This window comes from Spea bombifrons, chromosome 6 (assembly GCF_027358695.1).
Source record: "Spea bombifrons isolate aSpeBom1 chromosome 6, aSpeBom1.2.pri, whole genome shotgun sequence".
NCBI lineage: Eukaryota > Metazoa > Chordata > Amphibia > Anura > Pelobatidae > Spea > Spea bombifrons.
The window spans coordinates 26,001,823-26,073,911 of NC_071092.1; the positions used below are offsets into that span (position 1 = coordinate 26,001,823).

The following is a 72,089-nucleotide window of genomic DNA, read 5'->3' on the forward strand; positions in this document are numbered from 1 at the left end:
ACGTCGGGCCTACCACGTGACCAGGAGGAAGACTCTGATACTTCTACAGGCCCTGCCTTGTCTTCCCGCTCTCGGCCTCCCTCCCCATCCGACATTCAAAGAGATGACCCGGGTCAAGACACGCACGCACTCACCTCACACACTATGAAGTCTCTGTTACGCGAAATGCGGGAACAGCTCCGCCAAGACTTTCAAGATATCGCTAATTCTATCCGTCGCGACCTGGATGGCCTGGGGGATCGCACAGATCATCTAGAGAGGCGCATGGAGGAGTTCGCTGACGCACACAACACCCTCGCGGATGACCATACTGCACTCAAATCTGAGGTGATGCATCTCAGGGAGAAAGTGATGGACCTGGAGGATCGCTCCCGGCGCAACAACATACGCCTGCGGGGCATTCCGGAGGATATGGGCCAGGAGGCCCTGCAAGATTTCGTGATTGACCTTTTCAAGCATCTCCTGGGGGAAGGTAACAACGTTGACATACGTCTCGACCGATTACATCGTACCGCGCGGCCCAAGGCCCTATCCTTAAAATCCCCTAGGGACGTTCTGACTAGGGTGCATTTTTACGACATCAAGGAAAAAATCATGCAAGCGGCCAGGCGCAAGCCTGATCTCCCTCCTCGTTTCCAGAACATCATGCTTTTAACCGACCTCTCTCAACTTACCCTCCAGCGACGTCGTTCCTTCGCTCCGGTGACGAGCCTCCTGAGATCGCACAATATCCCCTATAGATGGGGCTACCCCATAAGGCTTATTGTTATCAGGGATGGCTCCGCATCTTCTATCCTCACCCCGGAGGACGGCATGGCTCTCCTGCATAAATGGGGTCTCGACTCGGCTGCTGATCCTGCGCCGCTGCCTTCTTCCGCTACGAAAGACAAGGTCTCCCCGCAGAAGAAATTGAAGAGGGACTGGTCCACGAAGACTTGACGACCTTCATTTGTCTGCAGGATGGTAACCAGTACATTTTTGCCTATTGGGCCTTTGACTGTCGCCTACATTTTGCATGCTACACAGGGACTTTCTATTTATTTTTTTTTTTTTTTCATTTTTCTACTTATGTCTCGCCGCCTTTTTCCGCCGTCGTTTTTATTTCCGCCGTCGTTTTTATTTACGCCTTATTTAAGTTTTATTGTTTACACACCAAGAGCGCATTACATAATTGCACTCCATTTTCTCCCATGACTTCGGCTACGCCGGCTGCATTTGGGTCAGAGCCCCTCACAAGTTTTGGCTTAGCCCATTCGCGGGCTTTAGATATTGTCCCTCGCTAGGGATACGTTGCACTGCACCATACACCTTATTTCATACATTACTTTTATTTTCATACGTTATTTATCTTTTCTATTTTCTTTATTTACACACACATTTTTCTCGGGCCCTCATCTACAGCCGCGTGATGCTGTCACGCATTTTTTTAGGCTGCGCGGTCTCCCGCCGGATGAGTCCTTCTCACTCACTCTTTCTCGCCCCCCAAGTGCTATTTACATCTTTAGCACGCTCTTTGCGTAGTATGTTTGGGCATTCCGCCCTGGTTCTCCATTGTTTGTGTTCCTTATATGTACTTTTCTTTTTGTTTGTAATCAGTGATGCTCCTCCGATACATTTTATTATGTCTTTTTATTCTCGTGTCCTGCCGGGTCGGGTGTGGTTGCTCATGCGTTGTCTCCACTCACTCCACTTTGGGGACTGGCTCCCCTGCGGGTCCTTCTTCCCTTTTCTTTTCCCTTTTTTTTTTATTTATTGTTATATAAATGGCTGATCTAGTTCTCCTGTCCATTAACGCCAAGGGCCTTAATACTCCTCAGAAACGCAACTCCTTGTGGTCTGAGGTCAAGTCACACAGAGCCAATATTGTTTGTATTCAAGAAACCCACTTTAAAAAGTCCAGCAAGATTAATTTATTTTCCAAACGCTTTCCATGGCAGTATCACTCCACGGCCACCTCTAAAAAGGCGGGAGTCTCGCTCCTCTTTTCTAATGCCCTTTCATTTTCTTTGATACGTAAATGCCCTGACCCGCAGGGACGCTTCCTCATTTTGGTTTGCGACATTAATTCCGTTCGCTACACTATAGCCTCTTTTTATGCCCCCAACACCTCCCACACTCAATTTTTTAGTTCGTTTTTATCTAAATTGGATACCCTACGGCAGGGTCAGGTCATCTTATGTGGTGATTTGAACGCGACTTTATACCCCGAGCTGGACAGCTCCACTCATAGGTCCTCCACACACACTTCTCGCACACGCACGCTTGGCTCCACGTTGTCCTCTTTGCTACACTCCAATCAACTGTTCGACGCTTGGAGGGTCCTACACCCTTCCGAGCGAGATTACACATATTTTTCTGCACCACACACTTCATACTCCCGTATAGACTACTTTTTTCTGGACAAATTTACTTTGCAATCGGCCAAATCGTGCTCCATAGGGTCCATCTCTTGGTCCGACCATGCCCCGGTTATACTTACCCTTGCACTCTCCTATCCGGTCTCGGGCAGAGGCAGTTGGCGCCTTAACGACAGTTTGTTGTTGACTCCCGCACATAGAGAGCAAATTCAAGCGCATCTCACTGATTACTTTCACGACAACTCTTCCCCTGATCTCTCTGCAGAGACAGTGTGGAACGCTCATAAGGCGGTTATACGTGGCAGGCTTATCAGTTTGGCTTCTCACCTTAAGAAGCAACACTTGGCGGATAAATCCTCCCTGCTGTTGCAACTTTATGACTCGGAAACTCTCCACAAACGCCATCCATCTGACTCCCTGTTGCGCAAAATCAAACACATTAAATCCCAATTAGCGGAAATCAATGCCCGTTCCACAGCATACATGCTGTTGAAATTAAAACAACAGTTCTACGCGAAAGGCAATAAAGCTGACTCCCTTCTGGCCAGAAAACTTAAACAAACTGTGTCTCTATCCCGTCCCTCTCACATTATTGATAGTGGGGGTCGTGAGATTCGTAATCCTTCGCAGATGGTAGAGGTTTTCGCTGCTTATTACTCCAAATTATACAACTTGCATCGCGACACCACCATTTCTCAACCCTCACTCACAGACATTACCACCTATCTGGAGTCTACACACTTACCTACCCTCGCGCCTGAACTTTCTGAGTCACTTGCCGCGCCAATAGAGTTGAGGGAGATTGAGAGGGCCATCTGTCATCTTAAAAAGGGCTCGGCCCCGGGTCCGGATGGATTCACTGCAGCATATTATCGTTCTTTCTTACCTACTTTAGGACCTCATCTGCTTTCTCTTTTCCGCTCCTTTATGTCATCTGGCGTCGTCCCCTCTGAGAATCTTAGAGCGCATGTAGTCACTTTGCCCAAACCCGGTAAGCCGCCCACGGTATGTCCTAACTTTCGTCCCATTTCTCTTCTTAATACCGACCTGAAAATTTATGCGAAAATATTGGCGAATAGACTTGCCCCGCTCCTACCCTCCCTTCTCCACCCTGATCAGGTAGGCTTTGTTTTGGGCCGTCAGCCCTCCGACAATACTCGCAAGTTTCTGAATTCCCTTTGGGACGCAGCTAAGCGTAAATGCCCCAGCCTTTTTATTTCTTTCGACGCCGAAAAGGCGTTCGACAGACTTCACTGGGTGTTTTTGTCGAGAGTTCTTCATAAATTTAATTTCCCCCCCCCCTTTATACAGGGGGTCCTGGCGCTCTATGCGTCTCCCACTGCTTGCATTTCCATGATGGGTTTTCTTTCCTCCCCGTTTTCCATCGCGAATGGCACCCGTCAGGGTTGCCCCCTTTCCCCCTTACTCTATACGCTCGCGCTTGAACCCTTAGCGGCTAACATACGCGCGGATCCTATGATTTCTGGGTTTCCCTTGCCCAACGGAAATGAGAGCAAGCTTGGACTATTCGCGGATGACATTCTGGCGTCGGTTACCTCCCCGGAGCGCTCTCTCCCTGCTCTTTTCGCTCAATTCTCTCGCTATTCTGCTGTTTCTTATCATTCTATTAACATCTCTAAAACGCAGGCGATGTGTCTCCATCTGGACCCGGGTTGTAGGGCTCGTCTCTCCTCTATCTATAAATTTGAGTGGAGGACGTCCCATCTCTCCTACTTGGGTATTCGATTGCCCAAGTCACTTCACGATATAAACACCTTAAACATTGTGAGGGTATGGGACTCGGTGAGGCGAGACATCGTTAGGTGGCGGGGCTATGAGCTCTCTTGGTTGGGTAGGGTTAACGCCTTAAAAATGACAGCCCTCCCGAAACTGTTATATGTGTTTCGGACGGTCCCGGTTAGACCCCCGCGGGGGCTCTTAGGTTCTATTCAGAAATTTTTTGTTTCCTTCACGTGTATCAGAAGCAGGTCTAGAGTGGCGAATCGTACCCGGTTTGTGCCTCGGCTGCAGGGGGGTTTGGGTGTTCCCCATATAGAATCTTATCATGAGGCTTGCGTTCTGGCGCAAACTCTCCCTTTTCTTTCGCCCATCCGCCCTCCTATTTGGACGGCTCAAGAAAATAATGTTATTTCTCCTCTTACTGTTGACCAGCTCTTGTGGCTGCCCCGCTCTAGACGCCCGCGCCTTCTGCCTCTGCCCCCGACTACTAGGCACACTATTGACATATGGGATAAGGTGGCCAAACGTTTCCCTACTCTACATCGCCTTACACGTATTGCTCCCTTACGGGTTTTGGAGTTGCTCATTCCTGATTTTTCTATTTCCCATTGGGTTCGCCCAGGTCTCTCCTTACTGGGGGATCTCTTCGAGGACGGGACTCTGCGCCCTTTTTCACACTTCACATCTACACACAATATTCCACATCACGACTTCTTTCGCTACCTTCAGGTCCGTCATCTCCTGGGCTCCTTGCCCTCGCCGGTGTGTCACTCTACCCCGCTCCTCCGCCAGGTGGCCTCCTTATGCGGCTCAGCTCCCAGGTTTCCAGGGGGTATCTCTATTTGGTACTCGGTGTTGCTGTCCCGTTTCTCTGCCCATAAGCTGCCTCATATGCTTGCCTGGGAGAGGGAGCTGGGAAAGGAATTCCCACTAGATACATGGCTGGAGGCGGAGGAGGCGATGCGGGGGGTCACCCATTGCACCAATCACATAGAGCTCCAAAAGAAGCTCAGTTGTCGCTGGTATCTCACCCCGGCTCGTCTTTCTCGCATGTGGCCAACCCAATCCAAACTTTGCTGGAGGGGCTGTGGCCAATCTGGTTCTATGCTCCATATATGGTGGAGCTGTCCAGTTCTGAAGCCGCTTTGGTTGGAGATATTTGCCCTGCTCCGCCGCATTTTTCACTGCCCTTTTGATTTTTCTCCGGAATTTGCTTTACTACATGTGTTCCCCGATCCTATCCCCTCCTCGACACGTAAGCTTCTCATACACATTCTCCTTGCCACTAAATTATGCATTGCCAGACACTGGAAAGCGCCTCTCCCTCCTACCGTCGATGAAATAGTTTCCACCACTGAGAGGCATAGGGTCTTGGAGAAAATGTCCCATGACTCGTCTTGCACGTCTCATCTATACTTGAAAGTCTGGACTCCCTGGCTTGCTAGCCAGGTCCTCTCTGATTATTGTTAATCGCTTGCCTTCGACCACACCCGGCCGGCACTCTGTTGTTTTGGTAGGATGTCGCATGCTATTTTTGTGCCCGCTGTTCTGCGGCCTCGGCCGTCTGATGTATCACTGATTCGTTTTTGTTTTGGTTTATTTATGTTATATTTATTTTGCTTTTGTGATCACTTGCGCTATACATCTCCACTCATCATACGCCATTTATGTCACACTGTATTGCAGGTGGTCTTGTTGCTTCCACGTTATGGTTCTTGTATGTTTTGAGTAAAACTGAAAAATCTTCATCGGTATCGGTTTCTGTTATGAGTCCGACTGATGTGAACTGTCGTTCCTCTGCGCATTATTTTACTTGCTATTTTATGATCTGTCTTGTAGATCGCCGTGCGGTCCGACTGTTACAAGTTCCGTGCTGTGTGTCGGATGTTATTTGTCTTGGGTCCTGCGCGACTCCTTCTTTGTAACCCGTTTTCCGATGAATAATAAAAACTTTTAATTTCAAAAAAAAAAATACAGTGGTCCCGTACATTGTGATGCTGTTGACACAGAAGACATGATCAACTATAAAGTAGAATTAGTGGGTACCAGGTCTGCAAATCTAAAATGATGCACATAGGACAGGGCAGGTCTACCAGGAGATGGACTCCCGAGGCAAGTGTTGCACAAGAGTCCTGTGGTTTCTAGTTATGCCTCTGTGTTAAATTTTATGAATTAATGAAAAATCGTGTTTGATATTGTATAAATAAAGGAAGGATATTAAGGTGATAAGGTGAAATAAAGGATTTGTATAGAGATGATGAGACGTTATGTTAGGGAGCACAAACATGGAGGGGGTGATTCCTGATAATGTTTATCCTGCAAACCATTCACCATTTTAGTAGCAATCCTCTTAACTCTCTCCAAAATGTCAATATCCTCCTAGAGATGGGGTTCCAGAACTTCACACGACACTCTTAAGGGAGGTCTAACCAGAGATCTCTCAATTGGCAGAACCACCTAACTCTGCTGCTCTACAGGTGGCCATAACTGCACAACCCAGCACCCCCTTTGCTGCGGCAGGACTACATCTCCCATAATGCTCAGCTAAGGGGCTGGCTGAGGAGGATGGAAGATGTAGTCCTGCAGCAGCTGGAGGGCCGCAGGTTGGACGCCCCTGCTTTATAGCACTGCTTGATTTGACAGAATGTAGGGGCTTCAACAATTCAGATCAACACATAAAAAGCTCTGAATACATTGGGACACAGTTTGCCTCAGATCTCATTTAGTATGATCTTCTGTTTTGGCTCAACCCAGACAGGCTTAGGTGTTTCTGGTGGGCAGAGTAATGAATCTAGACAATAAATCAGCTTTAGCTTTTTTTTGTTGTTGTAAATACATGGCCAAACCAGTAAAAGCAATGTTCAGCTATTGAATGACAAGACATAAAAGGAACATGTTACAATCTGCAAGACTGATCCCTACTGTATAGTGGGTAAGGTCTTGCACTTCGTTGCTGGGCGAGGATGTACTATCCCAGCACTATTTCATTCAGAAACAGAGGCAGTGGCTCTGCTAGCTCATGTTTTTAGGTTTGTGGAGATCAGTACAGGCCTAGCTGAGAACGCCACACAGGGCCGGACTGGGCATATCGGCCCTGGCACCTTAAGGCCAATAAAATGATGTAACTAGCTGGCGGCCACAGGCTTAGGGATGGGAGGTACCACACAAACTTCACTAAATGTATGCGGGAGACACCATAGGGTACTGTCCTGCTGGACATTTGTCCTGTTTCCCCGATAGCCAGTCCATACCCAAATCGTCATGAGGCAGTAGCCCAATTATATATAATCCACAAAGTGGAAAGTTGGGGGGGGGTAGGCAAAATGCTGATCATAAAACGTGTCTATGTACACCAGTAAATTAAACCGTTATTTGGTTTATACTTATGTATTCTCCTTAAGCCTCAAACACTGTATACAGCAACGTAGCTTTGCATTGATAAAAACCCCCCCTGATTTTATAGCCTTTTGTTACAACAAAACATCCTGGAGGCTGCCGTTGTCAGTCATGTGATATTTTGGGGCCGCTTTCCCCGCTCTGTCACCACACTAAGCTATTGTTTATTGCAATGCTAATGAAAAATGTTCCTCCATAGACTTTTATGAGTCAGAGCGTCTAGCTAGGTGATTAAGACTGAGCCATTCTATTGTTTATCACAGGGTAGCATGATAAGGAGGTGAATTAATGGATGTACTGGGAAGTACAAAATGTTTTACTATATTGTTGAAAATGTTATAAAAAAAAAACATACATCATTTAGTTTGATTAATCCATTATTTTACAAATTTATTTACATAATGGTGTGAAAAATACAAAAACAAACCTCAAGCATAAAAATAAAGTCTACTTTTGGCAAATTGTTTTCATTTTTTTCTCAAATCAATTTACATTGCCATATCAGGCAACAAGAAGCCCACGGACGGACACTTTTGTCAGATGAATACATACATAATAAACAAAACAGACATAAAGTAGCAAAAAACAAATATGTACAAATTAAGACAATCCCTTAGAAAATGTCAGCCTCCATCACTCCCCCACACTGCTAGCTGCTGAAAATGAAGTAGTCCTGGAAAATCGTTCTTGACATTTGCGGAAGTGAAATGGTTAATGTCACGGCTCCTTTAGTTTGTTGAGCGCAAGTGGCCAAATCATATAATATCTCAGCCTCACCAAATTTAAGATAGCTGCAACAGGATGACTCAGACTTTACGTAAAATGCAAAAATAATATGTACGAAAAAAAACAAATCTTATAAAACAATAATGTCCATCGGCTGTACACCAAGAAGTAACTGACCACTTGCAGATAACCTTCTGTTACCTCAAAATTGAGCAACTTTTCTTTTAGAACCCTCCAGTTCTAATCTCTTAATGTAAATCTTTAAGTGATTCTGCTACAGAACTCATTAAAATCCCTTTCCATGAAGTTTTCACTCTCTATCACATCATCCTCCGACGGGTAATACTGCGAGCTGCACTCCCCACGGAGCTCCAGCATGGCCCCGCCCCCGCGGAGCAGACGCGGTGAATGGGTGGGTGTGGTTATGTTTTTTTCGCACCTCACCTGGCCCTTCTTCTCTGCTCCGCTCCTGAACGGGCTCCAGCACGACCGCGGGGAAGGTGAAAGAGGGGAGGAAGATGAGGAACAGCAGACCCCCGCCTCCAAAGTCTCTGGGGGTTCCAGTAATGCCCCGTGAGCGTTTTCAAGCACTCCAAGGTAGGAGTCCATGTCAAGCGGGTCCATCTCGCTGTCAGACCCCCCACTGCACTCGGTACCCACAGAATCAGAGCGCAGCTTTAACAGCTGGTACTTTTCGCTCATCAGGAACTGATTGGTGTTTCGCGGGGCCCTCATTCCAGGGGCCCGTTTGCCCATCATATTCACTGGTCGCAGGCTTAGTGGCCGCGGTCGGGTGTAAGGTGCATACCCGTGTTTGCCTCTCTGGTTCCTCCCTGTCCCTCTTCTCTGCCATCGGGATCTACCTCCTATTGGTTCTTCTGGATCCCAGTCTAGCACGCGTGGCCCCCAAGGGCAGAGCACCCCGCGGCCACACATCATCAGCCCCCCTCTCCGTAACATCGGGCTGTCTCAAGCTGCCATTCTCACCCCTGCGAGGGGTGCTGCTCCGCTGAATGGAAATAGGTTCTTGGACGAGATGTATAGATCTTATACGTGTTTACTCAAAGTATATCTGTATATACTGCTTATGCTAGTAACTGCCCTTATTTGATCGCTTTCTTCTCTACCTTTTTACGATCCTCTCCGTCTTTTTCTTTACCAGAGCCCCTGGGCGGTGCATTCCCCGGGGGACCGGCCTGGGGGGCAGCTTGGACAGGTAGATGATCGCCTTGGCGGTGGGAATCTTCGTTGGCTGGGTGCAGATGAGCTGTGAAAGTTGGGGCTGTAGGAGGCGTGTCACACACTCGTGTCACTACTGTCTGGGATGAGAACCAAGCGAGCCGCTAACACTTCTGCAAAGCTCACTGTACTCCTATCGAATAACTTGCCACCCCCTCTACTTTTTTCATTTATATGGCTTGTGGAATGGCCCAACTGCTCGCGTGTCTGCGGGGGTGGCCATCCTAATTCTAAATAAAAAGTCATTTTGCATTATGTTAAATTTAGGACGATTTACTAGTGAATGTGATGTGATAATATCAGAAATCTATCTTTCAGGGTTAGATTTTCGTTATACGGATCAGTCTGCATACATATACAACATCATTGTTGAGCTCTTTCCCCTCTTCACTCTAGCAGTGAAGCAGACTTGTTGTTCTCGCCTTCGGCAAGCTACTCTATTCTCAGTCCGATTTTACGACAACGGCGAACATAGCATACTGTACAATTCATTAAGATACGCAAATGACGCAAACGTTACTCATAAATCCCAAACTGTACTAAGCATTTCCATTATAACATTGAAGAGAGGGGGGGGGCACGGCAGTCTTAAATTAAATACATTTTTCACTGCATGTAAAATAAGACGTTTCCTCCGAACTGGCAGAGAGCGAGAGAACTATATACAATAGTTTACATGAATGCATATATTATTGTATATAACGTTAACAATGACACACAAGATGGTTGGTTCCGGGGCTGACGGTTTATCATGCTTGGGGACTGTATGATTACTGGTGACAGGAGTGGGTGTGATGATGCGAACATGCGAAGGGGAAGGGACGGCCAGAACTCCATGTTGCTGAGCAATGTCATTTTGTGTTTACATACAGTGTATTTTCCAACCGTAAAACAAATGCATATGAGAAGAGCGAGGGCAGCAGCTGCACACACCACGAAAAGTAAATCATGTTAATGACCGTCAGCCTTTGAGCCCTATGCGATTCTAGGTAGAACTTATTTTGCATTTCGGAAGAGAAAGGGTTACAGCTACGGTGGGGTGTTTACTGTTTCCATCGATGTTTTCATACGCATTTCCTGTTTTTAATTCGTGGGGTTTGATTCGGGATCTCAATGGGTTAAGCCGCCCGTTTCACGGGCGTCTGGCACGCAAAGGGTGTATGCTGTCAGCGTCTGGTGCCGATTGTGCTTTGTGTCTCCGGCCGCTGAGCTCTCCAATGCGCCGGAGCTCTGCATGGGCGAATGCAGCCGCAGAAATGCATGCGGAATGCAATGAAATGCTGGGCGTACGAACCCGATCAGCCCTATCCGCCGAATGTATAGATCATTCGTATGGGATGGATGCCAAATCCATACAACGACACGTGCATTTTTAGCGCAATCACCATAGCAACCACAACACCGTATCTGCGGTTTGCTCCAGTTGTGCTCTCACACAGACCCCACTATAAAGCATTCATAAGACACATTACATGTACACCTATCACAATGTGCCCCATCTGTTGCCTTTCAAGGTCACAATGTGAGCCTTATTGCTGTTTTGCACTTACTTTCTAAACACTGTGTTTGCATCTAAAGTATATATAGTAAAGTGACAATCATTGGACAACCCTGACCATTATATTCAGAGTGCCGCAAAAGTATTGGAAATATACACAAAACCTCCCCTATGTTATATGTGTCCATTAATCAATATTACACTGACTGCTAACTGTAGCTATGTAATAATAATAATATATATATCATATTTGGTCATCATCATTCCATCATCAGCTCATGAGACTGTAAGAGAGCTTTCTGAGTGCATACACTTATTATATAGTTTGTATATACCTATAATATATAGAGATACACTTTATATATCGTGCTTACTGTATGGGATAGTCTTAGAGATGTCCTTCTTTACAGACACCACAAACATTTTATGTTCACTATACTATATAAAAGAATCGATATGTCTCAAAATAAGATGATAAATTAGATGATTCCTAAATATCATATTTCTGTCAAAATGGGTTTGGCTGCATTGAGAGGCAATGATAATGCATTGAGACCCTATGATTGTCTTAATATTGCTTTCAAATAGTATATGATTTCTGCTAAGCTCTTCAAGAAGAGTTGGCGACATTTATTCCATTCACAGTAATGCGGATGTTTAAACAAGCAAGAATTATTATCTCTAATGCTTTTGTATGTGCATAGGTGCGTAATATGCTGTTAGCAGTGATAACTATCCGTTATTGCGACACTGATTTAACACACACACAATTTAGCCTTCTAAAGTGGTTCAATTTCACATTTATTTTTTATTTACTTCTTTGGACACAGGGGTGAAACATCACCAAGACTGTAATAACTGTAGTAACTGAGAATTCATATATATATATATATATATATATAAATATACACACACACACACACATATATATATATATATACATTTTAGCAGCAACACTTTGCAACAAAAATGTTAACAATATTATTATTATTATTAATTGTTTTATATAGCGCCATCATATTCTGTAACGCCATGCAAACAGATTAAGCAATGGTTTATTAGGCACCTTAGATGATAAAGAGGAGATATCTATATAATTGGGACACAAAAGTACCCATAAAATTAAATATATACTGTATAACTCTATAAATAATTTAATATCATCTAATAGCATATAATACTGTGTTGACGGCATTGATGCTGCTGTTGTTTTTCTCTGTGAGATGCATGGTAATGTTACTAAACGGATGGAATCAGCCATAATCGCATGATAACAGAGTCTGTATGTCGCCGTGTTAGTCATTTTATTGCAGCTGATAGGGTTTTTGAAACTGTGCCAAATAAACTTTGTATTTACTAAGCGACATGGTTTCTGTCTATCTGTGTACACGATTTTTCTAATTAAGAGTAATGTATGTGTTGGCCAATAGGCTGCACAGAAAATCTGGTTTTTTTTAAAACATATTTCTGATTTCTTTGCTAAAGACAGTAGACTAGTGGAACTTCCCAGGATCGTGTGTATAGAGAGGGTCATTGGCTTCTCAGAACACCCCACTGCTCCGATAAAAGCTTTGTTCCATTAGGACAGTTAGGGATTCTTCCCACGCAATGCCTGCACAGGCCCTGGCATATGGCTTCATACCGCAGCGCCATATTGGGGGTTAAAACTGGTCCTGGCAGTTTAAGGATAAAATGACATATGTGTAGTGACCACATCAGCCATGTTTTCTTGGACACAAATCACTTTTACATATTGCTGACCAGGCCAGATAAAATGCTGCCCTGTAGTATGGGGGATGTATAACTGACTAATTGGTTCCTTTCCATAAGTCTGTACATCCCACATACTGCAGGGCAGCATTTTATCTGGGCTGGTCAGCAGCATGTAAAAATTATATGTGTCCTGGAAAACATGGCCGATGTGGTCACCCTACTGTGTCGCCGGCAGCTGGATTTCCACATCCGCATTATATAAGCATAGGATCTGACGGCTGTGCTTCTTCCGGCCCTAATATCAGCTTGGTAGGCACAGGACTGTTCCATCAGAAGAAGCCGTTGCAGCTCTTATCGTTGTGCCAGCATGTTTGTGTCATCATAAATCACATTTACATTCTATCTTTTGGTCATAGCAACAGTGTATAATATGCTGCAAAGAAAATCTAATTTTAACACAAATATTTACTAAAAACAAAAAGGCCTACATTCCTTCTGTATGCAAACGACTGCCAGAATTAACACACTTTCTGTCTCTCCCTCTGAAAACCGACTCTTCGGCTTTCTGAATTCGCATACATACAACGCAAACAGACCGGTGCTTGAAACAGGCCAGTTGACATCATCAATGTGATCAGAAATTACATATTGTGCTTACAGTGTAGGAAATGTGTAAGGTGTTTAATAACCTAGATTTAGTATGATCTGTATTCATATGTCAAGTGATTTTTTGTGTTTTTTTTACTGATTTCTGATAAGATTTACTTGAATCAATAAGTATATAACCCCCCCCATATAGGAGAGATACATGTAAAATAAAAGTGTGATGAATTTCCCATGATGCTGCATTGTTTCCAATGCTTACAGCAGATCTCACTCAGAAGTGCTGAGTGACATCATGGTTCGATAAGACAGCCTCACCCTGGTATTCTGTTATCTGCTGATTTACACACTAGAAGGGCGGGAGAAGATTGCTGCGAGTTCTCCAGGGGTCCTAGGGGTTACCAGATCACACAGTGGGCTCAGTAGACCTAAATTTCTTGCTGATTACCTGTTGAGCTCCATTATTGGATCTCAACTACCCAGAGAGAAAAAGGATTAGGTGCTGTCACATGAAGGGGGTGGGGGTCAACATGGCAGAACATAGTCATATGGTATATTAACTAGAGTGAACTCTTACGGTACTTTGAAAATGAGGTATAATTACCGTGATCATCATGATTAAAACGTAGACACATAAAATCAAACCAATACTAGTGTAAATAATACAGGCGTCACAACACCAGAACCCAGGAGCACACGCTACAGGAGTTATTAGACCTACTGAAGGGTTGGGACTTAGGATAGGAGACCCAATAGTGTGGAGTTTCAGGTAGAGGCAAATAACCTGCCGGACGGCTGGAAACTTCTATATAGGAGATGCCACAGGTAGATGCTCAGGACAGGTACCCCAGGATGGCAGGTCAGGTGCACACAGTACAGGTAATCAGCCAAAGCCGGGTTCGATACACTAAGCAGGTAGTAAGACGTAGACAAGACGTAGTCGTCAGACAAGAAAGGTAAGGTACACAGGCTAGGCTGAGTGTAGTCAGACAGGCCAGAAGTGAAACACGGCTTCAGGATACAGGATATATAGCACACTAAGGTACTTCTGTATACCAGTTCCAGGTTTTTTAATCCGGAACATACCTAGATATGTGGCCGGTGGCTTGAGTGTGTCATCAGCTTTCCATATGCTGATGAGCTCAGATCTCCTGAACTGGTCCATTGAGTAGACAGTCCACCAGCAAGCCTGATCGCCTAATGGGGTAACTGGCCTCCCTAAAAATGCCACTCTAGGCTTTGACCAGATTGTGCAATTGACATGTACTAATAGGCATTTTCCCAGTGTGCCCGATGGCCAGCCTGTTCCTGTAAATCAAAGCAATAAAAACCTTATAATTTATTGTTTATCCTTATGTTTCCTGGATAATAATTCAGTTATTTCTGAATTTTAATATGAATGCATTACTTTCGGTAAATATTTATTGGTAGTTCTTTAGCATGAGCATTTGACACAAATGGTCAAAAAGAATCCATTGTGTGCCCTATTGATAAAACAGCCGGATTAATCCGGTCCTCAGCAGAGAGGTCCCCTCCCCAGTGAAGAAAGTTACAGTGTTGCTGTTTACTTCTCTTTGTCTTTTGAACTTTAGCATTAAGTATGTGGATTTTCATTGTCAGTGTCATCCTGCCATTGTTCTGCAATTAAAATAGAATGGCTTGGTTTAAACCCACTAACTTAATCATTAGAGATTAGAACATCTTAATTTGTTTTCTATCTTTTGGGGAACAGGATTCAAGTCTGATTTTCATCGTAATTCCCAATATGGCGGGTCTCTATGCTAAAGGCACTGATTATGCTTGTCTATGATATTTCTGTAACCTCCTACCTGCAACGCAAAGAGCTTCAGTATCTAACCACATAACATTTTATTACGTTTAGCCTCCGTGTTTATCAACATTTTATATTATTATTTATTATATAGCACCATCATATACTGGAGCGCTGCACAATAAGAAACCAGAACATAGCAAGTAGTGCATCACATAACAATTTGGATTCAGAAAAAAGTGAGGCCCGGTAATATGCATCCCAAACCATTTGGATAATAATATAAACTCATATTTGTCAAAATGACTGGACAGAAAGTCCTTAAAAGGAGCATGAAAGGATTCAGAGAGGGTTTAAATGCTATCTTAAGTCATGTAGATAAACCAGAGGCTTAATGTATAGATGCAAGTAAAACAAGTGGCCAAAAATGTCCAAATCGTAATATACCCCACGCTTCCCTTTGCTTCCTGGACTGACCATCTGGCATACTGGGCAAATGCCCAATGGGCTGCTGGCTGACAACACAACATACTAACCCTGAACTGATGCTCCGGCTAGATTAACATAAAAATGGGACACACAGCCTGTCACATCCAGCAGCCAGCCGCAACCACCGGGGCTGGTTTGTTATTCCCAGTCTGGCCCTGATACTTTTAGTGTATTCCTTTATTTTTGTGTTTTATGCTCTTAGCCTTTTTAGCTTTTCTATCTATCTAGTGTGCCACTCTCTCTCCTGTGTGATTTATACCTAAAATCATGTTCTAGCATTAGGAAAACATTTGGCTACACTAGAAGGTTTCTCAATGCACGAACAAAGTTTTCTGGTAGTTATTTTGTTATTATTAAGTAGGGTACCCAGCTGGGGCGGACTGCCCTGAGGGGTGATGGTGCGATCTGGACTGGTCCACTTGCAGAGGTAGGAGCATAGTTGAGTCACGTTGCCATACAGCAAAAGCGTTACCACCTGCACAGTGCGTGATCAGCCATAAGTAAGAGGTCCTGCCAAGTTAAGGGTGTGATGTTTTTGTGTTTCAGAGTGTGTATGTGTAAGTGTATTGTGTGTGTTTGTTAGTGTGAGTGTAATTGTTATAGTGAGTGTGGGTGTTAGTGTGTATGTTACAAAGGACCTGGGGGCAACTCAGCTGTACCTGCCAGAAAGTGCCAACATTTCCCTGGTACCTAGCAATGTGTGCTAAGTAGGTAGTTATTACTCCTCTGGTGCCCCCTTCTCACTACCCCCCCTCTGGCCCTTCTCACTACCTCCCCCCTCTGCCCCTTCTCACTATCCCCCCCTCTGCCCCTTCTCACTATCCCCCCCTGTCCCTTCTAACTATCTACTCCCTCTCCCTACTTCTCATTATCCTCAGTTACCTTGTTGCCGGAGTCCTGCGGTGGGAGCGGGAGGCATCGGTCTTCCTGCTCCGGAATATGATGTCATATTCCAGCGCTCAACATGAAATGCTGGCACCACGACGGGGTCACGTAGACTTAGGGTCGCCGAGTGGTTGCTGAAAACTTCACAAGCAACCGCTCGGCGCCCCTGCCCGGGACTTAAATTAAAGCATCGGTTTTTGTTGTTTTTATTAAACTTTATTTAACATGAAGGATGTTAAATAAAGTATAAAAAACAAACAAAAAAACCCCCGATGTTTTAATTTAAGTCCCGGGCAGGCGCTCCTGCTGCCATGGCCGCACAGGTTGCACACCCTTAAGGCCGGCCCTGCCTGACGCCATGTATTGTCTAAAATAAAGCTGTGTTTTTCAACATTATGCAGCTTGCATATGGGTGTCAGATGTAAGTTGTGGCATCCATATTTAAACAATTATATTGCACATGAAGCTGTGTGTGATGTAGTTGACGCAATGTTTTTGATCTCCAGGGGGCTTCCGGGTTGTGATGACTAGCACAAGTAGAAGATGACCATGGGCGGGTGAGATTTCATGTGAAACAAAAAAGGTAAGTGAGAAAGTTAATATATATAGCAAAATCACCTACATGCTTAACTCCCCTTTAAACCTGTTCAGGTTCCTTGGCACCATGTATTTTCTGACAAGTGAAAGTAAAATTCCACTCTTGTAACTGTTTCACTCATACTTGGCAGTGGAGGTAACTGCAACTGTAAAGCTCCAATGTACTTATCACAGTGCATAGTTTGTTCAGCTGGCCTGTCTGCCTTTTTTCCACATCAGCAGGAATTTACATGAGATCTGCTGATTTTCAGTTCAGGCTGCTACATCATGCATGCAGTCTCCTTGCCTGGCTTTGCATGTCTTTCTAGTATACTATGCCTTCTCTACATGCTGTTTAGACCTGTCAAAATGCCGTGTCCTGTTTTGGAAACCTTTGTTTGAGAAAGTGATTTAGAAACAATTCAAAGGACAGCTACTAAAATGGTACATTGTCTTACTAACAAAAAAATGGACGCAAACTGGAAAGAGACAACTGATGGCAGGAGAGATGTTACTGTACTCCGCACATGAAGAGAGTGCTGCACCCCACATGCACAGGGAGTAGGCTTCATGTTGTCTAAGCAGGATCAGAAAGAACTGATTAGATGTGAGGCACAGAACCCTAGGATCGTCATATTCTTCAGAACCAAGATCATGGTTAACCTTGTCCAGTGCTACGCTCCATCCAATGACAATAAAAAAGAGAATAAAGAAAATGGTTCCAACAGACTTTTTCAGACAAAGATGTCACCACCCTTTTGACTTCAACCCGAAGACTGAGCCCGACAACACAGGATACAAACAAGTTATAGAGACCCATACACTGGGAGAGATGAGTGAAAACGGAGAGAGATGTGCGGACCAGTGTGGTCACTGGAGGCAGCATCTTTCCTCACAAGTGGATCCACAAGAGTACTGAGTATCCTATTGGTATCCCAGCCAACTACACACCGATTAAGATCACTCATTAACATTTAGGTAATTATCTCACCTAGAGCTACCATCCAACATTAAACATTTTTAAAAAAGTATTTTTATTTATTATCGACAGAGGATGTTTACAGCATAAACTTAGACAAGGGAAAAAGAGAAAAAGGCAAACATGTACTCCAAAAATAACTAGACATCAAAACAGGTAACTTATGTTAAATATGATGAGCTTTATCAATGCTGATAGCCAACTAGAACGCATGTATGCCCTTGGTATGATAACGCACTTTTATGATGATTCCTCAAATCTTCCAGACATTTCTCCATCAGTTTCCTCAAATATTTTGATTATTGAAATACTGGCACAACTTACTCCTCTGATGAAGCTAGTATTGGCAAAATGCATCAAGTCCTGCACAACAAAACTTGATGGTTTCAGTTTATAACACCAGACATAAGCGATTTGTCATATCTTTTAACAAACATTGTATAAATTTCAATTTTTTGGCTTTTTATTATGAAAGGTATTTTTTTAAAATGAAATATTGTTCTTATACCTCAACTATCCAGAGGTAATATTAGTGCTTACCCCAACACAATACAAGGATATGACAGAAGAGGAGCAGATGTGACATCTGACCATCACTTGGTGGTGGCCAGATTAAAGCTGAAGTTGAAGAAGAACTGGATAGACCTGTCAGACAGAAGAGCAAAGTACAACATCAGCTTTCTAAAGCACTTCAAGAACAAAGAAAACTTTGGACTGACACTGAAGAACAGGTTTGCAGCACTATAGGAGCTGTTCGAGGATTAAAGTACCCTCAAGAGCTGGCAGAAAATGAAAGGGACACTTGGATCATCATTCCAAGAAGTGCTCAGACTCAAGAAACACCAACAGAAAGAGTGGGTCACAGCAGAGACCTTGACCAAGATAGCAAACAGAAAGAAGAAGGTGGCACCCAACAATAGTAGGACTAAAGCAGGAAATGCCAAAACCAAAGAAGATTATGCTGAGGCCCATTAGGGCAGGAGACACTATACGGACTAGCAGCAGAAGCGGAGCAGCCAGCATACAGCAGCAACACAAAATAGCTGTGCATTACCACCATGAGACTGTCTACAGTCCTGGGTGGAGGACTTGGAGGAACCCCTACATAGACTAGCACTATCAAATCCACCAGATATCAACCCAACCAACAAGGACCTAACAATCCACCGCAACAAGCCTGTGACGGCACAGGGTTAATTGGTGCCGTCTTGGTGTTGGTTATTGGTTGTGATTGCTGTATTTTCTCAAATATATGTGGTATTTATTGTTCATGCTTTGTTCTCCCTCACGTCCTACCCTGTCTATGTTTCACAGGCCCTGCCCACAGACTTTAACCCCTCTTAGCCCAGACACCATCGACCCGATCAGATTATGGAAATAACCAATGGGTGGTGGGGTACGGACCAGGGGTGGCTCGGAGAGGGAGCCTCCCGCAGGTTCCCAGTCGCTGGGACTGCCCTGAGAGCGGAGATCAGCCGGCACGCGGTTATCGTACGCATGCCGGCTTTCGCGCGCTTCGTCCCAGAGGAAACTGCTTTGAACTGCTGCCCCTCGGGGTCTCCTTGACCCATTGCGTCGCTTTTTTTGGACCGGATATCCATCGGTACCCGGGATCACCGGTGCTCCTTCGGGATCACCCCACGAAAGACAGGTTACGGTTATGCGGACATTGCGGGGCTTGGTGGCCTAAGTGTGGTGCCGGACTGTCTGGGCAGGCTGGGGATATGTGGACGTGATTTATGGCCTTCTTCCCGGTTGAACTGTATATAAGCCGTGTGTTTTCCCAATAAAGTGTGTTCTTTCCATGGACATTAGTCTTGTCTAATGCTTCAGGGACTCGCTATATCACCCATTGTCCTTTTCAGGACAATCAATGCATTGGGCTACACCTCGGCGAGCTGCAGTGCTGCAACACTGAGGACACCGGACCAGTTCCTGAGCCCTTCCCTGCTAGTGTTGTCTAGCACGGGAATCGGTTAACTACTAGGATCCCAGAAGGAAGCAACCGAGAACCGACGGGTGTGGCCCGTCACAAAGCCAACTAGAGATGACATCAAGAAAGCCATCACCCTGATGAACTGGAAGGAGGGATCGTCATCAAGATCCCCAAGAAAGAGGACCTCAGCAATTGTTCCAACTACAGAGGAGTCATACTCCTGTTGGTGCCAGCAAAAGTCTTCCTAGAGAGAATGAAGGACGCTGTCGACCAACAGCTACAAGATGAGCAGGCAGGCTTCTGGAAGAACAGATCTTAGTCGAGCAGTCCTTGGAGTGAAACTCCTCATTGTACATCAACTTTGTCTGGATTGAGAGAAGCTCTTTCAACACTACGGGATCCCAGCCAAGTTTGTCACGCTTATCAAGAACTCATATGACAGAATGTCTTGCAGAGTGATCCATGGAGGGCAGCTCACAGATTGCTTTTTGGTGCGAAATGGAGTCAGACACGGATGCTTGTTGTAACCCTTTCTCCTATTTCCACCATTGATTGATTTATGAAGAGATCCACCAGTGGGCACAGAAGCAGAATTCAGTAGATGTTGTAGATCCAGCTCTATGACCTGGACTTTGCCAATGACCTTGCACTCCTTTCGCACAGAAAACTGCAAATGCAAGAGAAGACCAACATAGTGGTAGTCACGTCATCACAGGTTGGTCTCCACATCCACAAAGACCAAGATCCTCAAGATAATTTCCATCAGCAATGACCCAGTCACACTGAATAGAAGCCCATTGGAAGAAGTGCAGTCCTTCGTCTACCACAATCATCGACCAGCAGGGTGGCACTGTTGTAGACGTCAAGGATTGGCAAAGAGAGTGGCCTTCTTACAGCCGAAGAACATCTGGAGCCCCAGAGAGCGGTCTTTGGAAACAAGAATTCAACTTTCCAACTAAGGTGAAGTCAGTCCTTGCATGGAGTAACCAAAACAACAATCAAGATGGTCCAGACCTTCATCAACAGACTGGAGAATGAAGGATTCTCCAGATCTTTGGGAGAGGACTTTCCAAGTCCCAGCAGAAGAAATCAGGAAAAGAAGATGGGGCTGGATAGGGTACACTCTACTCAAGCAGCCAACATCACCAGACATTCACTGAGGTTGAACCCTCACGGCAAGCTGAAAAGAGGCCGTCCAAGAAACATCTGGTGCAACCTTGAGGCTAACACCAAAAAATATGGGCTACACCCAGAACCAGCTAGAAACAATCGCCCAGGACAAAGGACTCTGGAGATCTGTAGTTGGGGTCCCATACTCTGGCAGGGGTGACATACATAAGAAAGTGGAACAAAGAGGCATTCCAGCCTCCCAAAGATTTGGAGAATCCTTCAGAGGGAGCTGTTGATGAAGGTCTGGACTGTCCTGATTGTTGTTTTGGTTGCTCCATGAGTTCCATGCAAGGACTGACTTCACAGGGTCAAGGCTGGGACCAAAAATAGACCTTTAGATTTTAAAACAGTAGCCTTTAAAATAAACATTTACATGCAACTAAAAAAATGGTCCAGGTCCTATAACAGCAACAGGGATTACCGTTCCATATTCCCTTTTGATTCTTTCTAATGTTATTCTTGTGCTGCTTTAAAGTCCATGGTGCTGAGATATTATTTAATATTCCATACTTAACCTATCTTAACTTTTCGCTGGTTATCAGACAGAAAGCCTAAATACAGCCTAATGTTTCCTTTCTGATATTTAATACCAATCTTCACATGTTGTCAGTGTCTCTGCCATATACATAACTATCTCCCAATTTTGTGTGCCATCAGCAATCTTTAAAACCTGTTTTGTTTTCCAGGCCTGTTGTATCTTGTTGAATGAATTAAAATGCAGGACCAAAACATGCTGGATTTTGTCTTCAGGCTCTGTTACAGCGTTGCATTGTGTAGAGGTGTAGCTTGATGCAAATTATTAGCAGGAGTGGCACTTTATCATATTATTGTTTTCCCGTGTGAGCACACATTTATTAATTCAAGCAGGTATATACGGTAATTTTACACAACAAAGTGTTTTTGGATTGAGATGCAACTATATTTGGACATCTTAAGTTAATTCGGCAGTGAGCTCTCAGTGAATTGGCCCTTTGGAGAGTTGCCCAGATCTTTACAGGGTTCAGTAAATTGAGATGCTACAGACTTCAAACAGACACCGCTTTGTAGCTCAACTCGGGAGACTAGTCTGCGACAATGACTACAAAACCTTAGGTTCATGAGCAGTAGTTATAGGTGGTCTATAAATGAAAGGGAGAGTTGACAGGAGAGTTTGCAAGTTATACTTTCACCTCATCAACTTCACGATACATTTTGGAGGTCCAAGTGAGCTTTAGCAGTGATAGGAGCTTGGCTGACTCTCTATAATATGTGGTTAAATTGGTGCGATAGCTCCTAAGTCTCTGTACACATTGAATCATTAACTCTTTTATAATGAATACAACTTTCTTGCAAACCCTTCCTTGAAGTGAATAAACCATTTAGAGTTGGACTAGTATTGGTCACAGAGGATGTCCTTGGTCATGATTTTGGGCTCAGTCCCACCACACCATCAGCAGTCCGGAGACACGTTGAACATATTAATAGCGCCTTGTGTGGAATCATGCAGAGTTATTAGTTTGATGGGATGGTCATGGTCATCACAATTTACATTGAAATGCATCATGCACTTCAACCGTAAAATACTACTTTTGTGGCTGCCTTGGGGTTTTCCATCACATTTCAAGCCTTTGAATATTGTTCACCACAACATAGGATCACAGTCTATTGGTTTGCGTGTATAGAGCACAGCGTTTGCACTAGCAGATTCGGCAAACACCGATTTCTCTGTATGTTATGCAGGGTTTTGGGTTGATCAGATAACAGTTACACAATTACTGTGGCAGGGTGATCTGTAACGGATGCAGCCTTTAGTGCCCACATCCTTCCTTTTTCTGACATTGTAGTTGCCGTAGGCTAGTGTCAAAGAACACGTCACAGCCCCACACTAAAGTGACACCAAAAATAGGCCAGACAAAATAGTTTCGTGTCGCTAGGAGACACTGTATCCAATCGTAGCGTCGTTCTCATGGGTGCTGAGAAAGTAGAGTTCTGATTGGACATCATTGACACGTCCTTCTCCGGCTTTTACCGTCGCTTCCTTTTCCGCTCATGCTTTCTTCCCGTTGCATCATATTTTCATTCACCGGCGCATAGTGTGTTCGTGATACCGGGTTGGCGAGTTGAAAGCTGGGACAGAGAAGCAGGGCGGGTGAGAGGAAAGAAAAGAAACTATGTTTGTAAAGGAGTGGGAAATAAACTAAGTGTAAAGGAATGTCAGAACCCTAGAGCAACACGGAAGAAGGCAGCGCATGGTTATAAGCGTCAGAGACCCCATTCCTTGTAATACGGACCTGGCTCTTAAGTACTTGGCCCTATTGTACATAAACCCCTGTTCTTGTGCAAAATGTATTTTAGTTGACAAGCCTTTCATTTACGGAATGTATTCGCATAAATGCCTGATATACATGGGACCGGTTATATTTTATCTACAAAGAAGGGTTTAAGGATGCTGTGGATATGAATTATAAAACAGCAGTTACTGGGATCCTTTGTGGTTTAATGCAACGTTTTGTCATTTGGTTACTTGTTTTGCTGGGATAATGTATAAAAAGTGATTCATGTGCAAAATGTAAGAAATGGGCTAACCAATCAGTGGAATCTTCTTGGTGATTTTACTCTTTGGTCCGTTGCTATGGTAATAAGATCACTTTTCATGCTTTACACCAGAATCACTTTTTGTGCATGACCGTCACAAAATATGTTGTCAGTTTGGAATAATCTTCGTACTGTTGAAGTATAATATGTGTTGTTTTTTTTTCTAATGAGCCTTCTGGGAAGGACAGGTTTAAGGATCTAAGCAGACATCTCTTGTTCCATACAAGTAATTAGACAGAATTGACATATATGTCTTTTGGAACATGAAACACGTAATGTTTGGAGTCCCAAGAAACTATACACAAGTGCAGAATAGCTGCTACGTACTGCACAAGTGAACATACAGTATGTGTGCCCAAAGCATGCAAGATGGTCATGTTCTGCGTTGGAAACTTAAGATCCTCCAGTTCGTTTTTGGCTTAGAAATGCACACATAATGGAATTTCAATGTAAGCATTGTATACGTGATTGCCCCATGGATCAGTTTGCTGGCCCAAATAGGCAGCTTCAACCCTGTCAAGACAAAAGCCTCCTGAACAAGCAAAAACCTTAAATACCAAATCCCCCAAGTGATTTTGTATAAAATCTTGAGGTTCTAAGACACAGACAATAGAGTGTTTTATTACATAAGGTTTGGGTCTAAGTAGTATTTTGGTGTCCATCCCATCAATTTGATCAGTTACCTGTTGCATAAGATATACTATACTAGTTTGTCTGGAATGCCACAATATTTCCCCAGCTTTCCTGTTGTAAGAAGTACATCGTAACGAGAATGAACTTAGCACTCAATAGGCCCTGTGGTTACTGGAGTCTGTGATTTCTGTACAGAACTGCAGTTAAAAATGGCCAATATAAATACTGTGATTTTATGCATGGTGGTTGAGTTTCCTTTTAACCACCATAGCCCGGTCACAGTAACAGATCATTACTGACAGTATATATATAAATTATATATATATATATATATATATATATATATATATATATATATATATATATATAATATAACATTTGCACATAATCAACTATTCATTTTATTATTTGGAAATTGTTCTACTGCCTAGCAATCTTATAGTCCACATTTTTCACATGAACGGTAAAGCTTCTTCACATAAATTCAAATAGGTTCTTTTTATAAATAAATACATCACCCCTTTTATAGTAAATTGATTCACACTTTATTATAAGTAGATGTTTAATCTTACTTTAGAACCTTTTTTATGTAGGTTCCATAATGTCTCAGCAAGTGCCCGAGAACATCAACTTTCCTTCAGAGGAGGAGAAGATTTTAGAGTTGTGGAAATCCCTGGACTGTTTCCAAGAATGTATCAAGCAGTCCAAGAATAGACCCAGGTAAGGCTTGGTCTGGTGCATTACATTATATTTATTCATATAGCGCCAGCGGATTCCATAGCCCTTTACAATCAGTCAGTAGGATGCAGTAAAAATCACAAACTATACCAAACTGGTACAAAAACGGAAGAGCTTACAATCTAGTCGATTGAGGGGAAAGTGAAACCGTAAGAGAGGACTGATTGCTGGCTAAGAGCGTTTTGAGGAAAAGGTTGTATGCTTCTCGAAAGAGGTGGTTTTTCAGAGAGCTTTTGGAATTTGCATACAAGGATGAGAATTGTGCAAAGCGGGAAAGATTATTGCAGAGAAGGGGTGCTGCACGGGTGAAATCCTGGATGCGGGCGTGGGAAGAGGTAGAAGAGAGACGAAGGTCATGAGAGGAACAAAGAGAGTGGTTGGGGACAGGGAGGGTAGAGAGATACTTGGGTGCAGAGTTGTTAAGGACTCTGTAGGTCAGGGCAGGCAAATGAATTTGACTCTGAAGGGTATGGGGAGCCAGTGGGCGCAGATGAGGAACTGTGACAGAGAAGGATTAGTCTACTGAATTGATGAGGACTGATTGGGAGGGTGAAAGGAGGGAGAGACCGGTTAGTAGGGAGTTGCAATAGTCCAGACGGGCTATTGCAAGGGAGTGGATTAGTATTTTGGTCGTCTTTTTTTTTTTTTTTTTCTTCTTGTGCATCTTTTCTTCATTTAACAAAAATAATAGAGAGTTGCGTGGGAGAAGCTCTGGCTGATAAGTTCACTCTTTTTGTTTAATTGACTAGCAACTTTAGCTTCTGTCATAGCATTCTAGTTCTTAACAGTTTGCCTTTTTTTGGTTTGGATACTACTAACTTTTGGCTAAATTAGCATATTAAAGAGCTTCATGTATATCAAGTATTTGCACTGAGTCAAAGAAGTTACACGCGCACAGTGATATAGAACGGGCTTTCTTAGCCAAGCAGCACATAGACCAAGGGTGTCCAACCTGCAGCCCTCCAGCTGCTGCAGGACTACATATCCCATACTCTTCTGCCAGCCCCTTTGCTGAAAGAGCATTATGGGAGACGTAGTCCTGCAGCAGCTGGAGGGCCGCAGGTTGGACACAGACGTTTTTGTAGTGTGGTAAAATATGCAGACTAAGGAAAGGTGTTCTCAGATTTCATGGGGGGGGGTCATAACCATTTGGACTGCCCTGTGGTAACTGGTCCTGGCATTCCCATACAGTGCACTGGTTCTGTAGTAGGGCAGAAAGAAATGCTGTGATGATTTGCATGGGGACTGCCTTTATTCAGTAGTACCCATAGCCCGGTTGCAGTAACATATGTTGCGCATATATGTTTATATTTAGCATTTAACAATATTTTGACAATATGCAAAGTTGTCAAAATATTTGTAATTTTTTTTTGGAAATTTCTCTTTTGACTGGTGTTTTTAAACAACCCTAGGAGCAATCAGAAAGAGCCCCTGAATTTTTTTGTGTGGCTTAGTGCCTTTATGTCGGCATTTTAGCTCCTGGGCACTGCCATATTTGAAAGGCATATACAGCCTTTCAGTATGGTGAATACAATCGCTCCTAGGAGCGGTCAAACGGGGGCCCTTAAATTTTTTGTGGTGCTGAATGGCTCTATGTAGACGCATTACAGAAACACCAGCTGACATTTAACCCCACAACATGCCAGACACGTCAATTATCGTTAAAGGGAGGCATTTCGGTCATGTGTCTGGCACATCAATTGTTGTCAATTTAATATGTAGAGTTACACACAATCGTTAACTGAAACAGAGACCGCTGTGTAAGAGGAATAAAGCCAGGTGAGGAGCAGCCAAACTCACTAACAAAATGAGGTTGCTGAAGACAGTTTAATGTCAAAAGTTATACACCATGGCAATATTGAGCCCTTTGCATCAGCAAGATCTTTACCAGGCAGGGATATGGAGGCAGACAAAGTTTCCAAATGTATTGTCCAAGCTCATTTGAAGAAGCCCGAAAAAACTGACAATGTTGAGGACCATAGATGCAGTGGTCGGCCAATTAAACTTAGTGCAGCAGCTGAAACACACATCATGCTTATTTCCCTTCTGAATCGGATGATATCCAGCAGTGCCATCAGCTAAGCATTGGCAGAAAATGGTGGGACTGGAGAAGCCCGATCAGAAGTGGTCTTCATGTAAGACTTGTGACTGAGAAGCCATACCTCAGATGAAACAAGGCCAAGCAACTCAACTATTCACAAAAACACAGGAACTGGGGTGTTTTGGGCCCAATTTTTTTCTGCAGTGTGGCAGCAACCCCAAACATACAGCCAAAGAACTACCTCCAGCGTTAAGATGAGCAAGAAGTCCTTGAAGCGATGGTTTGCCCCACACAGAGCCCTGATCTTAACATTGAGTCTCTCTGGGATTACATGAAGAGAGCGAAGCAACTGAGGCTGCTAAATCCAAAGATGTAGAACCCACCTGCTGGGTGTCTTAAAAAACCAAACCGTGTGCAAGTGTACCTAAACGAATTGATGCAGTTTGAAGGCAAATAGTGGTTACGCCAAATATTGATTTTAACAGTGCCGTTAGATTTTGCAGTTGTGTTTTAGTTTTTACCCTCAAGCATCAGACTGAGGTGCAGAGATGTTTAACGTTTTTCTTTAGGGTGTAGCATCTTACCAGTAAAGGTATTTTGTTTCGCTTTTAATTTTTTTTTTCGCTTTTTTTGTAACCCACTACACTTGTGTAACAACTCCTTCTAATGTATGTAGGATAAGTAAACTGCAGTGCTAAAGAGTTTGGCAGAGGAACCCAGCAGTACGTAGTGACATGGTCAAGGCTTTTAGATAGGAATTGGCTGAAAATGGTTAAGGTTTGGGAGGGATGTTTTTGTAGGGTTTTTCCTTTTCAGTAAAATGGTAAAGCTGCTTATAGACAAAAGTAAACATGTATAGCACCCCCCATGCTTCATTACTTTTTTTTCCTCTCTTCCCATTAGATACACCTTTTACGATGGCCCACCTTTCGCTACAGGGCTTCCTCACTACGGGCACATCCTAGCCGGAACCATAAAAGACATTGTAACAAGATTTGCTCACCAGAGTGGCTTCTATGTGGAGAGGCGGTTTGGCTGGGACTGTCATGGATTACCTGTGGTAATGTTTTCTTCCTAAATCTTGTGGAATGGTTAACGGAGGCTGGATCACAGTACTTGTTTGGCTTTTGCGATGGTGTTTCCTAAAATTACCTAAGCAGCCGATTTGGTTTTGTAGCATTGACATTGTATCATTAATTATAGCATGGATACAGCCATATTGCAAAATAATTGATATCCCTACCTCACTAAAGCAGCTAATTGGTGTTATCGGATACTGTCGCGCTCCCACAACCTTGCGTTTCAATCTAAAGACCTTCATAACATCTATACATTTAGATTTACGAACTTAGAGTATAAGCTGAATTTACCTATTACTGTCTTTTGGAATAAAATAACTCGGTTATCTCCAACAAAGGTTTTATTTTTCTATTAAATATATGTACGAATGTTTCAGATGATTTTTAAATTTTACTAAAGATTCTTTCTTGTGTTTTGATTAATTTTGAATAGTTTTGCCTTATCTGTCATAGCAACATCGGTCCAAAAAAATTTGGATATTTCAGTTTGAACATTGACATTGTTTTTTCTTAGAAATCTTAAATGAACAGAAATATTATAGCAATGAAACGTTAATCTAGAGACTGCATTGTCAACTCTTTTTGGTCTAAGACATCTAGCCCCAATTCCAACATATATATATATGTGCAGACGTGCTTGATTTCTGCTTTTGTATGTGAGCGACTCCTTGTGAAAAGTACTCTGTTAATGTTGGTTTCAAAGTCAATTGGCATTTGTCACATAACTTTCAAGAGATCATCAAGCTCTTGATGTGTAGAATACTAGTATACTTGTGCTACTTTAATATACAGTGAAACTTACCGTATTTCATTTCTTATTGCTGAAACATTTCTGTGTAAAATAAGTTAATGCGATTTGTCACCTGTGCCATCCTTGGACGTGTGTAAGTTTTTTTTGGTTCTTTTTTTACTTTTCAGGAATATGAAATCGATAAGACGCTTGGAATAAAGGGACCAGAAGATGTTGCTAAAATGGGAATATCTGAGTACAACAAACAGTGCCGTGGGATTGTGATGAGATATTCACAGGACTGGGAGGTATATCCCGGGGTTAATTATTGGGCGCTGTAGCACATATTGTTATAAAGACCTCACACTCAAGTCTGATTTAACGTTCCTTTCACATATCCAGAGGAACATACATTTTTGGTCAGATCAATAGCTAATACCTGTCTAGAGCGGGATTTTAAATCCTGTGGCGATTGTCTGACGAGTCATGATGCCTTTTGCTTCCTTCAATGGAAGTTCCATATCCTCTTCCAATAATAATAATAATAAAGCAAACAAAACTAATTACTTTCCCTTGTTCTTTGAACGCAGACTAGCGTGACTAGGCTGGGCCGCTGGATTGATTTCAGAAACGATTACAAAACGCTCTATCCTTGGTTCATGGAGTCTGTCTGGTAGGTTTGTTTGGTGGGGGGAGACTTATAGGCCACAATTTCTAAATGAAATCAATAGCATACAGTGCGTGAGCACTTTGTGATTTATGCAATTTGCTGTGTGTGTTGTGGCATTCTGCGCTGGTACGTGTATGCGCAGTCGTTTTAGAGTGTTTCTAATGACATTGGTGACATGTTTAAAGGCCTCTACGTTTGCCCAGTTCTGGAGTTTCTTTGTCTATACTGTGTCTTCCTTTCCGATGAGTTACTCTCCATTGCGCAATCCACACCACCCCCTGCTGTCCAATCACAAGCGGTGCAGCTCACGGCGCTTCGGTAACTCGATGAGGCAGCAGAACACGCCGCAGCACCGTGCCTCCATTTTGAGAATAGGCCAAAATGTCTGATTTTGCAAGTGGGACAAATAAACCATATGAATCCTTTTTTTAAGCTTAGAATTATTAAAATCGTCATCTACAGTTTTCATCAATTAAATTGTTCTTAATATGGAGACATGTTTTTATAGAGAAATTGATCAAGTGCATGTAGTTACATGGAATTATAATTGCTCAAACCTCATTGTTGCCTAATAGTTCTCTTAATGTCTTTTATAACATCACATATGTATTCAGAGATTAGTGGAAACGGATAAATACTGACATTACAAATGTTTCTTAAAAAATGTGCTTAAAGCTGTAGGTCACAATACCCCTGTTATTCTGCTCCAAAGGCTGCTGTGTTTTGGCCTACTACCTCTTTCTAGTATGTGTAAAAGTGTCAAGGGTAAAGCTTATTTAGATGAGTAAGGGTTTGTTATGGAGCGTTGACCCCTGTTTAATTTTGTCAAAATTCAATTTAGTCATGATGTACAATTAATAAATATTTTAGATGTTTTTATTTTGACGTTCCATGATAAAAGTGAAATTCATTTTTTTGTTTGTGTCCTTACGGAGAAAGCTTTGTTATGCTTTCTCTTTATTTTATTAATATGTCCTGTTAATTGTTTGTTTGAAGAACAAAAGCAATAGCAAAAGTCATATATTAGGCATTTGGTGATAGGTTTGATGTTCATAACAAGTTATTTTGTGTTGTCATTAGGTGGGTCTTTAAGCAGCTGTATGACAAGGGACTTGTGTACCGAGGTGTTAAGGTCATGCCTTTCTCAACTGCTTGCAACACACCACTGTCCAACTTTGAGTCCCACCAGAATTACAAAGTAAGTGATTCATTTATAGTATGAAGATCTGGAACACTCAGCACACAGGAGCTGCAATAACTATTGGAATAATGGAATTTTCGCACCCAAATACTTTAATACGGCAATTTTCATTTCAGGATGTCCAGGATCCTTCTGTCATTGTCACCTTCCCACTAATTGAAGACCCTAAAGTATCACTTGTAGCTTGGACGACTACACCATGGACATTGCCTAGCAACATGGCACTGTGTGTCAACCCAGAGCTGATCTATGTCAAGCTGAAAGGTGAGTGATAGAAGGAAAAATGCCACGCATGGAGCCATCATTAGAAGCATACAGTAAAAAAGATGTAGTCTTATTCCCTTTTAATTCTTATGCTTTGCAAATGTTTTCCTGTTAAAAACTGTGTGCATTGGTCAGCACCCAGATTGCACCCACATGGATTTACCCAGCACGCAGATAGCACCCACATTGATCTGTAAATTTCAGGGCTCTTGTCATTCTGGCTCAGGCGCACCAAGTATTTATTCCATATTCAGCTTAGGCTAAAAAAATACACACGGATATACCCTTACTTATGCTTGCCCTTACACATAAACATTCTGGTTTACACTTACCCTTGTGCCGACATACTTGCCCTAACAGACACTTTCAAAACACAAACACGCACTCTCCCCTTTCTCATAATTTATCTTCCTCGTTATCTTCCCCTTCTTAGCTCTTCAATTTCTTTTTATCTCTCCTTCTCTTCGGTCCCTCATTCTCTTTACCTCTACTCCTTTCTCTTTATCTCTTTCTCTTTGGTCCCCATACTCATCTCTTTCTCTTCCTTTTTTTTTTTACCTCGCCCTTTTTTCACTAGCCCTTTTGTTTCTCCCCTACTTTTCTCTCTCCCTCTCCTTTTTATTTTTCCTTTCTCTTTTATGTCCCCTTTTGCTTTGATTATTTTGATTATCTGGCCTCCAGTTTACTTTCTGTATCACTCCTCCTCTTTATCTTTCCTTCTCTTCTACTCCTTGTCCTTTCTCTCCTTCTCTTTGGTCCCCCATACTCATTCTTTCTTCATTTCTCGTTATCTTTTTACCGCACACGTTTTCCCTATCCCTACCTTTTTTTGTTTCTCCCCTTTCTCTTTTATCTCTTCACCTTTTCTTTGACTCTTTTGATACTTTGATTCTTTCAGTTTACTTTCTCAGTATCGCCTCCTCTATCTCTCCTTTCTCTTTATCTCCCTCTTCTTTCTCTTTATCTCTCCTTCTAATTAACTTTCCCCTATGTCTTTATCTCATGATTTTCTTGCTATCTATTATAAACTATCTATCATTCCCCTTTCTCCCCATCTCTTACCTCTCTGAAGTCCTGTGGTTGGAGCCTGAGGTCTGTTCTCCATTTCACCACTCACTTTCAGTGCCGATCGACCCCAATGTTGGGTTATTAGTGTAATTGTGGGATGTTGCCATTTTTTTTTCACGAGGGCCACATCCATGCTTTACTTTTAGCGGTAGGGTTAAGGGATATTGGGAAGTTTCTTGAGAAAGAAAAAAAAATATATATACTTTATTTTTTTATTTTTGTTTTGAATGGGCAGAAATGTTTCTCCCACTTTCTGCTGATCTCTCCTGTGTCTGTCACAATGTGATTGTTAAGTAGCCCTTCATTGCCGATCCCAATGTGTGATCAGTAATCAGAGTCCAGGCTGACATTACCTGATCTCCTTTGCAGGGACAGAGATGCCCCTACCGCTACAAATAATTGTGACATACGGGTACATCCTATGGGGCATCTGTACGTCTATAGGGATGTTAAGACATTTCATTATGCTCCCCAAAGATGTCTGCCACTTAATTGTGTTGTTTTTCCAGATGAGTCCAATGGGAATATTTATATAATAATGGAAGCCAGGCTGTCTGCATTGTACAAGGCCGAAAATGAATATAAAATTTTGGAAAGGTAGGAAATATTGATTTGTTTTTCACTATTTCAGTAATTGAATCTTTTGTGAGGCATAGCATCAAGCTCATACATTTTCATGGCTGTTAGGAACTGAACAAAATGGGCATGTGAACCTGAGAGCCAAGCTGTAGTAGGTTTGTGACAAGGGAGGGGAGCCAAAAAGCTCTGTGTAAGTTTCTCTCTCCAAAAAAGCTTTAATTTAAAACTAAGTGACATGTCCTTTTGTCAACTCAATTTTGAACAATGCATGCATATCTTCATCTGTACTGGTACTGGAAGAAATAGTTCTGTAACCACCGAGATGGGCTCAGATAATGTTAAACCCCGTATATTACGGAAAACTCCGGTAAGAAGTTGTACCATGGGGCATCCTACATATATTATGATAAATATAAAACTGGGCGCACACACTTCAAACTAAATACGCGTGTACACATATAACATACACGTGTACATATATTGTCTTTCTGTTTTAACAGATTCCCCGGAAATGTTCTTAAGGGAAAGAAATACAAGCCGTTGTTTGAATATTTTAAAAAGGTAAGCCTACATACACTAGTACCATTTTAAAAATGGGTATTTTGAGCTTGTGTTCTATGTTCACATTCGCTAATGTGACTAATTTGCACCTTTTTTTTTATATATATTTTACTATATCTTCTCATTTCAGGCTGCAGACAGTGGAGCATTTACAATTTTGACTGATAACTATGTGAAGTCTGAAGAAGGTACAGGAGTAGTACATCAGGCTCCATATTTTGGAGCTGTAAGTAAAAATATTTAAAAATATATATATTTTTAGAGAAAGATGTGTTATATGTATACTAGAGTAGCATCACATGGTGGCGCTAGAGTGGCATGAATATTACTATTTTTCGTAAAAGTCTCACTCAAACAGCAGAATAAAAAAACCTGAGAAAATTGCATTTCTTGTTTTTATTTCCCAACCTGCCCCCCAGTTATGCACATTTGAGCCCAGGCTTGCCACACTGCCTCCCAGATATGCCTTATACCCCTCTGATATGCCACTGTGCCCTCTGATATGCCCTATATCACCTATATGCCACTGTGCCCTCTGATATGCTATTCTGTCCCCCCCAGATATGCCACTGTGCCCCCCCGATGTGCCCCTGATAGACCTTATAACCCCCACCATGCCACTGTGCCCCTGATATGCCTTATACCCCTTATATGTCACTGTGCCCCTGAAATGTCTTATAACCCCCAATATGCCACTGTGCCCACCTAATATGCCTTATGCCCACTATATGCCCCAGTGCCACTCCTGGGTGTCTAGTGGGGGCAGCTGGTGGCAGGCACTTTCGCTGGAGCTTCTATGACTGAGCGCCAGAAGATGATGTGATGCCTGTGATAGAAGCCCCAGTGGAAGTGCCGGCAGTAGCGGAGGATGTCTGTGTGCATCACACAGATGCCCACTGGCTGCCAGAGAGGAAGATCCAGGTCCCCTGCAGCGCTGCGCTCGATCTTCCTCTCCGTCTCTGACAGCCGTCGAACATTGCGCAATGCGTGCAGACAACCTCCGCTGTGCTGGCCAATACTTCCGCCGGGGCTTCTATGGTGGAGCACCGGAAGGTCACGCTGGTGCTCCATCAGAGGAGCCCTGGTGGAAGTGGAGGACAGTAGCGGAGGATGTCTGTGTGCATCGCACAGACGCCCACCTGCTGCCAGAGAAGAGGATCTGGGCCCCCTGCAGTGCTGCGGGGGATCTGGATCTTAGGGTTATTATGCGACCTCTAAACGAGGGGTATTTTTCGAAAAAGAAAAAAAAAAACCAAAAAAAAAAAAACCTAATCTTATAATCGATAAAATCGATTCAACTAATCGATAATGAAATTCGTTGGCAACTATTGTTTATATTTTTTTTATCGATTAGTTGTTGCAGCCCTAATATGGATTATGATTTAGGATTATTTTGGCACTGTGCGATTTACCAGAACTGACTCTTTATTAGGCCAACATAGAAAAAGATGCAAGCTTTCTGGACATCAAGGCTTTCTCTTATTTACCAATCCACAGGGTAAGCCTAACTGTCCTGTTAGTAACTGTCCATTTTGTGCATTTCAGGATGACTACAGGGTCTGCATGGATTTCAACATCATTCAAAAGGATTCTGTTCCGGTTTGTCCTGTAGATGCATCTGGATGCTTTACCCAGGAAGTGACTGACTTTGCAGGACAGTATGTCAAGGTTGTAATTTTTTATTTATTTGCGTGTGTGTGTGTATCCAGTTGTCCTGGATCTGATGGTCAGAGCTTCTGCGTTTTCTTTTTTGTTACTTAAAACAGGCAGACTGGGTGTGCCATATTGTTCTGATGTCATTATATGTTGATGTTCAAATCCACACAAATATGTGACCGATGCCTTTCTATTGTACTTGTGCTCTCACCTATGTTTTATTTTTTTTTTTAAATAGTTAACTTTAGTGCTAGAGTCGGAGTGTGTGTGTGTGTGTATAGTGCTAGAGTCGGAGTGTGTGTGTGTGTGTATAGTGCTAGAGTCGGAGTGTGTGCGTGTGTATAGTGCTAGAGTCGGGGTGTGTGTGTATATGCTAGAGTCGGAGTGTGTGTGTGTGTGTATAGTGCTAGAGTCGGGGTGTGTGTGTATAGTGCTAGCGTCGGAGTGTGTGTGTGTATATAGTGCTAGAGTCGGAGTGTGTGTATAGTGCTAGAGTCGGAGTGTGTGTGTATAGTGCTAGAGTCAGAATGTGTGTGTGTGTGTATATGCTAGAGTCGGAATGTGTGTGTGTGTATATGCTAGAGTCGGAGTGTGTGTGTGTATAGTGCTAGAGTCGGAGTGTGTGTGTGTATAGTGCTAGAGTCGGAGTGTGTGTGTGTATAGTGCTAGAGTCGGAGTGTGTGTGTGTGTGTAAATGTAGTGCCAGATTCAGTGTGCATACTGTCAGATTGTGTTTTATGAGTAACCGTTTAACATTATCCACAACATACCTTGTTCTTGTGAATTTCTTTGGGACTAAACTGACTTTCACACACTTTACCCCCACAGGATGCTGATAAGAACATTATAAAGCTGCTGAAGGAACGGGGTCGGCTTGTGCATAGCAGCTCGTACAAGCACAGTTACCCCTTCTGCTGGAGGTGAATGATGTTTCCTGTTTAACAATACATAAGGGGTTTATCCTCTAAAAGGAGATTTGTGGTTTCAACTTATTTACTTCACTATTAATTATGAAGAGCCATGTTTCTGGCATGTTTCTCCACCAAGAAGGGCTTCATTGGCCCAGCGTAATTTTTATGTTAATGATCATGGAGACTGAAGAAATATCACTGATTTAACTAAACATACTGGGCCAGCTAAGCTCTTTCTAAAGCAAAAGCTCACCATAGCAAAGGCTATCGCCTATATAATATGGGAAGCAAACTCCTGCTTTAGAAAAAAACCCAAAAACCCCATAGCAGTTATCAAGTTAGACTTTATATTTGCATTAGTGAATAAGTGAATATAATCTAAAAATGCCTGCATTCAGTCTTAACTGAAAGTTATCCGGTTATTGGAAGACTTAATCTATTATTTTTCCTTTAATAACTTTTTTAAAAAACTATTTTTCAAATATTTTAAAAATCATTTTGGAACCTTTTTTCCCCAAGGATTTCTCTGTACAGTATTATTTTGTTTATCTGTATATAATACATATTATTGTACACACACCAGAGCTTTGCGTAACACATTTAGCCCTTCTTGCAGAAGTTTGATTAATATTTATTTGATGTTACCTTTCAGATCAGAAACCCCCTTGATTTACAAAGCTGTCCCGAGTTGGTTTGTACGTGTTGAGCACATGGTTGAAAAGCTGCTTCAAAACAACAGTCAGTGTTACTGGTAAGAAAACCTGCTTCCAAGTGATTGAGTATGCTTATCCCGGAAGAGAGCTTGTAAACACCCTTATCATGGGTCATAGAAAATATCTATTAGAGCTTTAGTGGTGCTTGAACATTTTGTTAAAAATAGATGTACAAATATCTAGATTGTATTCCAGTTTCTCTTCTGGATGTTTTTAACTGCATAAACGAAATAGACAGTGGCTTAAAATAGCTTTTGTCCATGAATGCTGTGATTTAACGAGTGATGTCATGCAGACAGCCCCCAAATCGTTTAGAAGCTCTGTTTGGTGAGATGTGAATACACTTTGCTCTTTGATTCCTCCATAATATGCCTTACCTGCCTTTGGATGCCGCGTCCTCTATATGCCTTCTAACTACTGAGGGATTTGAATTAATGAATCTAATTAGGGTCTTGTATTTTTTCCTGTGGGTACTTACTCTGGCACTTGTAAAAGAGGCCACTTCTTTTGATCCCAGACTAACTAGCTAGGGAGTAAGAGCCGCATTGTATTAATAGAGGACGGTGCCTGCTGTGCTTTCTTTCAGCTGTATTAATAACCCATTTCTCTGCCTAGCTGGGACAACATTCTATTCCTGTGCCTTTTTCTGGGCAAATGATATCTCGGCATAATTGGTTTTCTAATTAGCTTTGTAACTAGTTCAACAATCTGACATTAGCTTCAGAGGAAAACTTTGTGCAAACTTGGCAAAGTCTGACCTGAATATACATATCTGAACTAAATCATATTTATTGAAGCGGTGATGGAATGCTCTATCCACTGTCTGTCCTTATAAGATAGTTACGCTGCTACTGATGGCAAGCCAGAGCTTGGGCTCGGTCTTTAAACTGCACGGAGCTCAGCTCCGAGTATTAAAGGTCCCCAACACAAGTTCACATGAACTTACTGAAGTACCAAACTAAAGTGGACTAAAAACTTTGTATCTATTTATTTCTTAAAATATATTATAAATAACTTGCTTTGCATTGATTTATATGTTGCTATCAGAAAGCCATAATGGCTCAATATGCAGCTTCATATAAATTTTTCATTTCTTAAACTTTTTTAATCTTAACACTATAACTTCGCAGTAGCCTCGCATATATTGTTTTTGTATTTTGTGTCGTGTTTTAGGGTGAGTTTTGGGTAATAAGAAACTATCAGCTGTCCTACTCAAATATGCGTTTATAAAGTACAGAAATACAATACATTATATGTTAACCAGCTCTGATTAGACACTTATTTGTGCAGGTTTTTTAACTGTACAGTGCGTACGCGACGTCAAAATTGTATCCTACAATTTGCACTTTTGATACATAAAGTGCTCTGACCAATAACCATATTTAATGATCCAACATCTATAGTAGCTGGTACCAAAGGAATAGCGTGACGATAACCCATTTGGTTTTGTCCTTGTGTTCAGGGTTCCTGAGTTTGTGAGAGAGAAGCGTTTTGGTAACTGGTTAAAGGATGCCAGGGACTGGGCTATTTCCAGGAACCGTTACTGGGGCACCCCCATCCCGCTATGGGTTAGCGAAGACTTTGAAGAGGTTTGTATTTGTATTACCATTTACAAGCAAAACAGTGGGGAAAAGGCTAAAACAGTCTGGCAAGATGCTTAGTGTGTTATTTTTTTATTTTTAAAAGCTCATCTGGGAAGGGTCTTTCCTCGGGCTGGATTGGCCTTATGTGTTTAGTTATTGTGTGTTTGTGTTAAATATGCTTTTCTGTACAGTGGTGCTGTGGGCCCGGAAATAACTACACTGGCCTTTCTATTTAAAATGTGCGCTGCTAAGACTTGCGGGTCCAAAGTAGAGAAACTTCCATGGGCCTGGCATGTCTTGTGCTTATGCTTTTCTGGTGTAAATAAAAAATAAATAAAAATGCTTGTGTGCAGGTTGTGTGCGTGGGGTCATTGGCAGAGCTGGAAGAGTTGACTGGGGTGAAGATAACAGATCTGCATCGAGAGAAGTGAGTCCGACCCTTGGGTCTAATCTCTACATACCGTTTTATGTAATGAAATGTTTTCTCTTGAGTAATCTGACATTTTTTAATTTTGTGTTGATTTTTGACCCCCTGCTTACACAAAGATCCTTGCTCTTGCAGACTTGTGTTGATCTTAATTTCTGTTTAATTCAAAATGCTGTTCTGAAATAAACAGGGAACTGTATCAGGGAACTGTATCTAATAACTGTACACAGACCACACAATGTTTTGTGACCTGTGGAAAAATCAGTTGTCAATCATTCAATTGCCATTGCCATCGTTTTTACCCTTTTCTGTGTTGATTTCATTTTTTAAACCAACCTTCTATTGTTAACACAATTACGTGAATATTTTATACCCTCTTGAGGCTTATTTGATTGAGCCCTAAAGGGGCTGCTGTAGTTTGTGACAAATTACATATCTCCGTTATACATGACTGGCTTCCTTCTCTCACGTGCCAGTGTGGATAACCTCACTATACCCTCACGACTTGGGAAGAGCCCCCTGCGGCGTGTGAACGAAGTCTTTGATTGCTGGTTTGAGAGTGGCAGCATGCCGTATGCCCAAGTGCACTACCCGTTTGAGAACAAAAGAGAGTTTGAGGACTCTTTCCCTGCCGATTTCATCGCTGAGGGTATTGACCAGACCAGAGGATGGTAAGTAGACTAATGCATAAACGATAATAAAAAGGTATTGTACAGTTTTCTGTAAAATTTGCCCCTGATTGTATTTCTCATGTGCCTTTTACCAGGTTCTACACACTCCTGGTACTCTCCACAGCTCTCTTTGGCCAGCCACCTTTCAAAAATGTCATAGTGAACGGTCTCGTCCTGGCCAGGTAAGACCTTGATGCTTCGCACCGAAATGAAGGGTGTATTTTAAGATACAATTGTCTCTTTTAGTTGCCTCGCTGCAGAGTTGTATTTCATGGAACACATTAAATAGTAACATGTTTAAAGGAAACTTATTAACAGCTCTAAAATACTCCAAAAGATTTGCTAAACTTCCATGATTCAAGTAATACAAAAATAATGCATTTTAGAGGAGGTGTGTTACAATAATTAAAAAAAATAATTAAAATGTTATTAATTGGGGGTCTATTTTTATAAAGCACTCAGTGGGCCCATGAACAGCGTAGTAATGAAGCCTTTTCTTCAGCTGTTCGCTAAAAAGTGTCGGCTAACCCCTCTTGCAGGGGAAACTCACCTGGTCTCTCGCTTAGACGCATATTGCATTTCGTCATCATGCAAGCCATGGGAACTTTGCAGCAGCTCAGGTGTTGGTGAAATAGATCGCTGCGGAAATAAGATACTACATTTGCAACAATGCAAGAGAGCCTGGAGTTGCTTGTTACATAGTGACATTATGCGTCAATCCTTCAAGATTTCGAGATTAACAAATTGACCGTCGTTTTAGAAAGAGGGGCTTTCCAGAAATGTTTCACAATAGCGCACTATGGCAACTGGAATAAGCAAAATCAAACATTTCTTTGACATCATTTTAGTCTGGTTTGTGTTTGCCACAAAGTTTCTTCAGTTATTCTGTCCCACTGGAGTTACGATATCTGCCAGGTTCATTGTCTTGTATAGAAGCCGGCTTGAATTTTCTATATTTTAAAGTATTCTTTAACATGAATACAACAGATCTGTTTTTCCTTTTAAAACAGCGATGGTCAAAAAATGAGCAAAAGCAAAAAGAATTACCCTGACCCGATGAATGTGATCAACAGCTATGGAGCAGATGCACTCAGGTTAGAACTCATATGTGGTTGAAGTCACACATCTTTTATTCATCACAACATATGCCAGCTGGTGTCTTAGTTGCAATACTGCAAACCCCTCTCCTAAGTCACAACGGTTTAGTATTGTAAATATTTTGTTCTATATGGTTTGCAAATCTAGTTTTACATTGCTGGAGTGTTCCACTAAACGTAATATATATATTTTTTAATGTTTCCATGCTACTTGGGTAGTTTAGTGCAGTGTATCGCATTATATATATCCTAGATCTATCCTATAAGCCCATTTGAATAGAAAGCATTCATAATTCAATGCATTTCCCAGGTGTCAATCCCCTATTTGGTGTGTGTTTGGTGCTACCCTACTTGCCCCCTTCATTTCTATTTTTCCAGTTCTTAGATCATAGAAACACAATGGAGTGTGTTTTCCATTTAATCTTCTGCTTTCCTTTCGCTTGCCTTCCAGACATTGTCAAAACCTGGCTTCCTAACTGTTTATATACGAGTGGCAAAGAACTCTTTCCAGGCAGCCAGCAGGGCTTTCCTCGCCATTAAAGGACAATCTGTATTCAGCCTGATCTAACACATTTGGCTTCCAGCTCTAGGGGAAAACCCATTGCTGACTGATGTAACTCTAAAAAGTGGAGAGAGAGCAGGTCTTATTTTGGCAGTTTTTTGAGAGCCGGCTTTATTACACGTCAGCGGTAGTTAAGTTGGAACATGGTTAGCCTTAAGTGTAACGGAATAGGAATAGCAAGAGTGTTAATAAGAATGCCATTAGCCAGCTGAGTACCAGCAGTATTGATATGCAAGTCACATCTTTATTTATACAGCTTGATCTGATCTCATTTATGTATGATCAAAATAGTCTTATATGTAGCTACCATGTGGTATGTTGTGTCCTTTTTGCAGATTGTACCTAATAAATTCCCCAGTGGTAAGGGCAGAGAACCTGAGGTTTAAAGAGGATGGGGTCCGAGATGTGTTAAAAGACGTGTTCCTTCCTTGGTACAATGCCTTCCGCTTCCTGATGCAAAATATCTACAGGCTGAACAAGGTACACACAATCTCTAAACTGTGAAGATAAAACAAGCTTAGGCTTTGCATAATGTATCCATGCATAATTACCCAAATCATTGCATTTTTTTAATCAATTTTTCCCATACTCACGTGACAACTTGGCCTAGTTTCCTCGTGTATATAATAAGTATAGCGGCACTGAGGGAAAACAATGTATAAAGTGTAACATCGTGTAACAATGCTGTGTCTGATGTGAGAAATGTTGCTAGAGAACCCCTAGGCATAGTAGAGTAGCCATGGTTTGTGATCTCCCATGTATTTACTTCTCAGGAAGAGAACATCCAGTTCCTGTTTAATGAAAACACTGCAAGACCCAGCAGCAACATCATGGATAAGTGGATTCTTTCTTTCACTCAGTCACTCATCCAGTTTTTCAAAGCTGAAATGATGGGTATGTAGGTCATCTTGGAGGTCTCTCCTGGGACAATTTATTTCTGTGGCAGTAAAACATAGTATTAGTGCTGAGTCTCAGTAGATCTAATTCTTTGCTACAGCCTACAGATTATATACCGTGGTCCCGCGACTTGTTAAGTTTGTTGACATGCTTACAAACTGGTACGTACGGATGAACCGCAGGCGATTAAAGGTAAGATATTTTTTTTTTTGTGAAAAAAATAGTTGGTACTTGCCACAAAACTACCTATTATTTAGCTCTTGTCTTAAATGGATTTGTGAAGTGAGCGATTTTGGTGTTTTTCCTCCAGGGTGAGAGCGGCACAGATGATTGTCTGATGGCTTTGGAGACCTTGTTCAGTGTTCTGTTCTCTATGTGCAGATTAATGGTGAGGAATCAAGTAATATCTTTGTGACTGTTATACCTAAAAATCTTGGGTCCAAACTTTTTTATGGGAACAAGCTCAAGGCGCAATTTCTATTAAGTCAATGTGCACTTAACCTTCTCGCATCCTCCGTTAAAGACTTCCAATGTTTATGTAACTCTTTTAGGCTCCCTTCACCCCGTTCATCACAGAGATGATGTACCAAAAGCTGCGGTTGCTGATTGATCCGGCATCCATGCAGGATAAAGACACTCAGAGTATCCACTACCTCATGCTTCCGGCTGTCAGGTGATCATTTACATTATATGTAGAGATATTACATACAGCCTTCTCTCTGTGTTTTAAATATTATCGAGTATATGCTAACGGGTTCTTTTTGTTTTTTTGAACATAGAGAAAATTTGATTGACAAAAAGATTGAAAGTGCAGTGTCCCGCATGCAGTCCATCATTGAGCTTGGGCGAGTCATTCGAGACCGAAAGACAATGCCCATTAAGGTAGTTATGTTATTTTTTTCTTTTTCTTTAACCTTGAATTTCCTGTTTGGATTACAATTAGGTACTATGTAATTCACATTGCTCTTTTGTTTAACACAATCCACATCCCATGTCCTCCTCCGCAGTATCCATTAAAAGAAGTGATCGTCATACACCAGGATCCAGAGGCCCTGACGGACATCCAATCCCTGCAGAAGTATATCTTGGAGGTGAGGTGAAATGGCCCACATCATACACACACACACACACACACACACACACACACACACACACACACACACACACACACACACACACACACACACACACACACACACACACACACACACACACACACACACACACACACACACACCGGGGGGGTTTCACTGCTACATCGAATCCCTTGCTGCAGATCGGTTTCTTTGATGTTCCACAGAATTAGCTACATTCTAGATTATTAATTAGTGATATGACATTTTAGGTTGATTGCTAGAGGGAAGATATTTTTAGCAAGCTCTGGATATTTTCAATGTCATATTTAAATTTTGCTAAGTTATCATTTATACGCCTTGCCATTTTAATACTATTTTTAAAGCAAAATGTCTGCTCCATACTTTCCACTGTTCAAGCACTCTCCACCTCCTTTAGTCGCCTTTATTTGTGCTCTCTGGAGATGAAAACTGTCAGATGTTGTTATCCTGTCGGAGCCATATAACTAATTTCAAGCACTCCTTTTCACCAGGCTTTGGCTAAAGTATCACCCGCATGATTAAACATTACATACACTGTGCCGGCTTTGGAGCTTTACTGATAACTGTTCTTTTTCTTATTGCTACCTGTACGATATACTATAGTTTTATTGGTGTATAGTCATGATGTTATATGCATTCTGCTTAGTTTAGCCTGCTTTTCCGACTTCTTCAAACTATTATTTGGGGGTCTACAAAGGAATTCATTAAGAGCGGATGTTTAGTCCACCGTCTGCTAGTCTTGATCTCTTTTCCAATGTGTGACACTACATTCCCTATGCAGGAGCTGAATGTTAGGCAAGTGACTGTTTCCACCAATAAAGACAAATATGGAATACGCTTGAGGGCTGAACCGGATCATATGGTGCTAGGGAAGAGGCTAAAGGGGGCATTTAAATCTGTCACGGCTGCCATCAAAGAATTGCAGAGCGATCAGCTGGAAGAGTTCCAGAAGTCAGGTAAATTGATCATCTTACACAGCTTTCAATGCGTTTCCCTAGAAAATAATCTTGGTGTATAAAAATGTTTGCTAACTTATCACTTTTTCCTGCAGGCTCCATAGTGGTTGAAGGCCATGAGCTACATGAGGAAGACCTCCGGTTACTGTACTCCTTTGAACAGGTGGCTGGAAGAGATGCTCAGTTTGAGGCCCACTCTGATGCTCAGGTAACAAAGTCCAACCTTTCCTGTTTCTCTCTCTCTCTCTCCCTCCATTATTGTCAGATGCTCTGGTTCTTGATCAGCATTTTACATGTCTTATGGGTGTCTAGTACAAACTTTTCAGATGTGATTTAATGTGTGTAGCTGTAAATCACCCCTTTTGCCACTGATGACCTTGTCTTCTCCCTGTAGGTCCTGGTTCTGCTGGATGTCACACCAGACCAGTCAATGGTGGATGAAGGTGTTGCAAGAGAAGTTATTAACCGCATCCAGAAATTAAGGAAAAAGGTTGGTCATCTCTTCTGCCATTAATGAGGCAATGTTTCAAAAAGATGTATACTTTCTTGAAATTTTCAAATATTTAGGTTTACATGAATGCTGTCTCTTCTTGCAGTTAGAGTTCTACACTATGCCGAAACAAATGTAATTTGGTTTTTATATAATTGTGTCTATTGTAGTGGCACTATCAGATAATTGCTCTCCTTTTAAAAGAATATTAAAAGGAGAAGCTTGACTATGCTTTACAATTTTTGAACTGTCCTAACGCATTGCCAACAGACATCTAAACCTTTCACCCTAGACACAAAGCAGACCCATTCCATGGAGAGAGAGAGAAATTTATTCTGGCCATTGTTAATTTAACAAGGACATATTTTGGGTGGCTGCTTATTTTAATGTGCAATAATCTACTATTGCCACTGTTTGATGTATTGAAAAGAAATTCACAGACAACTACGCACTTTATTGAAAGGGATTAAGCAGGGCTATTAAACTGATATAATTTCCATCAGGTTATTGTAAATGAAACGCTTTCATGAAGAAAAAAATATAGTTTGAATGACTTAGGCAAGGACTTTTCTTGATTTATATCAATCGGCATAATGGTCAATGTTCTGTTAGCGTTACTTGCACGTTTCTCTTTTTGTGTCTTAAGTGCAAGGTGTTTTTCAGGGAAATTTGGTTCCAACTGACGAGATCACCATTTACTACCGGACGCAGCCCGAAGGCGATTACTTACACTCAGTCATCGAGAGGCACACAGATTTCATTCTTGCCACAGTCAAGTCTCCTCTCAAACCTTACCCAGTGCCACCCTCATCTAGTGTCATTATCCAGGAAAAGACACAGGTAGGAAGAGCCACTGTGGCGTCGGCACCTGGACTTGGTTATTATTACTTAGTCCAGCCAGCTGGAAAGCCACATGCTGTCTACTAATAATAATAATAATAATTCTGCCCTATACAAAAATTCCAAGGTACTTATATCTGCTATATGTTTTATATTATAAGTGCAATATAATAGGTTACGTTTTATTCACAGGGCTGTGAGGTCTGTGAAATAAGTTTCTCAACTGGGAAACAAAACGCTTTGTGTATGTTTTGATCTAGTGGAAGTCTTTTGGTAGTATCTATCGAAAGTACATCTGTACATTGTCTCTCAATTGTTACAAAGTCATAGTACATAGAAACATAGAATAGAACCATTTGAATTCCATTGTTATGAATTGATCACATTTTGTTCAGTTGAAAGGCTCGGATCTGGAAATCACACTGGTCAGGGGAGCGCAGTTTGTTGCCGATGAAGCATCTGGACCTGCCTGTGCTTGTGTCAATCTACAAATAGCTGTTAATGGCGCAGAACACAGTAAGAGCTGACACTTGTTTCCTTAATCTCTGTTTTAAGTTCTTTTGAGGTTGCATGACCGTTTATGGTGCTATATTTTACTTTGCGAATGTTTCAAGATCTGTTAATGCTTTGAATTTGAGTGTGACTCAATTATAATTAAACAGCCCAAATCCGTTCTGGTTTGTAGTCTTGTAGGGTCTTCAAACTGCATGTCTAGTAACTTAAATTATTCTTCTTAAGAAAGATTAGGTCAGTTATTTGCAGCATGTAAAGGTTGTGGTATAAAGATTTCTAATTGTATTTAATTCATTTATTAATGTTTCATGTGTACATCTTTCAGATGGTTTTCTCCTGTTAGAGAACCCAAAGGGTGATGCCATTACTAGTTTTTCAGAGCTGAAGTCTGCTGTCTGTAATATATTTCATCTGAAGAGTACCAAGCTGGCCGTGTACAATGGAAACACAGGTATATTCAATAGGAAAAAACACAAAGCTTTAAAATAGTATGCTCACTTGTTTTAAACCCCCCAAAAATAACTTGTCTTGTATGTTAAAACCTTCTTGTATTAGTCTTTACAACTACTGTAGCCTTACTGAGCAAAGCAATATCATAGTATTTACAAACATACATGCTAACTTAATTTACCTTCGTTTGCAGAGCTGCCAGTTGACACCAACTTGCAGAACCTGAATGGGAAGACTCTGCACGTTACATCTGGGCCTCCTCCCGCCATATCTAGTGCTGCCAGCCAGACAGCCTGCCAGTATATCAACTTGAGACTTTTAAGCTCAAGCGTGCAAGGTAAACATTTATATAAAGGCACCTTTTCTAGCAGCCTTGATGAAACATGCCAAAGAAGTATGTTGTAATGTCTACTATTATCTCTTCAGGGACCTTGCTGCTTGAAAACCCTGTTGGTCAGAATGGTCTGACTTACAAAGGTCTTCTCCATGAAATAGCTAAGGTGTTTGGCCTGAGGAGTCGGCGGTTCAGACTTTTCCTTGATTCAGCACAAAATGAAGGTGAGTGTTGTGACCTCATATCCCACATGCTTTTTTAAGCATAAAATGGACCTCATGCTATCCTAAATCTGTACTAATTGAAATATATATATATATATATATATATATATATATATATGTATATGTATATATATGTATATGTATATGTATGATGCAGACCTACACATACATGCACATACACATATATGTATATATTACATACATACAGTGATGTATTTAGGCTGAAGGGTATTTCCCCTGTACTCACTCCTGTGCCACTGCCCTCTGCTTTGAGACATTATTCCTCAGCATTCTGTCTCTTAAGGGCATGGGACACGGATACCGCATACAACGGAGACTGTGCCAGCTAGGGAACTCTCAGATCTCACCGACCAACGCATTAAGGAACTTGATAGCCTTTTTGTGACCAGGGTTCTCCCCCCAGCCTCTTGGATGTTATTATTCCATATTTATTGGTACTGCTCTTTTACACAAACCTTTGATTAGTTAGTCCTATGTGATGCAGCACAGCCACATGTTATGCTTTTATTCAAGGTTTTCTTGCAAATTGGGACACAATGAGAATGCAGAATCTGGGCTGATGCATTAAAAAAAAAAAAATCTCAATTCACTTGCTGTCTGAATCAGTTTTCAGTTTGTGAGGCCAAATGTAATTACTGCTATCTGGTTTCCCATCCAAAGTGATGTTGGTAAAATGAAACAGATATATCAAACAGATTTATCTATCCGCCTAACCAATGATTAATGTATTTTATTTGTAGTGCACAGTCAACAAACCAACCTATCTTAGTAGTGTCCTCTCATAAACTGTGATTAGGCCCCAAACGATCAGAGAACTTAACTCTCATGTCCCCAACATATACTGACACCAGGGCTGCTTGTTAGTGCAACTGTTGTATTCTTTCATATATTAAAAAAACATTTTAACATTAGTTATTTCAGGGTAATATACTGTGCCCAGTAAAAAATACAAAACTGCAGCACCACACCATCTAGTGTGTCACTACTAGAAAAAAGTAAAAATAATACGAAAGTGGGGTTGGTGCGCGGTAACCATAAAAATACAGTAACTTATCTCATAATTTCAATGTGATATAGGGAGTGGGTGCACGTTGCATATATATATATATATATATATATATATATATATATATATATATATATATATATATATATATATATATATATATATATATATATATATAATAAAAGAGTAAATACAAACATAATGTTCATAAACACCAGGTTTAAAATAACCCACTCAAGTGGCCACTCGCTTTTTACTGAGCAGTTCACTGCTCAGGTTATATACAGGAAAATATAAAGTACCTAAGTCAACATAAGTGACAGTGATCGCCACATAGTCCAATGCTCGCTATAACCACCTCCATAGAAAGCGACCGGTATACAGGTCTAGTGGATATCCAAAATGAATGTAAAAGCATTCATACTTGCTCTATTCTTTAGGTTAAATAGCAGTATCTTCCATGTCACTTTTATCTCAAGAGTTTGTCCCTGCAGACCATGCCCCTGAATGTTCCGCTGCATTATATATGAAAAGATTGATCTCCATTATACACTTGTTTTGGATTTATTTCAGAACTGCACGGTAATTATTTTTCTGTCTCCACAGAATTGACCCCAAGTACAGCTCTGCCAAGTCTTAACACGAAGACACTTTATGTTCATGTCCTCCCAACAACGGCTGAGTGTTAGTAGAGTTTCCCCACTACCTGAGGTTGAATCACGTGGGATCAAATGTGATATTACCATTTAAACCACACAGATCTGGAGAGATTTGAATTATCAGCTGGGTTTGAATAGATCCTTTTCTTCCTTTTGATGTGCGCCCATCTGTTGCCCCATGCTGTATGGGAAACTGCTAAGTAATATCCATACTGAGTCTACTTAAAGTGTTTCAGAATACCTCTCTGATATGAAATAACTGGTGACCATAATGTGGCAATATATATATTTATTAAAGCATATCTTCCCTTTCCAATCTACTGGCTGCGTATGTTTATATTTATCTGTAAAGAGGTCATTTTGGAAATGTTTTTGAATTTGTGTTCATCCGTTGGACATGGTGAAATTATAAGTACATAGGATTTGAGTCAAAAAAAGAATAGTGTTATAAATCAGTTTGATCATATTTCTCATAGAAGATTGAGCATCTTCTCACGTTTCACTTTTGTGGGACAATAAGCAATGAGAGTGGAATCCTCTCCTTTGTGTTGCGAGGCTGACTTTAAAAGGGTATCTCAGCTTGGGTATGGAGTAGATCAAACAAAACACAAAAAAGCTATACTTCTGGGGACGTACCTCAGCTTTCCGTTTATCACAGGAGGTTTTGGATTCTGCCGTGCGGGTTTCGTTCAGTCTGGTAGTGCTTTCATGACCCAGTGTGCATATTTGTTTTCATATAGTCTCATTCACAACATTATCAAACAGCCATTTCAGTGTAAAGTTCAGGATTTTGTTCTGTCACTCAGTCCTTTAGACTTGTGTATGACCAATTTTAAGTAAAATTAGGATTGAATGCATTATTTTCACAGTGGTTTTTGAATAGGCCTGATTTAGAGAGAGAATGAAGCGGGGCTAGTCAAAATGTGAGCATTGGTACTTCAGAGGGCCGCCACGCATTTGTCTTAGGTGTTTCTTTACTGTACTAGTATTGCAACAGTAAATATTTTGGACAAACAAACGCAAGAAAACAACACAATGTAACTATTACCTGATTTTCTGTTTCGATACCTAGTTTTCACATTGGTTTTGACCAGATCATTTTTGTGGGTTGGAATAATACATATAGTGGGAGGCTGACGACGGATAACTCCAACGTCTGGTGTGTGGTTCGTTTATTTGATATGCTACGTAAACAAAAATTCAGTATTCTGTGCAAATATGTTATTGCACCAGAGTCGGGCAAGAAATTGACATGGGTCAGGTGTTTGGAGATCTTGGAAGCAATCAGGCCAGATTTGGGCCGGTCCTGCTCAATAGAAATCTGCTTAATGTTGTTCATGACTCTTATCAGAAATGTACTGGGTAAAAATAGGCAAAGAAAACCCACCTGAATGTTCATCAAGAGTACAGCTGAGTCAAAAGTAGACTTGGGCAACATAGGCCCTATTCTGTCTACTAAAAAGCTAATGCATACCATTAAAACCTCATACCAATATCAACCTAGACCCTTTAATATACTGCGGAGCGGTTCCTGATTAAAGTAGTGTGTATAGAGCAGGCATGTCCAAACTTTTTTCGAAGAGTGCCAGATTTGATGAAGTGAACATGTGCGCGGGCTGACCATTTTGCCTGACATTCTTTGAACCATTAAAATTAAATGCAAATTAACTATGTTAAAATCTGACACTTTCTCATGCAACTGTACATGCTATAAGCTGAGGTCTGACATAGAATGACACTAAACCTAATGCTGGAGACCATTTATTTCCAGAGAATAGATACAGCGTGGGTGAAATTCTGCATGTGGAAAAGCGACAAAGTACAAGTTGTGTTCAGAATGGATTGGGCAGGGAAAAGTGGAAGAGGGTAACGCCGGCTAGTAGGATGTTTCTATAATCCACATACTATCACAAGGACATAGACTGGTGTTTTAGTGGTCTAGCAAGGGAAAGATGACTGAGAGATTTTTGCAGTATTTGATGAACAACTGTTCAAAAGTGAACTTGGTATGTTTAGTAGTTGTCAGAAATTGTAGGTAGAGTTGACAAGAAAATAACAGAAGAGCAAAAGTAAATTAGCTCATTGCTTTACTATATGGCGGGTACTAGAATCCAAAAGAAGAGATTAGTTTTCTATGGCAGAAGGTATAAAATAGTGGTGCAAGTACTGAGCCTTGTGTCACGCTAACAGATAGTGGTAGAGGAGAGGAACAAGTGCCAGAGCAACCGCTTTTAGATGTAGAACAATGAGCAGCCGTCTTAAATTCTTGTTCCTAGGAAATGTATGATTATGGCTCAACAGCAGCTGACTGTAGCGTTACATAGTGCTAACATAAAACTAACAATGCAAAAAAGGTAGGTACAACGTGCAGTCGCATATGTACAGTAGTGAGGCAGACTTTAACTGGGGCACAGTAGTTATGTAGAAGGAAAGGTGGTCACTTGCACAAACTGCTTCCTTGTACTAGGACCTTCCTATCATAATACTGTTGGTTGGCTTGGTGTGAGTAGATGGTGACTGGGTGTGCCTGGCCAAGTGCTGCTTGAGTATGAAAACGTAATGCCAAATGATGTAAGTGTGGCTGATGTATGATGATGTAATCATCGCCCTCCCAGAACCCCAAATTAAACATCTTCAGAAGAGTTACCCTGATTGAACAGCAAAGCAATGGGTAGTTTTGTGATACTTATGCTGTTTGTGAAAGCGACTCCTTCCATTTAGAGTGAGAACCCTCCTGCATTTCTGGTGCGTGTCTTCTATTGACAGGGCTCTACTACAGAAAAATCCATCTGAATTAGTTAAAATTAGTTAATATTTCATTAGCTGAGAAGCACAGCCTGCTGAAAATAGATCAGACTAAGTATGCACGGTTCGGTTACGCTGTAATAGGTCTTCGTAATTCAGATTGACAGTGCAATTGAAGTGGTTTGCATTAGAAAGTCCTTCAGTAGTTAAACCTTGTAATGCTATACAGACTTACACAACATACACTATTCTACCATAAAACTATTCTACCATAAAAGTGATTAAATGTATATGATTGTTGCCACAGGCATTGTTGACGGTTATAATAGACCCACATAAAAAGGTTCATTACTGACAGTCTTGGTACGTCACTTTTCCAAACCTTACGGTTTTCAAATAATTATACTTAATACAGTTAGACAACGTTGCTTCCTTGGGCTTGGTACTTGGAGCTTCCCCCTCTTGCACCCAATATAGCAGACAGAAAAGGGGCAGCGGGGCTAGCCCGCATTGGCTAAATTACTTAATATGCTTCCACCACCCAGCAATGAATAACGAAAGCCCTCAGTAAATTCTCATCTCTGAATATATGTACGAGGAACCAACCCATAATATCCTGCTTGGCACACTTATCCAAAAGGGAACATTTTAGCATGGCCAGATTCATTAATTAAAACTACCTATTCTTGCCAATCAACACAATTGTTATTGGCATTGACATAATGTGGGCCTTTATAACTAATACGGTGCTTATTTTTAATTTGTAATCACAGTTACGTGGATTTATTTAGCGGATAGAACTGTGAAATGCATGACTTGGGAAATGTGACAAATCCTGTTAGAAGGATTTCCAAGATTACCCACTTATGAAATATCCAATATGCAACCATGGTAAGGGAGGTTAAGAGTGAGAGGACCGATGGAGCTTATTTCGCATAACACCACTATTTTGTATCAGTCAGTATTTTGATCGATCGATCTCTCCAGGACCTGTGTCTCTTGGAGGTATGTTTCCTGATCACTGTGTCATCGTAATGCACAGAAAGATCTGCAAAATCTTTATATCAACAAGTTCATGCTTATTTTACTGTTAATAATTGCCCTTTCTATTAGAAGAATATTAACATCTATCAATTTTGGTCCTTTATAATCCAACATATAAAAACTATAATACAGACTATAATATACGTCTCCTCCTCGAGCACCAAATGATGATATTCACTTGTGATGTCAACCCTGCATTTTTATATATTAGATTACTCCTGCCACATGAAAATTACTTAACCTGTCAACAACAAACCACTGTTCCTTAAAAATTTAAAACAATTGTGACTTGAAAAAATAAATCTTATTTATGATGCACAACGATTACGCTGGTTGTGTATTACATTTATTTTTGCATTGGAGCATTTGTGTATTGGAATGAGTATTGGTCCCGAAACCGGCCCTCAGAATGGTTAAACGCTCTACAACTTTCGCTCCTTGCCTTAAATGTACAAGCCATGTCATTAGCCCCCCTTTTTAAAAGAATTATTGATGGAGCAATTTCTCTTAACTCTAATGAAATGACCTATAGAGATCCCATCTTTTACTATTCTCTGAAGGAGCCTATAAAGTGCAACAGATTATTTACTGCGTTGGCCTTGCTATATTGATTGGATCCAAGACACGCCTCTAAGTCACCATAATGAAATTGTCTGGGAAGGAAGCCAAGTGCTGATAAGAGGTATTGGTTTATGTAATATCAGAATGAGTGCTGTCCAATAAGCTGCCAGGCTTTGCATGTGTATGTATGTGTGTGTATATATATATATATATATATATATATATATATATATATATATATATATATATATATGACACACACACGCACATATACATACATGGCTGCTGTGTCATCAAGTATTTTTTTATTTTCTTCTAGATAAAATAATATTACCATGAGAAAACGTGCAACTTCATTATTTCCCTAGCATCTATCCAGTTGTGAAGCAACAAAACTGATTTCTCTATATACCTCGTTTTATAACAACTTCTTGTCTGGTGAAGAATTAGATGCTCTGCCTGAATGAACTATAAGAGATCAGAAATGGATGCCTCACAAGGAATCAGTGGTATGGATGAGATACTACTGTTTTTCGCTGAGGTTCGACCTTTTATTTTTTAGGTTCTCAGTCAAGATGCAACAGTTCTCTAGAAAGCAAGGTTTTCAGACCTCAGCTTATAGCGTGTACGGTTGCATTCTTTTCAGAAGCTGAGCTTGTTTCATTCCCCAAGATGCAGCAAGGCCACTAAGTGTTCGTCATTCCGCTACAAAGCAGTATGCTCAGTTTTTTTTTAAAACAGGGTATTTTGCTTGCGCACCAGACTACTGGATGAGAAGTACCGTCTCCAAAATCTACCAGCTAGAATTTCAACTCTTACAGACTTCTCCTCATCTTTTCTCAAAGAGGAGCCTTCTGTTTCAAGCTATCTTTTGTTCCCTACGGTTTCTGAGAAGACACCTAATATACTGTATATGTATCAAGTTCAATATTGGGCCTGTAAAATCCACTCTAGTGACATGGCATCAATAGCTTTGAAGGATGCTTACCTTCATGTGCCTATCAGTACTTCCTCAGGATGGCCATTCCATGGAAGTAGGAGGTTCTTCATGTACTGTTACTTAGGTGTTCCCATTTAGTCTAGCATCAACCTGAAAATCTCCAATAAGTTACTTGCTGTCGTCACAGCTTGCCTCAGACTTCAAGGACTCTGGCAGTCATCCTCCACCCTGAAGACTCTTTCTTTTCAGATACTTCAAAGCTTAGACTGGAATTTCAATCAAGAGAAATACTTTTTCTTCAAGAAGTAGTTCTATAAGAAGATGTACGTTACTCATAGGCATATGGCGGCGGCATGATCCGGAGCTCCCTGGGCCCCAGTGCACCCGAGAAGTCTTTGAGAATTTTGTTTCTTCCTATGTTGGGCGGAAAGTTTTTTTTCTTCTCTAGACCATTATGGCCAGCTCCCTGCTCATGTCATGTTGTCCCTTTAATGGGGAATTAAGCGGGACCAACTCATCACACAAATATTGGTCTTCCTCAACAAAAGAAATCCTAAGGTGGATGCAGGCAGGATAGGGTGCGGTTTATCAAGATAGATATGTCCAAGGCTACTGGTCACCACGAGAATACATGTCCCTCTCTAATTGGCTTGAGATATTTGATGTAGAAAAAGCTCCATGATGTTCTAAGCAGGGTGGTACCAAAACTCCCCTTCTTCTAAGATCTTTCCTGAGGATCTGTCTCTTGGCAGAAGCTCATTCCACTTCACTGTCCTTGGGTTCACATCAGTGGAGTCAGGAATTGACTGTTAGACTTCCTCAGCAGGGTGCCTCTACGTCCAGGAGACCTGGGGTCTTCATCACATAGTTTTTCCAGATGATCATATATAGAGCATGTCTGAAATAGACCTTACGGCCTCCAGGTCCAGGGCTCAAGTCTCGATCTCCTTTTCGCTAAAGTTGGAAGCTCATCGGCTGGCTGTGGAGACCTTTTTTCAGAAGTGGAATTTCCACATCTCCAGATCCAGAGGATTTAGTATGCAGATTTGATCATGCTCAGATGTCACGCTCAATTAAGGCTACCGAGTGTAGGAAAATCTCCTATATTCCATCCCAATCCATGATTGGGTCTTCTGACGGATTGGCAATAAAACAAAAACTCCTGAGGAACAAAGGGTTTTTTCACATGCAGCTTTCTTAGCAGATAAAAAAAAAATATTACGATATCTAAAGACCTGAAAAAGGTTTTGTTCCTGGTGTGAGTCAAAAGGTTATTTTGCTTCAGCTTGTCTGGGACAGCACTTGTGTTATTGATGTGTAAATGCTTCTAGGTGCCACATTATCAGAGATCACTTGTGACAAATACTACGACAGATTGCCAAAGTGCCAGTGAATTGACAGATTATTTTTTTTAACCAATCAATCAAATACTTTCTATGCCTTCTCACTGCAGGGAAATGATCCACCAAGGTCACAGCTACACATGTCTGAGATGTTTATCAGTACCAAGGCTGTACAGTGATACACAAGGTCATTCTTAGGTCACTCAAGCACCTAATTTATGATGCCGTAACCATTTGCTGGTGTAATAGAAATTCTGAACCTTTCCTGGAGATATTGGGATACCTGTGAACAGAGAATGTGATGAATTATTTGCTCCATTAAATTTGATGTTTCTTACTTGATGTAAAAACCCAGTATTGATGTTTGTTCATAATGATGTTAGACTCATCTGAAATAATATATATATACAAATATATATATATTATTTGATATATGAGGTTTCTTAAAAAGAGTCCCTAGGAGGGACTGAAACATTAAGTTTTGTCTGTACCACAATGAACACATAAATAAAGAAATTTCATTATTTAAATCTTTGTTGTACTTGAGAACTGCCTTCATTCTTCGTGGCATACTTTCTACAAGGAGCTGGAAACATTCCTCAGAGATGTCGCAGCTGGAATCGAGACTCATCAGACCAGGCGACGTTCTTCCAGTCTTCGATTGTCCATTTGGTGAGCCTGTGTAAATTGTAGCCTCAGTTTCCTGTTCTTAGCTGACAGGAGTGGCACCTGGTGTGGTTTTCTGTTGCTGTAGCCCATCTGCTTCAAGGTTCGACGTGTTGTGCGTTCAGAGAGGGTATTCTGCATACCTTGGTTGTAACGAGTGATTATTTGCGTTATTGTTGCCTTTCTGTCATCTCAAACCAGTCTGCCCATTCTCCTCTGACATCAACAAGGCATTTTCGTCCATACAACTGCCGCTCACTGGATATTTTCTCTTTTTCGGACCATTCTCTGTAAACCCTGGAGATGGTCGTGCGTGAAAATCCCAGTAGATCAGCAGTTTCTGAAATACTCAGACCAGCCTGTCTGGCACCAACAACCATGCCACGTTCAAAGTCACTTAAAGCCCCCTTAAAGCCCAGTGTCTGCTGTTCTTTTAAAACACTGGTCAGAAAATGGTCCTGAGAAAGAGGTTCAGTGAAATGCAGTGAAAGGCAGAACAGAGAGTTAGAGCTTTGGACCTTGATTCCTTTATTAGTTGACAATATGAATAATAGTAAACCAAACCTCAGGATTTCCAATGCTTTCCATTAAATTCATGATAATATTGTTTTATATAATATTATAGATTAGTCCTTAACCAGTTGCAGTGTGTCCCAAATCATGCGGTAGAATTTGGAAGCCATTGTAAAGGGTAGCCTTATTAATACGGGCAGATGGGGATGTTATGCTTCATTTTCCCATTGCCTCAAGGTACAGTGCATAATCTTGAAGCTAAAGTTATTTTTGAATAGTGCTTTTAGACAAACAGATGCAGTTTTTAAGCTACATGCTGGTTTCACTGTTTGCTATGCACTCAGCAGATCAGTGACCCGGACTAAATTCCCCTTTGCCCATGGAATTGAAATTTATTGTAATTATTTTTGAACCGGAATTGATTGGTTATCAGACCGGCTGGTAGTAAATTAGACATAACACAATTCTAGTTCACTGATGTCGTTTACGAGAAACAGAAGCTCATGATCAGAGAACAGTTTTAAATTATACATTTTTAGTATAAATCCAAACATTTGTTCTATCATCTTAAATAATACACTTTTTTCCATTAATCTACTCAACACTTGTTATTTATTATTGCATTTGATTTATAGAGCGCACACAGATTCCACAGCACTATTATTGTGAGTGAGAATACAAATTTAACAATATACAATATTAACAATAACATGAACAAATATAAGACGTACACACACAAACATGCAGAAGTAGGTGATGAATCCGCTCTTGAGAATTTACAATCTAGTTGAAGGTTGAGTAGGATTGACTACTGGACAGTTTGGAATATCTGATTACTGATAATTGTCTCTTGTTTAATTCTATTTTATTAGATTGGTTATGTCGCCGCAAATATAAGCAACCTTTGGTAAAAACTGAACCCAAAATCATAAAAGTTAAATTCCCTACTCCTGAGTAAGCAGAACGCCTTCTCAGTGCCACAGCATGAGACAGATTTCTTAATGTACTTTTTGAAAGAGAAATGATGGCAGTTTTATTTTGCTGTGCTCAGTCTGGAGAATTATATATACAAGTAAATGTTGAAAGAAGGTTGATTGACTTGTTTTTATAGATTTCTCTCCCTGTTTTATAATTAAATGCTAACTCGCCTGGAAACCTTTTAATCATTATGCAGTAGCAAATCTTGCATACATCTCAGCTGTATTAAGAGGGAATCATACAACTGTGAAGCTGCTTTGTCCAATATGGTGACAATAAAAATAGTTGACACACGGGGGTAATTTTCCTCTGGGCTGCTGTAAATGTGAAGATTTTGGCCCACTACTTGATGGTATATTATATTTTAATTGCAATTCCACATATAGCCACCAGGGTGATTAGATCGAGGACTGCTGTTTAATATAGGAAGTCCTCGTTATTTATATTATTCTCATAAGAAAACTTGATATTAAAATCTAGGACAGGAACATTGCCCATTTATATATATATTTCTATGTTAGGATTGACTTAAATATTTTCCTGGAAACTAACCCAATGTAAGTATGAGCTTTACCTGTATAACTTAGTTAACCATTAAGTCACCAAGCAGCTGCTATAACCAAATGCGTTTGGTATATTGTTTTCTTGATTTTGTCGCATCTCTGTGTATTTAATTCTCTAAACTAATTATAATGTAGGTTATTTATGTTTGCTATACATCAGAAACACACAGTTATTACTCAGAGTTAACATTAATTATACTTTACTACAATTGCTGTCTTTTTGGGGACTTAAACAGGCACACTTGTTAAAAATGTAGCTTGAATGGCAAGGAACTAACAGAGAACCAAAGTCAACTCTTTATTCCAGCATAATCTGCTGTGTCTTTTGTCACTATTCTGTACATTACCAAGTAAAAAAAGACAAGCGTGCATTACAGTGTGCAGTGTCGGTACGATTTATAAATAGGTGTTAATAACATCTATTGGCTTTTAGGATTTAAAGGCTTCTTGGCAAAGGCAGTATTATACAACCCACGCAGTGATATTGCCATTATTTGGAAAACACTGAGCAGGAACAATCAGTTTCTATGTGCATTAACTGAGTAGGTAGAGAAATATAGAAGAACTGAACACAAAGGAGCTTATGTTACTTAGCATAACCCAGCAGGTATCCCATTTCTGCAGCTGTAGTGGAATGTTTAAGTGATTTTATAGATAAACTACTACTTAGAGGAATACAGAATCTGTCGCAAAGCAGTAGGCCGATCACATATATGAGGCATGCGATATCTTACGGCATAAGTTATCACAGTTTATAGCAAGGCCCAATTCGCTTTATTGTGTCTGGAAGAGTCAAAGCAACGGCGTTTTAAGGCTAGTACTTAGAGTTTCCATGCGCAAAATATTCACTTACAAGACAAAACAATATTGTTTGCTAATGGATGTGAAACAAACCTAACCTCAGGGATGTATGTTTATTTCAGCTTTAAGGGGAATTTTTATCTCTGAAGTGTAAAGCATCCCATCATTGCTTTTCTGATGAATGTTTTCATTGTAATTTGTATTTCTTTTCATCTTTAATGACTGCTTTTGTAAAAGCAAAAGAGTTTCCATGCATTTTAAAGGTTTGGACAAATAAAACATCAGTAAATCACAGTCCAGGAACTCAATTATTTGATCCGTCCAGAAGCATCTTGAGGCATATGAAGTGAGACCTAAATTAAAGAAAGTAATTGTGTAATATATACAGTGCTGTGAAAAAGTATTCGCCCCTCCTCGATTTCTTCTGTTTTTCTTTATTTGTCACATTTAACTGTTTCAGAGTATCCAAAAAAATTAATATAAGACAAAGGTAATGTGAATAAACACAAAATTCTGCTTTTAAATTATAATTTCACTTGTTGAACCCATGTGAAAAAGTAATTGCCTCCCTAAACCTAATAACTGATGGTGCAACAAGTGCAATTAAACATTTGAGATAACTGGCAATGAGGCAACATCGCTGTGGAGGAAATTTGGCCCACTCTTCTAGGCCGATTTGTTTTAATTCGAGGAAGGTTTTCGAGCATTAACTGCCTTTTTTAAGGTCATACCACAGCATCTCAATCGGATTCAAGTTAAGTATTTGACTAGACTACTCCTGGGCCTTGATTTCGAGCCATTCAGAGTTGGTCTTGCTTGTGTGCTTCGGATCATTGTCCAACTAGACTTTAGGTCTCGCTTTAGGTCACGAACTGAAGGCTGGACATTCTTCTTCAGGATTTTCTGGTAAAGCGTAGAATTCATTGTTCTGTCAAATATGGCAAGTCGCCCAGCTCTAAAAGCAGCCAATACCATCACACTACCACCACCATTAAATTTGACTGTTGATATGATCTTATTGTGGAATGCTTTTTTAGCTTTACGCCACATGTGACAGTTGCACTTTTGACTCATCTGTCCACACAATATTATCCCACAAGTCTCTGAGTTCATCAAGATAACATGTGCAAAACCAATATCCTATCAATTATACAAAATTCTGGTACTATAACTTTTTCTGGGACCACACCCACAATATAAATATGACGAGAAACACTATATTTTATCTCTGATCCCAAATCCTTTCAGGTCACCCCAAAATGTATAATTCAAAATGAGATATTTATACCACAGCCATACTTAATAAAAATATAATTGTATTGTGAAAACACAATGCACAAAATATCTATATGATATGCGCGGTGCAAAAGATAAAACAGAAATTATAATGAAAATATGTTTAAGTATATCATGACATAAAATGCAGTGAATTTTTGATCAGTTATCTGGTATGAATCAGTGGCTTATGGGTTTAACACATACAATGATGCAAACAGTGAAACATAACACATTGCATAAACATGTCAGATTAATCAGAATGATATCACCTTAGGGAACAGCATGTGTTAATATTATCCAAGATTTCCACAATGGCAATAAATCAGTTAACTTTTTCAAATACATTCAGCAACAAGGAAGACAAAGCAGAATGCAATAATTAAGGTGGAAACAAAACAAAGTCATGTATCTCATGAATGAAATATACTATTTTCTCCAAAGAGGGATTAAATTTTTCTATGTTGAAGAAGACAAAATTCATCTTTATTAGAATTAAAAGAAATACTATTATATTTACCACCTCTTGTTGCTGGTTCCCGTGGATATAAATCCAGTCCAATTGTTTAGTTTACCTTAAATTAGGCAACTGCCCTAAAATTTCAATTAGCTGGGAGCAGATAGTAAATATGAAGATTATTAAAACATCAAAGTAGTAAAAATAATCCAAGAAAAAAATTCCAAGACCAAAATTAATTATTTTGCCGGGACAAGTCCATCCTTTGTCTAATATAAAGAAAATGCTTATTACCACAATCTCCTCCTATTGATTAGAATCTGTCAATCAAATTTGCAGATGTTGTTATTATAATTAGAACTAAATAGGCCATTTCCACAAATTTGCTTCAGCTAAGCAATCATTTTAATAAAATTAATTAATAACCATCTGGTGTTTATCCTTCACCAATACATGTATCTCTAGAATACAATACTTAGTCAGTAATAACTTAGTCTCAGTGACATTGTAGCAACTCATAAAATTCACATTCATTAAGATAAGGGGTTCTCAATAAGTAAGTTCGTTTTTTCCCTTTGTGTTTGCTTGGGTCATCGTTGTCTAATATTAAAATAAGTTTGATGATCTGAATCATTTAAGTGTGACAAATATGCAAAACATAGAAGAAACAGGGAAGGGGGAACTACCTTTTCAGATTGATTTCATTGCAAACTGCAAAACCAATATATTAAGATGCAGAGGTTTTAGAGAATATTGTAAAGGAATCGGGGCTGGACTGGGGATTAAAACCAGCCCTGGAAATGAGTAAATACCAGTCCCATATTTCATCGTGACATTTTTGGGCACACTGCACATGTTGGTTTCTGGCCCCAATATTTTTTCTTTAGAAAAGGGACAAACAATGCATTTTAAAATGTATTTGAAAAACACATTAGTCCTAAATAGGATACAAATGAAAACGTAGTTCCTAATATCACTGTGGCCCATGATGTAATGTAATGGGCTGCTACCAACTGAGAGGGCAGGCAAAGTGTTAATCCAGTAGGCAGTCCAAAATTCAGAAAGGCAGGCGGCAGGCAAAGGGTTAATCCAGAAGGCCATCCAAGGTTCAGAAAGGCAGGCAGCAGGCAAAGTGTTAATCCATTAGGCAGTCCATGTGAACTGCCTTTCCCCCTACAACTGAAGAAGAGATAGCCACTCTTTTTTCTTCCTCTCACCCAACCAGGGCCGGCCTTTGGGGTGTGCGACCGCGCAGGGTGCCACACTCCAGGGGGCGCCGCTGTGTCCGCCGCCGCCGCGGCGGCCACTGGGTCCGCCGCCGCCGCGGCGGCCACTGGGTCCGCCGCCGGGTCCGCTGCCGCCCCCTCTGCACCTAAATTAAAACATCGTTTTTTTTTGTTTTGTTTTTTTTTTAACTTTATTTAACATCCTCCATGTTAAATAAAGTTTTTTTTAACTTTATTTAACACGGAGGATGTTAAATAAAGTTAAAACAAGTTAAAACAAAAAACAAACAAACAAGGTTTTCATTTATTCAAGCGGTCGCTTGTGAAGTTTTCAGCAACCGCTCGGCGCCCCTCACTCTCCGTGACTCCATCGCGGTGCCGCGTTTCAGGCTGAGCGCCAGAATATTCCGCCGCTCAGCTGTGAAGCGCGCACCACGGGAAGACGGACGCCTCCCTCTCCCACCGCAGGACTCAACAAGGTAAGTAAGGGGAAGGGGCAAAGGGGGGTGTCAGTGAGAAGAGGGGGGTCAGTGAGAAGGGGCAGAGGTGGTAGATAGTTATACAGGGGGATAGATAGTGAGAAAGGGGAGTTTTGTTACAAGTTTTTATTCCTTTCTTTTTTTGGGATGGGGGGCGCCAGAGGAGTAGTCCGCACAGGGCGCCAGAACACCTAAGGCCGGCTCTGCACCCAACAACATGTCCCCTTGACCCCATCCCATCACACCTCACAAAGTCTCTATCATCTGGAACTGTACCAACAGTCTTCAAGCATGCGCTAATCACACCCATTCTAACAGCTCTAACAAAAGTCTCCAATGACTTTCTCTCTGTCAAAGCAAAAGGTCACTTCTCCATTCTAATACTATTGGATCTCTCTGCTGCTTTTGATACTGTTGATCACCACCTTCTTCTTGACTCACTTGCTTCTACAGGGATTCGAGATACAGCTCTCTCCTAGATCCCCTCATATCTGTCTAACCGTTCCTTCTCTGTCAGCTTCTCTGGCAAGACATCATCACCTCATTCACTTTCGGTTGGCGTCCCCCAAGGTTCAGTCCTTGGCCCTCTCTTTATACTTCATCTCTTGACTAACTAATCATCTCATTTGGCCTCCAGTATCATCTATATGCGTGTATGCATCTATTTGTAATGTGTTATTGGGTATGTGTATGCATGTTTGTGGTGTTGGAGTGGCTGTATGTATATATGTATGTGTTAGAGTACAGCTGCCTTATAATCCAATATCGTAATTCATTCCAATACCCAAACACAATATTATCCCCAACCACCATATTTATATTCTTTCCCACCATAATCTATCATCTCTATATACATCTTTTATTTCCCATCTTTATAACATTTCCCTAGCCTTCATATTCATACAATATTCAACAATAATTTTAATTAACAGACCCTCCAGTCTGAAAATGCCCCAAATCCCTCTGACTTCATAAGCATCAAGTCCCACATGTGTCCCCTAACAGTTGTGAGTGACACTTTTGCCCACAAAACAGCTTGTCTCTGCCATTTTTTTTTCTCTCAATTCTCAGTTTATTGCACGTATGGTAACATAGACATGGTATAAAGTATCGAGTACAGAGGTAAAACATCGGAGCAGTTTACATATACAGCATAGGCGGATACTGCACACGGACAGAAATGGCAGGGAAAACATGAGACATTGAGAACAATAGTGGAACAAATCAGGTACATAAAAGAGTAAAGCCACCCCCAAGGGGGAGGACGGAATGAGGCCGATAAGCCATTCGGTACCCAATAATACAGTGCCATAAAACAATGTGTAAAACAAAAGGAAACAAAAACAGAATAAAACAAGTATGTCCCAGGGTCCAGCATGTAGCTCCACTACAAATTCACGTAAACCAAAGGCACGAACATACAAAAATGGGCATAAAGAGACGCGTTAAGGAACCGTCTCGAGGACTAACACCCAGTAGGAGAGTAGTAGCGGACCCCTAGAGGGACACAGGTAAAGGACGATGTTCCAGGGACGCGATGAACGACCTCCAGTGAAACCACTTAAGTTCAACTTTATGACTCGCACCCCTAGCTGACCATATTAGAACTTCCATCTGGTAAATGAATTTGACCTGATTAACCCAGGCCATAAAAGAGGGAGGGGAGGCTGATTTCCAGTGGCGGGGGAGGACCGCGTTGGCCGCGTTAATCAGATGAAATGTCAAGGACCACTTGTAGCTAGAAAAAGAAGTCTGTGTGTGATGGAGCAGAATGGCCTCAGGAGAAGCCTGGAAATCGGGATTGGCTACATCACGGATCGCTGTCGTGACGGAATCCCAAAAGGGTCTAATATCTGGGCAGGACCAAATATGCAACAGGGAGCCGGGATGGGCACCGCACCTCCAGCAGGTTGGGGGAACCTGAGGGGCGAATCTGTGAATGTCTAGGGGAACCCTGTACCATCTCGTAAGTATCTTAAAAGACGTCTCCTGCATTCGACTAGACACCGATCCCTTGTGGACGATAGAGAGGATCTTAGACCAGTCCTCCGGTTCAAACGAGCAGGCCAGGTCCCGCTCCCATAAGCTAAAATAATACGGCTTGGCTACCGGCTCGGGGGAAAGCAATAGCGCGTACAATTTAGATAAAAGATGGGGAGGCTCCTTCAGTTCAAGGCAAAACCTCTCCAAGTGAGAAAGAGGTCGTTCCATATGCGGCAGAACCGCCAAGGAAGACACAAAATGCCTAAGTTGATGGTAGAGGAACTGGAGGGAGAAGGGGCAGGGACCCGGGCCCGACAGGGCCTCTAGAGGCTGCAGAACTGCCCCAGTAACCACATGGCACAGGCGCAAGGTGCGCACCCCCGGAGGGAGAAAAGCCTGCAAGCCACCACCCGTGCGACCCGGGGGAAAGTCCGGGTTCCCCACCAAGGGAGTCAGAGGGCCGGGAACCCTAGCAACCTTACCATCCCGCAGCAACCTACGAAAGACCCGCAGGGTGGGGAGGAGGAAGGGGTGGGCAGAGTACGCGACGTAACCCGCAGGGTCGCGAATCCACGGTAGCGCAGACAACGGGCACGTCAGGAAGGACCCCTCCACAGAAACCCATTGCTTAACCGAGTCGACAGACCATTCGATAACGCGGCGCAAGTGAGACGCCTGCCAATAAAGCTCCAAACTCGGGAGACCTACCCCCCCCTGCAGTTGCTGCCTAATCAAGTAGGAGAACGCCAAGCGTGACGGCCTGCCCCTCCAGACATAGCGCAAGAAGGTCCTCGGGCATCTCTGGAAGAAAGACCTCGGGAGAGCTATGGGCAGCGTCTGAAAAAGGTAAAGGAATCTGGGGAGAAGATTCATCTTTATGACCCCCACCCTCCCAAACCAGGATCTATGAGGATATACCCATTTACGTAAGTCCGATTCTAGAGTAGACAACAAGGGCTCAAAATTAAGAGTGCGCAACTGCGATAGGTCCGTGGGAATAAGCAGACCCAGATACTTAATAGAATCATCCCTCCATTTAAAGGGGAACCCAGTCCGAATGTGGTTACAAAGTTGCGCCGGGATGTGAAACCCCAGGATCTCCGATTTGGACAGATTGATTTTATAATTGGACAACACCTGGAACCTGGCAAGCTCCGACCGGACAGCCGAGAGAGACCGAACTGGGTTAGTGAGAGTCAAAAGGATGTCATCCGCAAACAACGATAAGACGTAAGACCGGGGTCCAATCCGGACTCCCGCAATATCCGGGTGGGCCCGGATGGCATTCGCAAAGGGTTCGAGAACTAAAAGAAACAAAAGGGGGGAGAGGGGGCATCCCTGCCGCGTACTGTTCGCCAACGTGAATGGATCAGACAACAAACCATTAACGGCCACCCGTGCGGTCGGGGAGTCATATAAAGCCTTAACGCAGGTCAAGAAGCGAAGACCGACACCAATTCTCGAGAACACCCCAAAAAGGAAGGACCAGGACACCCGGTCAAACGCTTTCTCGGCATCCATCGAGGCTACGATCAACGGAAGGCTACGAGACTGGGCATGGGCAATTATGTTTACCACCTTAATAGTGTTGTCTCTTGCCTCGCGCCCGGGGACAAACCCCACCTGATCGGAGTGTATGAGATGGGGCAAAAAGGGCAACAGGCGATTCGCTAAAATCTTGGAGAATAACTTCAAATCAACATTGATCAAAGAGGTAGGGCGAAAACTACTACATAAATCTAAGTTTTTGTCTGGTTTAGGGATGACCACGATATGCGCGGACAGGGCCTGCGGGGCAAATGGAGCACCTTGGGCGATGGCATTATAAAACGAAACCATGTGAGGGCCAAGAACGGAAAGGAACTTCTTATAATAGGCAATGGTGAAACCATCCGGGCCAGGACTCTTACCAGCCGGGGAAGTTTTCACGACCTCAGCTACCTCGGCCAAAGAGATTGGTTGGTTGAGGAGGGCCCTGGCGTCGGGTGGCAGGGTTTTGGTGATGAATTCCGATAAATAAGCTGTGAGGGCCTCCTCTGACTCAGAAGGGGGAGTCCCCGGGCGCGGCAAATTATACAAGGACGTATAATACTGTCGAAAACAGTCGGCAACCTCCTCCGAACGGAAGCAAAGCCGACCCGCAGGGTCCCTAATACGTGGAACATAGGTTTGTGCCCTCTTCGCCCTCAGCGCCCAGGAGCCTGCCAGGTTTGTCCCCAAATTCGTAAAACTGACGCCGTACCAAAATATAGTTACGCTTAGTCCTATCATCAAGGAGGGCCGCTAACCGCACGCGTAGAGCAGAAAGCTCCACCTGGGTGGAGGGAAGGAGGGTTAACTTGTGGCGGGCCTCCAGACGTGCTATTTGTTGCGTAAGATCTAAGATAGTGGCCACGCGGTTCCTTTTAACGGAAGCGCCCAACTTTATCAGGTGGCCCCGCAGGACCGCCTTATGGGCTTCCCAAATCATAGGAAGCGAAACGTCAGGGGTGACGTTCTCTGCAAAATAATGTTTAATGTGAGAGGACAATTGGGAAACCTGGTGGGGGTCACTCAATAAATTCTCATTGAGACGCCAATGCCAATTGGTCCTGGGGAGGCCTGAGAGAGCAAGCTTCATAAAAACCGGGGCGTGATCACTAATCATAGCCACACCAATGCTAGCCGAACGCAGGAGCGACAAATGGAAGTGGGACAGAAAAAAGGCGTCTATGCGCGAATATTTACAGTGGCTAGGGGAAAAATAGGTATAATCCCGCACAGTAGGATGGAGGGCTCTCCATACATCCACCAGCTGGTTCAAACGCAATTGGTTGTCTGTGCCATTTTTGCCTCCAAACAGCTTGTCTCTGCCATTTGTGCCCCCAGACAGCCTTTATGTGTCAGCTTTGCCCCAAACAGCTTGCCAGTGCCCCCAAACAGCTTGTATGTTCCATCTTTGTCCCCAAATGGCTTGTCAGTGCCCCCAAACACCTCTACCAGTGAGGGCTAGGGAGAGCACATTTTATTTGTGCTATTCAGGGACACAGTATGGAACTGATGAGATTAAACACACAGGTGTATATCATACATTAGAATTGTCTACAGGGTGCAAAATCATTTCTGACTAATTTTTCATTTCATTTTTGGCTCATTCATTTTTGGACAATGAATTCCGTTTCCTGCCCTTTCCGAAATGAGGGGCTATATTTTTTTTTATTCAGAAATGAAATGTACTGACCAAAAAATGCTTCTCTGTCCCTCAGTCTTGCCGGGCCCCCTGAACTTTCCCCTTGCCTTGTATCTGCCCTTCACCTGCTCACTTACCTTCACCAGCTGTTTTCTGGTTTCCTCTGATCTGTGTCTGCAAAAGCAGAGACCATGTTGACAGGAGAGATGGGAGAAGGGAATAAGGACAAGAGAGAGGGGGGCAGTATGTGAGACAGTGTCCTGCTGCAGGAGAAAGGGGGTATAGTTTACTCAGTGCCCTAAATTCTAGTACAAGCCTTGTCTGTAGAGGTAATTTAATGCAAAGCTTAGCTTACAGACACTGTTTTTTTTAATAATAATAAAGTTGAATCTCACCCCAGCAGAAGAAGCTAGAGGTCCATAGAACCCCTAGGATTTGTACTTTTGTTTATTTTATTTGTTACATTTATTGGATTCCTGTGTGTACCCACTTTAAACCATAAACACATTTTATGGGAATGCTGCCAAAAATGCTAATCTCAGCTTGTTTAAGCCTGTCTGGCAACAGTCCTAGAAAATGTGTGAGAGGAAGAGATGACTCTCCCTAGAGATCCCACTGCACAAAAAAAGGGTTTTGCATTGCTGGTATATAACTTATGCCAGCATCTGCCTTAAAGTGTTGATTACCGGCTGGGTGGCAACCCTAACCACATGAAGGCAAAAGGGTGTGCTAACGGTTGATGGCAGTCAAACCTAGATTTGCCCAAGCGCTGCCCATTTATGTTATGCTCCTTTTGTGTCTATTAGTGCTTAAAAAGCTGTGTATATGGTTTTTATTTTTTAAAAATTCTTGTGGACCAACTGTGTATATCGACAAGTCATTACAAAATGTTACTTTTATTATTGAGGGTCTGAGAACTAAAATGTTGTCATCTGCTTGTCATTTTTAATCTCTCACACAAACATTTCTTTAAATGATGACAGGACACAGATTTCCCCAGAAATCGCCTTCTGGTGCTTTATTTGAAAAAGGAAACCTAGCGTTTGCTCATATATTTACTTCTTACCACGGTGATGTTTGCAGGAGGATTGATTTATTTTTAATGATGTTTACTTTACTTTATATTTAGAGCTCATGCAAAAAACCCAAATGCTTTGCCAAGAATAAATAAGTCCATAAAATGTAGATGATTAAAGCTTTCGCTATTAATTTATAAAAGAAAAAACCCAGAATTGAGCAATGAAATAGGTTTTTTGAATGGATTCTCACACACCCTGTTAGAGTCACCATAAAAAAGCCATAAACAAGTAATAAAGAGCTGTTTGATTTGGATCTTTCAACCAACCTTGAAATTGTGCTGCATCAGGTCTTTTAAGAGAAGAAAAGTCATGTCTAATGCATTTGATTTCCTATAAATTGCATTTTGTATTACAAACTACAATGCTCCAAACTACTGTTAAGTTCTCTTACATTAACCTTGACAATAGAAGCTATTCAGGCATCAGGGCCTATTTTGAGGAAATATTCTCAATGCACATCAAAGTGGTTTGCCAAGTAAAAGTATGAAGTAAGAGCATCTATTATTGGATTTCATTATTTTTCATATTATTATTATTATTATAGAAATTAAAACATTTAGATTTTCATTGAATGAACCCATTAATCCATTTCTCTTTTAATATAAAAATCAAACCAAGTTCTTAGTCCTAAAGGTAATAGAATAATCATCACTAACGTGTAGTTGTCTTTTAATTGTCTACATACCACATTTTGATATTTTTTATGGAAATAAAAATAACTTAATCTGGGCCATGTGTTTACTAGAAAAGGTTATTTCCTTCAAATGTTTCTATTCATATCAGATGAGATAACAGAAGCAAATAATTTAACTTATAAGTAGACTTGTGCATTCGTATTCGGGCGAACATGAAAACGAACACGTTTTGTTGTTCAGCCCTAACACCTAACATACGAACATGGAGGCGGCAAAAAAGGTATAACACTGTATAACAGTGTAAATTTGCTGTCCCCTCAAAATAACTCAACAGACAGCCATTAATGTCTAAACCTTAGCAACAAGAGTGACTGCACCTCTAAGTGGAAACGTCCAAATTGGGTCCAAAGTGTCAATATTTTGTGTGGCCACCATTATTTTCCAGCACTGCTTCTTTGGGGCCCCCTGTAACTTACATGCATATATACTAGCAAGTAAACACACTCTAGCACTCACTCTAACACCAACACACACACGTATTCTTTCTCATAATCCTCCTCTCCCTATCCCAGGCACCACTAACCCTAGGCTCACCCCTGACACTCCAACACCATATGCTGACACGTACACTAATGACACTCTGCTGGGCTTTTTTCCATTCATTTCCTTCCTTCCATGGGTATGGGGCAATTGTTATTTGTTTATTTATAGTTTCGTATCCCAAACCTAGCATTTAGATAGTTTAGTGATTATATGTAGTTAGGTAGTTAGAGTAATGAGTAGTGTTGGGGTAGTAAATAGTGAAAGTCCACTTTGCCTGCTGCGTAGGACATACATAACTGGCACTCCAAGGTTTAAGCAGCCAATCGGCGACAAGATGTTTCGAATCATGGCGGAAGAAAGAAGATTTTGTACAATGGCAAGTGCAAATTCTGTGTCAGGTAAGTGCTTTATTATTTTTTTTTCTGGTATTGTTAAACACCAGTAAATTCACATGCAGTAATGCATTTCTCTTTCCCATTGCTGTAGTCCACGCACGCTAGCCACTCTATTTCTGTTCACTGTCCTTACTCAACCTATTACAGAGGCACTCCAACCATCGTATGGATGTTAGAGCATATGATAGCAGCTTGATCCCTTTAAATTCTGCAGAATCCCTCCAAATGCATTTGCCTCTTTCTACACTCTCCACCTGAATGTCCTGCATGAGATGTGTTTGGCTGAACACATCTTCCTGCACATGATATACTCACTTCTGGGTGAATGCTGTGTGCAGGGGTCTGTTCAGACCCCAGTACCCCAGTACGCACGTGTGCAAAGTCCTCCCATTGATTTCAATGGACGAACTTTCCTGGATGGACACCCTGATCTTCCATGTACTATTGAGGAAATGTCCCCGTCAGTGCAAAACCCATAGGACATACGATTATGTCCTCAGTCCTGAAGCTGTTAAAGTACTCACAGAGAAGATACTCAGTCTAAATAAGCTTGGGACAGTTTAAAAGTTGGGAGTTGAGAGCAGTATTAGGCAGTTATAAGCACTGTTAGAATTAAACGGAGTGTATTTAGGTTTTGAGGCTTGATTTAACTCACGTGCCCCTAATCTTAATTTGCCCCACAATTTACATTTTTGTTTTGACAACTATTATCCAGGATCTCTTAATGCCAAAGTGTACTGCATTGTTTTATAGTAACCTGCACCTTATAGTCTACATTTTATACCACCCCCACGGTAGGTCCTTCTTTTGACTTAATTCACCTTAATTAATGTAAGTGTATTCATGGAGTTTATTCATGTCTTTTGTCACAGTTTTGTTAAAAACATCAAAACTATTTGATACATTTATCTTTTAGCAACCTTGATTTCTTTTGTATATAAACATGTAGATCACAGAAATCCGCAGTTACAATGATGATGCTTTATGATTACTATGTTCCTATTTGAGTGCTAATGTATTTATTTATCGACATTTAAGTGGGGCATGCTTGCTTAAGACTGTGTTATTTGTTTTAAAAAGGAAAGAGTAAAGCTCTCATTGTTTTTTTGAGTATTCCTTTCATCTAGAAAAAGGCTTAACCCAGTTCATTGATGTTTTTGACCAGAGGATTGAAGAAGCTCCTACTAATACTGTTGCTGACAGTATGCCACAAAAATGCATTTAGTATTAAAGTAAAAAAATAATAAAAATAATCTTATGGTCCACGTGATGTGTACAGAAAGAGGAAATGTTTTGAGGCCTCTTTCCAAGGCATATTTATTATGTTAACCAGTTTCGTTTATGGAATTCTCCCGACCCTTGGTAAGCTTCCAATAAATTGGCCTGGATGGGGATTCCTTTTGATGTTAGAATAATATTTGTGAATGTCAGTGAAATTTGTGTTGCATGCCTTAGCATTTCTAAAGTAGAAATGCTGTTCTTTATAAATATTATTTAAATTTGAATTTTAATTGTTGATCTTCTTACTCTAAAACCAAAACATAAACTTGCAATAGTTTAGGCAGCTACAATCCACTTTTTCTTTATGTGTTATATTTCGCTTTTCGCTTTTAAGAATTGGGTGGCCCTTTGTGGTCGGCCCATTATATTTGCAACAAGTTTTTTGGTCCATGGTCTTGCCTGTTCAGGTTATGCTTATGCCTATCCCATGCATGTTTAAATTCCATCTCTGTTTTAGTACATATAATCTCCCTTCTAGGGACATAAAAACACTTTTTGTGGGGGCTACTTCCTCTGCTCCCTCTCTTTCACAGACATACGGTATTTTCCCATGTATAAGACGCACATTAATTTTGGGGCCCGAAATTTGAAAAAAAAATTATTACATAGTTATTGAACTCAAGTTTTATTTATCATAAAATTCATACTCATCATCCTCATCACTCTCATCCATTAAGTGCCCCTAAATGAACCCTAAAGACCCCATCAACCATAACTGCCCCTAAATGAACCCTAAAGACCCCATTAACCATAACTGCCCCTAACTTAATCCTAAAGACCCCTTTAACCATAACTGCCCCTAAATTAACCCTAAAGACCCCATTAACCATAACTGCCCCTAAATTAATCCTAAAGACCCCTTTAACCATAACTGCCCCTAAATTAATCCTAAAGACCCCTTTAACCATAACTGCCCCTAAATTAACCCTAAAGACCCCATTAACCATAACTGCCTCTAAATTAACCCCCACCTCCCCTAACTTTCAGCAGCCCAAATATTATTTTGTGACTGCAGGGAGGGACTGGGAAGTAGTAACTGCAATCTACAACCACTGTATAAGACGCACCTAGT

The 72,089-nt window shown here is 41.4% G+C and overlaps 1 protein-coding gene and 2 non-coding genes across 3 annotated transcripts; all 3 read left to right on the plus strand.

Annotated features, from left to right (window-relative positions):
* The first annotated feature begins 23,087 nt into the window (after positions 1-23,087).
* On the plus strand, positions 23,088-48,661 carry IARS1 (isoleucyl-tRNA synthetase 1). The gene is made up of 34 exons (XM_053469004.1): positions 23,088-23,206; positions 24,879-25,005; positions 27,968-28,124; positions 29,062-29,181; positions 29,464-29,546; positions 30,624-30,741; positions 30,861-31,008; positions 32,586-32,673; positions 33,156-33,216; positions 33,347-33,442; positions 34,762-34,884; positions 35,701-35,792; positions 36,436-36,534; positions 37,959-38,085; positions 38,433-38,506; positions 38,983-39,177; positions 39,273-39,359; positions 40,188-40,271; positions 41,172-41,316; positions 41,610-41,730; positions 41,834-41,925; positions 42,044-42,121; positions 42,285-42,406; positions 42,513-42,615; positions 42,741-42,824; positions 43,630-43,804; positions 43,900-44,012; positions 44,199-44,294; positions 44,958-45,134; positions 45,530-45,650; positions 45,973-46,098; positions 46,291-46,434; positions 46,524-46,655; positions 48,289-48,661. The coding sequence occupies exons 2-34, from the start codon at positions 24,887-24,889 to the stop codon at positions 48,369-48,371; spliced, it is 3,783 nt and encodes a 1,260-aa protein (XP_053324979.1). The 5' UTR covers positions 23,088-23,206; positions 24,879-24,886; the 3' UTR covers positions 48,372-48,661.
* Positions 24,445-24,575, plus strand: LOC128501030 (small nucleolar RNA SNORA84). Its single transcript, XR_008354976.1, has one exon. It is a non-coding gene; the product is annotated as a small nucleolar RNA SNORA84 (small nucleolar RNA).
* On the plus strand, positions 26,180-26,313 carry LOC128501031 (small nucleolar RNA SNORA84). The gene has a single exon (XR_008354977.1). It is a non-coding gene; the product is annotated as a small nucleolar RNA SNORA84 (small nucleolar RNA).
* Positions 48,662-72,089: the final 23,428 nt, after the last annotated feature.

Excerpts from the sequence above, each read along its gene's own strand:
- IARS1 (XM_053469004.1), top strand. The coding sequence starts at position 24,887 with ATGTCTCAGCAAGTGCCCGAGAACATCAACTTTCCTTCAGAGGAGGAG. Across the intron at positions 40,272-41,171 it reads TATGGAGCAGATGCACTCAG|ATTGTACCTAATAAATTCCC; the intron begins GTTAGAACTCAT and ends TCCTTTTTGCAG. Across the intron at positions 41,317-41,609 it reads ATATCTACAGGCTGAACAAG|GAAGAGAACATCCAGTTCCT; the intron begins GTACACACAATC and ends TTTACTTCTCAG.